This window comes from Plecotus auritus, assembly GCF_963455305.1.
Source record: "Plecotus auritus genome assembly, chromosome: 12".
Taxonomy (NCBI): Eukaryota; Metazoa; Chordata; class Mammalia; order Chiroptera; family Vespertilionidae; genus Plecotus; species Plecotus auritus.
In genome coordinates, this window is record NC_137778.1 from 6,413,960 (window position 1) to 6,467,074 (window position 53,115).

Genomic DNA, 53,115 nt, shown 5'->3' on the forward strand with positions numbered 1-53,115 from the left:
TTTACCCTTATGAAAATAAGTGGACATGATGATAGTAATTAGCATTTATAGCTAATGGCTGTGCAACAGTCTGAAGCATCTTAAAGTATTAACTCACTTAATCCAGTAGTAACCCATTAAGTAAGTATTCCTGCGTTCCTTTTTATATATGTGACACCTCTGAGGCACCAGTAACTGGCCCGAGAACACACAACTATGAAGTAGTGAGAAGGTACAAATCCAGGCAATCTGACTCCTGAGTTCACACTCTGATCATTATGCCTTAGTGCCTGTCTTCCAGCAGAAAGCACTCTGTCAACTATGGTGTGATATTCATTGTGAATGGTAATACTGTGCTAGTGACGTAGGCTAGTGAGTCCAGAATAAAGATAAACAGAGGCAGTAACTTGGTTAAATGTGTCACAGGCACATTACATAAACCTTGATAATTGGAACTAGTCCTCTTATATTCTCTTCTTGATGGGTTGCTGTCTTAGGAGGTAAAATTACAAAGATATTAATTTACACAAACGCTTAGCACTTGAAAGTCCTGTAGTGATTATCTAGTCGAGACTTTTCACTGAATATTTAAAGATATGTCCAGAAATTTAAGTGACTTGGCTAAGGTCACACAGTTGGCAAAGTAGAGAATTTTCAAACTACTTGGTGATTATAGAATTTAAAATGAAAAGAGTGGGATGTTCTTACATGCTAATGCTACAACATTTCTGGTGATTGGTGAACTGACCTCTTGTGAAGGAATATTTCTCAAGAATTGAATAATCCTACTGTTTCTCTAAGTTGATGTTCGAGACATATACCCTTCACTTGTAATGCTTCTTGTAGAAGATTACCTAAAGTAGAACCTGTATTTGTATTATATCACTTGCCTTATGACTTGGATAGTCTACGAAGTTATCTTCTTTCACATTCACAGCATTTAAAGGTGCTACTTCTTCCAAGTTATAAGAAGGAACTCCATATCCTATGGGTAAATTGTTGTTTTCTTATTACAGTCATTCAAGGGATTTGTCTTTTTTTAAAACTAGGGAATTTGAGCCTCTTGCAAGGAGCGCTTTGAATGCTCTTCACTTTAGGAGCTAGGAAAACATTTCCTATTCACTGGGTTCCTCTGTTCCGCTACTTTGGTCTTCGTTAGGCGATTAGAGCCAATCTGATAAACTAATCTAAACTGTGTTCTTGAGAATGGCTTCTGTGCGATTTTGATAACGTGTGCTTCCACAGGAGCTTTCACTAAAGGAAGGGAGTGTCCCAGGACAGAACCCGCAGAAGTGGGGATCTGGGGAAGGGGTTGTAAAATAAAACAATCATAAATGAAAAATAGTAAGAAAAACATAGGCAAAACTGCTGTTTATGAAATGCTTGATCTGTGCCAAGAATATGGATTCTGAGAGGATTTCCTTAAAGAAATAAGAATAGAGTGAAATAAAGAGCAGACCATTTTTTTTTTCTGACTGTCACTATTTTCTGTTGTTTGAGTATTTTTATATGCAACCTGGAGATAAGACTGGGCCACCTAAGGCTCCAGGATTTGTACATATTATTTTCTATTTCTCAAAATGAGTTTGGGAGAAAAAGGAACTTTAACTTTGGGTGGGCCAGAGTTAACATAGACGTAAGTCTTACAAAAGCCAAAAGTTAGGTTTAGTAGCAATCTTTTAATTAACTAACTAATCAATGAGTCAACTCTTTCAACAAATATTCATTATGCATTTTCAAGATACCAGACCCTGAGGAAGATTTGTTCGAAAGAAGGCTAAGTCCATTTTCTGGATTGGAGGCTATACTGGTTCAGCCCCAGATAGACCTCAGAAACGGGAGGTATTGGTTTTTCCCCACAAGGGTCTGCGCTGTGGCCCCTCTCCACACAGAGAGAGCAGTGTCAAGGGCATGGAAAAATGCTTTTAGTTCAATGGCAGGGCTCAGACCCACAGCTATGCGTTAGTCAGGACATAACCCCTCAGCAACTGCTCAGTGCCAACAAATTCAGGACGTTGGCACAGAACATCCACCTGGGCTGGTAGCATCCATTTGGGCTGGTGAAAATACGTGATCTCTTGAGCATGTGATAAAGCAGGTGCCCAGAGCGGCTCGCCAGCAGCAGCCTCTTGTGGCCACTTTCGCTGCTAAGTACATTTCCACTGACTGACACCACAAAAGGCGAGAGGGAGTTGCTTCTCCAAAGGTCAGGCCCCAGAACCCACATCCTTTCCCCTTTACTCCTCCTGCCTCCTCCTCTCCCACGGCTGTTCCGAAGTACATACACTTTGGTGCAATATACAAAGCTCTCAGGACACAAACGACATCTGAGAGAATAATTAGAAGTACAGTTTTATTACTTTAGCTTGGCATTTGCTGAAACATAAAGAAAGTCTTCATTGTCATCTCCATACTGCTTTCTAATTTTATCCGTTGTTCTCCCCCCCCTCCCCCCCCCCCCCCCCCGCCCCGTCCTCTCCCCCACCAGGCTCCAATCCCAGAGTTATTTTCTTTGCTTCCCAGGATCACTGAAGAAACAATGGCCTTTCCATCTTGCCCTCAGGTCCACACCTCAGGGTGAAGCCAAAGCTTTCATCCTAATTTATAGATTCCAACCTAGTAAGCCCATCCTTCCTACCCTCAGATTCCCTAGGAAAAGTTGCTAAATGGAACATTTGGTAAAGCTTCAGGGGTCTGGCAAACACAATATGAGTGAGTCCTGATTAGATGACAAAAATAACCATGCAAAAGGGAGGTGGCCAGTCTTTATGATATCCCATTTATTGTATCTTATTTGAAATGTTGGTTAACTGTGGGGAACAATAAAACTGGTATGTATGGAGAGTTAGGGATAGGAACAGTGAGGGTCTGGAACCATATACTTAAAAAATACTTATTAAAAACCTCTCTGTTAATAACAACTGATAGCAATAGGCATTTCTGAGTGCTTAATGTGTGCCAGTCATTATGCTAAACTCTTTCTATGTTTAGATAATCTAATTTGATCTTTACAATGACCATATGAGAGAGGAATTAGTCTCATTTTTATTAAAAAATAAGGAAATCAAGAGTTATGGAAATTAGGTGGCTTTCCAAGGTCAGAGAGCCTGTATATATTTAAGCCAGAATTTGAACTCCAGTTGTGTGGCATTAGAATCTATGTATGTATTTAATACCAGGTTCAAGGTCCTATGCTTTGTGCTGGGCATTAAAAAATAAATTAACAAACAAGACAGATAGTGTTTCTGCTTTCATGGAGTTTACAGCCTAATTGTGCATGAAAACAAATAAATTAATGTTGCACATTGTGGTAAGGGCCTGTGAGAGAACATCACTCGTCTTTTTGCTCTCTGCTTCTTTCCCCTCTTCGCCATTATGTAAATGAATACCAAATTAATCTTCCTGAGAAACTGCACCTTCATACTTATCAGACTACAGTAGCCTAAACCCTCCTCAACTGGAACATGTTTTGGCAAGAACTAAAAAGGTGACTCTATGAAAGAGAACTCTCAAGGAGACCCCAGTAGTTACATTTACATGCTGAAGGAGCTAGCTTATGGAGAAGCAAGAATCAACGGCCAAATAATTCCCAACATGAGTCCTTAGCCTAGAGTGCCTACCATGTACCAGGGATTATGCTTGGCTCTGAGGATACTGAAAAGAATCCTAAAAGGATACTAAGAAGTATCAAAGGCACACCTGAAAACTATTAACTATTAAACTAAATGGTTTTCACGCACTAGGGAAAGATCAATAATCTCTTTGAGAGAAGTGAATTGGGAGATACGGTGGGTACAAAGATTCATGGAACCGTGAAGAGGAAGGCAACCAAGAAATAACTGGATCTAGGGCATCTGAAACAAACAAATACTGTTTTGTTGTCGTTTGGGGATTTCCGCCCCCTGAAAGTTAGGTTTGGGACTCAGTCCTTCCAGGCTTCAAAATCTGCTTCAGTTGCCTGCTAGCTGTGTGATCTTGTAAAAGAGACTTCAACTCTGTGAGCAGACATTTTCTCATTCATAACTATGAGGATAATAATTCACATCTCAAATGAATTAATTAAACTACAAAGAATGTGATAAAACTTTTACATCTGGGGTGGTGGTGGGGGGAACCCTCAGTAAGTCATTGTTAGCTTTATTCACTTTTTTATTCAATGTCACAGAGGCTTGTTGAGGAAGACATGTTGAAAATGCTGAAGTAAAGTATACAAAAGAACAAGACCAGAGCCAGGTGGGAGGAAGGAGGTGTATTATTTGAAGCATTTTGGTTATAAATGCAGAAGTTTTACCTGAATTAGATACAAGAACAAACGAACAAATAAAACAATGAAATAGTTCATATAACTCAAAATTCCATAGTAGCTGAGCCTGGATCGAGGGGCTCAAATGACATCGTCAGATGCCTTTCTCTTCATCTCCTGGCTCTTATTCTTCTGTGTTTCCTTTTTGTCTTAGCCATTCTCTTGTTTGTAGCAAAAGTATCTGAGAGCATCTCTACGCTTACATGGTCCCTCCTGCCTGCAATTTAAAGTAGGAATATCTCAGAGATCATATTGATCTCTGGAAAGCCCTCTCTGCTGGGGCCATGTGCCCACCTCTGAAGTAATCATCATGTCTGCAGTAGGGACGGCAACTCTGATAGATCAATGTGAACAGCATGTCCAACATGGTTGTAGAATCCCATCTCTCCCAAGACTGTATTGGGCAGATAATGCAGGTTGAGCAACCAGAATATTTACCCCCTGAGTACAGCCCAGAGTTGGGGGGGTGGTGGTGGTTCCTAGAAAAGTAGAATTTTATTACCACAGGCAGAGAAAAAGGTAAAGAAAACAAGCTTAAAAAGAAAACAACTAATGTGTACAACTGGAAAGGAGATTGAAATTCAAGATATATAATAAGGCTGTTCATATTTTAGCTGTCAGTTGAGGTAAAAACCAACAAGAGCTTGGCTTCTCATCACTAATACCCAGGCTAATAAACTAAACTAAATATTTAAGACAACCATTAGTGTCAGTAACACTTTAATTCTGGAAAAGGGATTTTGTCCCAGCTCCCACATTTTAGAGGGAATCATATCAGAAACACAGCAAAAATAAATTTATTTAAAAACACAATGGTGTTTCTGCCCCGGGAGAGCCAGTGTCCAGTGATGGACAAAGGACATACAATCCGAAATCTGCTCTTATAACTGATAACTTTTACTCTCCCAGAGAAATGCTTTTCCATATCTCTTGTCCTTTATCCTCAGAATTAAAACCAATTGTGTCTTAATGTTGCCAGTGGAAATGGGGTCCTTTCACGGAGTCATAAGAAAAGCATTTCTGGGGACCCACCCATGGGAAGATGAGGTTTAGTGGTGAGATTTATGGGGGTTAAAATAAATAGCCATGCCCAGGTTCCCAATGCCTCCTTTCTGTCCACCCCGCTATGAAAAAAGTCCAACCTTGTCTTCATCAGGCCCAGAACAAAGACCAGTGTCCTAAAGTTCCATGTCATGCCAAAGCTTAGTCCAGGTTAGCCTCTGTTCTTGTCTGGCTAGCATCATCTCTGTTCCCTGGGGGGCACTGGCTAGCACTGCCTCGCTGCACCCAGGCTCACACTTGGAGCCCCGCTTGGAGTCTATGCAGCTACCAGGCTCCAGGGGTTGCCAGGCCCCATGGCTATTGTGGGGTGAGTGTGTGTTACCAGGCAAGAGGGAGCGCGAGCTTTGTTAAGCTTGAATTATGTTATCTTGGGCTTGGGAAGGACCAGGTGTCCTTTCATACTAACCAATCAACTACCCAGGCTTGCAATGGGTTCTCCTCCTCACCTATCCATTTCCTAGGTATTCTGGGGTCTGTGTCCCTCATCCAATCTGAGCCTTTTCCCAGGCCTGGCTCCACCCCTTATGGTTGCCGTCTTAGTTCCTGCTGCTTATTGTCTGACTCAGCTCCCTCGTTTACTATGCTTAATAATGTCTGATCCCCTTTGCCTCCTTCCTTTACTAATATATAGCTACCGATGCTAACATACACACATTAAATGGGTGGACTGTGTCACTTTGAGGCAGATACTGGGTAGCATGAGAAGAGGTTCCAGTGGCATACCTCTTGGGACAGAAAACAACAAAATTAACTAATTTGTCAAATTTGTCCCCTCTGATAAAATGAACGCAATAAGTTCTTGTATAAAAGATTATCATTTCCCAATTGTGTCAATTGTCCATTTTCTTGCTCCTCTTTGCATTTCAATTTGGAGTTCCACAGAGACTCACCAACTAGCACAGGTTACACAGGACAGATGAGAAATGTTTTGCTGTGTAAAACAATACACATTATTCTTTTCTTTTTTTTAAAATATATTTTATTGATATTTTTTTACAGAGAGGAAGGGAGAGGGATAGAGAGCTAGAAACATCAATGAGAGAGAGACATCGATCAGCTGCCTCCTGCACACCTCCCACTGGGGATGTGCCCGCAACCAAGGTACACGCCCTTGACCGGAATCAAACCCGGGACCCCCCAGTTCGCAGGCCGACGCTCCATCCACTGAGCCAAACCGGTTTCGGCAATACACATTATTCTTAAGTTTAGATACATGTAGCTAACATAACATGCATAATATTCAAATAACATGGCATCAATTCCTTACACTGGCAAGTAAACATACATTGAACTTTAGAATTGTAGATATCTTAATTTTTATAAAAATACTCAGTGTGATTTAAATAGTTTCAAATATTTATTAAAATTTTCAGCTTAAAATATTTAAATTACATTTTTATATTCATTAATTATAATTTATATTTGCCTTATAATTTTTAACACGTTTAAATGCTTTAGAAGAAAAATAGCATTCTTGAAAACAAAAAGTATTTTGTTTGTAAAATATACATTTACTTTGATTTTATATACACAGGCACACACACATTCACAATAAATATTATGCAGCCATGAGAAAGACAGGAATCTTGCTATTTGCAACAATTAAATGAAATTTGAGAGGATTATGCTAAGCAAAATAAATCAGGCAGAGAAAGACAAATACTGTATAAAATATTTTTAAAAACTGAGCTCACACAAACAGAACAGATTGGAAATTGCCAAGGACTGGGGCAGGTTGTGGGGAGAGAATAAGGAGATTGGTCAAAGGGTACAAACTTGCAGTTGTAAGATGAGTAAGTTCTAGGATCTAATGTATGTCATGGTAATTATAGTTAATAATACTGTATTATATATTTGAGAGTTGCTAAGAGAGTAGATCTTAATGTTCTCATCACACACACACACACACAAAAAGATAATTATTTGTGTCAATGTAAGAAACATTCAAACCTGTAAGAATTTTTATGAGTTTATTAGATCCAAACTGACAATTGCTGGGAAGCAAAATCTCAAGAGATTCAGAAAATGCTATAACAATGGTATTTTACCACTTATTCTGTGCATCCAAATCAAAGGGGCAGAGTAAGGGTGTTTAATGAACTCTATTGGTGATAGATTGAGCAGGCAGGAGAAAGCAAAGTGGGGGGTGGAGTGGAGAATCTCTAGGATTAGATCAAAGTAAGATCAATAGTCATTACCAGAACATAATTGTCTCAGCCAAACTTGCCCAGCCCATCTGTACCCCATACTCAAGAAGAAACTTTCCCTTAATCCTTGTTTGGAATCAACCCCAGCCAGCCTCAGCTCATCTATAAAATTCTGGATCCTTTAGTCAATTTTTTTCTATTTCCTACTCTGTAAAGCTCTTGTTAGGATATTCCAGCAAGAAAATATTACTTTTCTAAATCTGTTGTAACAAATCATCATAATCCGAGTGCTTAAAACAACAGAGATATAGTCTGCCATAGTTGTGGCGGCTAGAAATCGGAAATCAAGGTGCTGTGTTCGATGCCATGCTCCAACAGAAAACTCTATGGGGGACTCCTCTTTCCCTCTGCTCTGGGGGACCCTGGTCTGCCCTGTCTGTGGCAGCATACATCTAATCTGCACCTTTGCCTTCATATAGCCTTCTTCTCCTGTGTGTAACTTGTCTTGTCCTTTTCTTTTTTTTTTCTATTTTATTTTATTTTATTTTATTTTATTTTATTCGTTAATCCTCACCCAAAGATATTTTTCCATTGATTTGTAGGGAGAGTGAAAGAGAGAGGGAAAGAGAGAGAAACATCAATGTGAGAGGAACATATTGATTGGTTGCCTCCTGCACGAGCCCCGACCAGGGCCTGGGGCCAGGGAGGAGCCTGCAACTAAGGTACGTGCCCTTGACCTGAATTGAACCCAAGACCCTTTGGTCTGCAGGCCAACACTCTATCCACTGAGCCAAACCAGCTAGGGCTATAATTTTATTTATTAAATTGATTGGGGTGACATTGGTCCACATGAACATATAGGTTTCATGTGTGAGTTTCTTGTCCTTTTCTGTCTATTGTAATGACACATCATTAGATTTACCTTAATGGTAGGATAAATCCCATTCCATGATCCTCACCTTAATTATACCGGAAAAAACCCTTATTCCAAATAAGCATATTTTGAGATTCTGGGTGGCCATATCTTTTGGGTGAGCACCATTCAATCCACTATAGTAATCAGTATAAGTTCTGTCTCTGAGCTTACAATCACTTTGCCTGCGGAAGACCAATATACATTAGTTTACATATCTCAAATGTCCTAAAAGAAATTTTATTTTTACCTTCTGTAAAGTAGTATAGGTTTATGACATGCCAACGTTCCTTGTTTTTGCTTAGAATTACTTCAGTTAAGTTTGGCAGCACTTGTTTGGAAGCCTTTGATTTCTTTTTAATGAGAGTGAGTTATTTAAGAAAGAAAATTTATTTGGCAAAAGAAACTTATTTCCTATAGGAAATAATAAAACTGGCCCTTTCAAAAGGTAGTAAATTGAATATCCTAATCTGATAAGCATTCTATCTATCTATCATCTACCTATAATATCACCAACACTTAACATCTAATACTTTTTATAAGTGTGCTATCTGTATTATACTCTCCTGATAAGTATTAATTAGTATATTTTTCTTATAAGCATGTTATCTATTTTATACTCTTGTGATAATCCTTCTTATAATCATGCAGTATTTATTATATTATCAACACTTAATACCTAGCTCTTTTTATTAATATAAATAAACAGAAGGGAACTCCCCCTAAAATAAAACCAGCCACCTCACACAATTGGAGCTGCTTTATTTTAACTGCAAACCTGAATGGGAAAAGATTTGTTTAATCAGAAATTTCTAGAAATTTTGTTCTAACAAATGGAAAGCCATCAGCAGTGTGTTTGCCTACTATATTGAATCGTTTCTGATCCTTCCCCCCTCCACCCCTGTCAATAAAAGCCAAAACACTCATTTGAAACAAACAAAAAATGGGTAGGAGTTTCTGGATAATTAAGAGAAGTAGTGATCTCAAGTTTGGTACGCTTCGCTGCCAATGGGAGTTGGTGGCAACAGGCATCATCCATTAGGACTTAATTAGGGTGAAGAATCAGGAAGACCCTGGTGCATTGTTATTCTGTCTAGATAGCAGGGAAAGTCATATTGAGGGTAATCAATGAGAATTCTTTAGGGGAAGAAAAAAGGGCAATGCTTCTTGAATGGCAATGGAAACCAGGGCATGAGGTATAGTTACTAACCATAGCTATGATCAAGAGCATTTGTTGATGGCTCAGATAATAAGCCATATGCCCCAAGCAAAATAAAACAAAACAAAAAAATGGGTGTCCTGTAAGAAAGAGAAATGGAAGGGTGTAGTCCTTGAATTAGTCCAATGAATAGAATTCACTGAAGAGCAGACACTTGAGCCCAAGCTCTCCCCACCCCCCGCCCCAGCTCTACACACGGTATTTCATTCACTGCTGTAGGTTTCCATGCTGTAGGTCTATTTCTGGCTTTCTCAAAAGGGAAACAAATTGGAGGCATCCATGGATTAAGGGTTCAAGTTTCCCCTCCCCTTAATGGTCATTGTACCCCACCCCCATTACCCCAGGGAAGGTAATCTAAATATTGACTAAAATATATTCTGGTTGTCAAATGTGTGCTGATTTTTTCACATACATAATTATCCCAGATGTCAGTTAAGGTCAACCTGTCTTTTGACATATCTTACCTAATAATAGACAAACATGTAAATTGACCGTACCTCTGCTATGCCACCAGCCAATCAGGAGTGATGTGCAAATTAACCCAACAAAGATGGAAGCTAATTTGCATACACAGGCGCTGAGTGACAGGGGCGGGAGGCTTGCATTGCCCCACCCCCAGTCTCTCAGGGCCTCTGGGCAGCGTGGGAAGGCAGGGCCAGAGCGGAAAGAGGCGGCTCCGGGGCCGGAGTGGAAAGGCGGTGCCGGCAGCCAGGGAAAGGAAAGCCCATTCTAGCATGAATCTTTGTGCATCGGGCTTCTAGTGTGTGTGCGTGTGTGTGTGTGTGTGTGTGTGTGTGTGTGTGTGTGTGTATATGTATATATATGCTTGAATTTGATTCAAAACCATCATTCTATATTTGGTGGGAAATCTAAAACCCTCTTATAAAATCCGCAAATTCGCCAGGATTTTAATTTTCATGCTTGCTCCTAATTCTAATTTATTGATTCCATTTGATCTTCTTGCCCTTACTTACTATGGCTATTGTCTTTTCTTGATCCCACACCAACACAGAAGAGGAATCCAGCCACAAAGTGGTAATCAGCCAGATATTCGTTCTTAAAGCAGAACTAATAGCATGAGGGAATGGAGACAGGTTACATTATAGCACTTCATTGCAAACTGCTACAATTTTAATATCTTATCATTTTTCTTAAAATTCTTCAACAATCTCCACTCCAAACAATCTCTCATTGTGCTATATTTCCCTTTAAAAATCCTTACCTGAGGATATGTTTATTGGTTTTAGAGAGAGGAAAGGGGTGGGGGGAAAGAGATGAAATAAGATAGAAACATGATTGCACTCACCTCAATCAGGGACTGAACCAAAACCTAGTAATGTGCCCTGACTGGGAATCAGACCCAAGACCTTTCCATGTACAGGACAACACTCCAACCACTGAGCCACACCGACCAGGGCTCATAGGTCATCATCCATGCCGTATTGCTCATCTCTCTCTACACCTTCTCTCTGTTCTCTTCTGTTTCCAGAGAGCTACAATAAGTCAGGTCATTTCTCATACAACAGCTTATTTGTCCTGCTCCAGACAATGACCTGCAGTGTCCAGGAAGAAAGAGAACGTTGGAGCTCAACATTGTGGCATAAAGTGGCCTAAGAAGGCTTTTAAAAATTTTTTATTGAAAAGAATATCTCTGCTTTAGATAGAAGGGAACAAGTGGGTAAAGAAAGAGTTGATAGTCTTTGTAGGTATTTGGGGACTTTGACTTTTATTCCCCACCTGGCACAATGTCTCCATTCTTATACCACCTGGTAAAGAAAGGTCACGGATGAGAAAGGGGATTAGGGTAACAAGCCTCCTTTGAGAAGGCAAAATGCTAGGGAAGTGGATTAAAGCTCTAGGCATCTCCCAAACAGGGCTACCATTTGATTTAGGTGGTCTGCGACTCCAGAAGGCATGCGGTGGGGACTGTGGCAGAGACAACAGAAGAAGAGAGTACCTCTAGGATTTTGGTCCCAGCTCTGGAGGGAAACAGACACCCCAAATGCCCCATATGGCATCAGCTTCGAGCAGTGCACACAGCGCTCCTTCAGGTAGAGCTTCTCCTGAGGAACAGCATAGCATGGTAAGAACTTTTCTTTCCATCAAAGAACGGGTTGAAAACAACCTGCCCTAGCTGGTTTGGCTCAGTGGAGGGTCCCGAGTTCGATTCCAGTCAAGGGCACATGCTGGGGTTGTGGGCTCAATCCCCAGTAGGGGGAGTGCAGGAGGCAGCCAATCCATGACTCTCTCTCGTCATTGATGTTTCTATCTCTCCCTTTCTCTCTGAAATCAATAAAAATACATTAAAAAAGAAAACCATCTCCCACAGACCCACCTCTGCCATGGTTCAGCTCCCTACTGTGACGAAGTGCATGTCCACTCGCTGCACAGGAGCACAGTTCATCAGCTCACTCAGGTGCTGCTGGGCTCGGTAGTGTATGTAGATCCTTCACATGCCCCACTCCTGTTCTTGTAGCAACCCCAGGGGCCTGTAGAGAGGGAGCGGGAACATTCCTGTTCAGATTCCTGGAGACAGGATGAACTGCAGCAGCCAGCAGGCGGAATTCACTGCCCTGCACTTGGGACTGTTGGCTGGTAATTAATAACTCATGAGCCCTGGCACACAGTCATGCTGGGAGCGAGGAGTAGAAAACTTTTCCATGTCAAGCTTTCGGGTCAGTAATGGGGGTCCCTGAGCCTCGATCCCCCCTGAGCCTCCTCCCTGCCATGTCAGGACCCTGAGGTTTTTAAAAAACTATAAATTTCATCTCTGGGCTGTTTTATTTCATGGACCAAATAGATCAGAAGGGAACACTGTGTGTGTTTCCTGTTCAGTGTGTGTGGTCAGGGCAAAAAGGGCCCCTGTGTGTCAACCTCTTTTGTTTTCTTTAATGAGTGAGATTCTTAAAAGGCAGAAGGAAGGAATACCCCTGCTGAGTAACTCAAACATCTCACTTTCATTATTCCCTTGCTGGGGAAATCCAAGTTGAGAGATGAGAAAGTATACAATTTTCAAACTACCCAACATTTTAGTCAAAGCCAAACAATTTTACATTTAAGATGTTTTACTTAGTCATTATCAAAGGCACACAATCTGATAGGCCTGACTCCAGACTTCAGTTATAGGCATCCTGGGAGCCCAGGCCTGGTTCCTAGATCTACTGCTCAAATACAGTTATCTCAAGTTCCGTTTGCTCTAACCACTCTATGGCATCAGCTTTGAGTCATAAATGTAACCAACACAAGCAGAATGCCCATAGACTTAATTGTGGGGTGGTGATTTCCATTAGCTTGGCATGGTAGAGAGGTGGGAATATTTGGCAAATTGACAACCCTCAACACCACTGTGTGTCTTCCTTTCCCTCCCAGCCTTCTGGACAAGATTGATGTCATCAAGCAGCAGGTTGACTATGTCTCCAGCGATCAGGTACACAGAAGTCCTCAAACTTGTCAAGAGTTTTACTCTAGATTGGGGATTTTGGTGAGAATTTTACTCTAGATTGGATGGTTTTAGTGAGATCCATTGACCTTGATTATGTTTTAGGACCTGCTTCGCTGCCATGTTTTGACTTCTGGAATCTTTGAGACCAAGTTCCAGGTGGACAAAGTCAACTTCCATTGACAATTGGGCTGTTCTAAAGGGATTAACGCTATGGCTTGGACAATGGAAAGCCAAGAGGTGGATGACCATGAATAAGCCCTTATGGGGTGAGGATATGTGAAAAGATATTTGAGGTTTTCCTGCAAAAGTCTGAGGCAACCCTCACTGTTTTCCATGTCCCAGCTCCTAAGTCACTGACACTCCCTGACAATCAGGAAGTTGATTCCCTAGCAACTGACTCTTCAATAGATACAGCAGATTGGGTGCATACCTTAGCATTCATATTGCTAAGGATGCTGTATTGCCCTTGAAATACAGTGACTTGATTAATGCAGTAAAAACATGTCCTATGTTTTCTAAGCAACACTCAAGGCAATTGCCAAAGGAGTCTGGAGCCATTCACCCACGAGTTCCCAACTGGTGATGATTGGTAAATTGATTGCATTGGTGCCCTATCTTCAAGTGAGGCTCCCTAAATATGCCTTTGTTGTGCAGACACCGTGTCTGGTGTAACCTAAGTTCTCCCTGCTGTGGAGCAAACCAGGCTGATACCATTAGGGGGTTAGAGGAGCTGAGTACCATGTAGTGCCATATATGGACAGCCTCCTCAATTAGATAGTGACTGACCAGGGACAGGGAAGTCACATTTTAACGGTCTTGATGTGTAAGACTGGTCAAAAGAACGTGACACTGAATTGAGTTCCCATCTCCCTATTACCCACAAGCATTCGGGTGGATGGAAACAGAATGGAATTTTAAAGCAACATATTAAATTACTAACAGATAAAACCACCTTGGCTGGGTAGACTGAAATACTGTCCCAAGCTTTAATACCTCTTCATGAACAACCTGTAGCGTGTGTTGTCCCACATTCCAGACTGGGTATGTCTGCTGACCCAGTACCATATTATATGGAAGTCTTGGGAGACAGCCATTGCCCTGACTCTCACTGTAGATCAATATGCTATACTGATGAGAACACCAAACCCCATCATGCCTGAAAGAGGTGTTATCTACTGGAATTTTCAATGAGACGTCTCATCAGGATGGGTGAGTTACTTTACACCCCTGGAAAATTACTCAATCTCCACTGAGATTCCTTTGTCCGGACATAAACTAGACTTTTTGAAACATACTATACTTGTAGTGGAACAGATAGCATTGAAAGAGGAGAGAATGTGGAGGCTCTGGTCTGGCATGCTGTCTTCCCTGGCCAACATGTATGACAAATACAACCAGCTCAAGTTCCTAAAGCTGCCAACCTCCCTCTCCTCATGAGAGGTTGAGCACATTCTCCTTTCCATTGGTATGATCATGTGTCCCCTCCAATGTCCTGGGAGACTTTATAGCACACATAGAAGCGCTTACTAAATTCTCCCAGCAAGCCTTAAATGACAGCCAGCAAAGCCAGTCCTTACTAAACTCTGAAATGTCTCCAATGAGAAAATGGACATTATTACTACCTCACAAGGAGGAAGCTGTGCCATTACTCAAACAGAGTGCTGTGTGCTCATACTTGATGAGTCTGCTAGTATATCATCACATTTATTAAATCACATGAGGACACACGTGAACACCCTGAGTGATCCAACCTCTGGCCTAGTGGACTTAAATCAGTGGTCGGATCATGGGGCTTTTGCCAGGGAAAAAAGTTACTTACTTGGGAATCACTGTCTTAATCTATTTTCTCTTGCATGCCCCTGTATTGTTCCTGTGGCGTCTGCTGCTAGTGTAGCCAGAGAGAAGCCAAACCAGCCACCTTCATTCTAGTGAAACCTCTTGCTGACAGCCAAGGGTGTTGTGGAAGAGAGGGGCATGGAAGATTATACGAGCCAGTCATAAGGGGAGGAGTACTGAAGGAGGTAATAGAGGGAACTCATGAGCTGAACCTGGGCAATCAGAAGCTCCTCATTTCCTCTCTTGTGCTTGGAATGTGTACTCTGCTTACCATTCACACAATGGGAGTTGTTACAGGGACATAGCCAGGAGAGAGTAAGGTGTTGTTGAGACCATCTGGCCAGAGACTGAACCCAGTTAAAACTTCTAAACTTTTAAAATTCTGATGGGTGGTGTGGAGACCCACCCAAGATAAGCCTCCTATGTAAGTTGCTTATTAAATCTGCCACCTACCACCAATCTGGAGGGGTCTGCCTCTTTTTCTGGTGTCTCCTTGCCTTCTGTGTACAGAGGACAGTTGATGAACCAACAAGGCCCCAAACCATTTCTCATTCTCTTAAACTAGAGGTGACAGTGTTCCCATCTAGTAACCAAGCCGACTCTCCTTTCTCTGGCCCTAGGAATCCCCGGTGCTTGAAAAATCATTTCTCCAATTTTTCTACCACCTCTTCCTTTCTTCACCCCAACTCTCTCCTCCTTTAAAAGACACCCTGTCTCTCCCCGTTTCTATTGGTTGCAATATTTCACTCATCTGGACTCAGTACCTACCTGACCTAATGCCTCTCTCCTATGTGAATACTGAGAACTGAAAATATTCTCAAGGACTGGAGAGGTTCCAGCAAAGGGGAGAAACTCACCACCTGATTTCTTACCCTCTTCTTTCAAGGACAACGTCTTTTTTTCTAGCTAACAGGAGTTAAATTTAGATGATAAAAATATGTAAATATAAAGAAAGAATGCTTTTTACTCCTTGATCTCTTCTTTCACCTGTGTGGTTGCCCCATCTCCCGTAACTTCCAATTTCCTACTTTCACCTGAGGAAGCTTGGACATGTTAGACAAGGAAGCAGGCTCCATGTCTTCATGAGGGTACAGGCTTTTGACATTTACTATCTGTGTTTCCAGGTCTTGGGATAATGTCAAAATATGAAGGAGTGGTATCTTATCAGAAAACTGAAATCATTTACTATGCAGGTCAGCTGTCGATTCTGAAATGGAAGCTGGGGGAGGGGAGGCCCTCTATTTCTTGACCATGTTCCTTTAAAAGAGAACTCACAGTGGAAATCAATTGAGCAGGTCTGATACTTAGTGGAAGTCAGAAGTGCCTGCTTTTGACTCAACCACTCCAAGAGTTTATCACTGCAAACCAAGTTGGTGGTTTTTACTGTTGTACCATTTTACATTTTTTCCCCCTTAGACATACATTTGCTTCATTTATAATTATAAGTCATTAGTTAAAGTTATGGATCATAATGAGCATTCATGTTGAAATATAACACGTTAATGAGGAACAAAAAATGATCACTTAGAATTCACCTGGAGATTACTTTTAAAAATAATGAGTGTGAAAATTTTAAATTTATAAGTCAGTAGAGAAAAGTTATAAATTATATATCAATTACCATGCATTTGCCATGCCAATTTGTCATAACTGTTTCCTATCTCTGTTTTTAAATTATAACATTTATGGAGACAATCAGAAACTCACACCCATCCTTTCCCTTCCCTTACATTCTCCTTCCTCAGAGGTCAACAGTCTATTGAGTACATGTGTATTATTCTTTTACATGTTTATACAATAATACATATGTCTGTATTTATAAACATATGGTATTATTTTAAATTTACATGTTCTCGATTTCTGAATTTTATTCATACTGGTTGTCCAAGAGATCCCAATCTAATAAATATTCTATAGCACATCAAGATATCTTTAACACTTAATTAGACTCTGAAAAATAATTATTTGGAAACTAAGCATGGATATTATTTACAAAACGTGTGTGTGTTTGTGTGTGTGTGTGTGTGTGTGTGTGGTTTTTTTTAGGTTCTCAATATCAGAAACACAACTCAAATCATTAGATATTTTTGTATATTTCTGATATAAAAAAATAGTTTCATTTCAATCTTTATTTTAATGAATATATATTTATCCCTAAGTGAAATGTGGTTTTTAAAATGCCATTTGAATATGTCCATAAATTATATTCTGTCATAGTTATTTTAATTCAATAATGTGGAGCACTTACTAAATGTGGATATGTCAAATTTGTCTTCTTAAGGTATGTGTTATGGATATTATTAAAGACTTTAATAAAATTAACTTACCTGGAGCTGTAATATATCAATATAAAGTAAGATACTTTATGGAAAATAACTTATTTATTTAATATTATACAAAATGCACTGTGAAAATGATTTTAAAATATTCCTTAGGAAATTTTTGATGTTATGTTATTATAGAGTTTTAAAGTTAAAAATGAAAAATCAAGATTGACTTAGGCCAATTAAAAATTATACAAGCAAGACAAGGATTTAAAATGCTTTCATTCCCATCACCCCATTTCTGACTCATATTATGTTATTGTCCAAAAGCTAACTGACTTGCTGTTAATCACCCTCTGAAATCAAAACAATCACTAAGCCCAAAGCAACCCACAGACTCATGAACTAAATAGATGTTTACTGTTTTATAAACTGAGTTTTGAGGTGGTTTATCATGCAGCATATCATGCAACCCACAGACTCATGAACTAAATAGATGTTTACTGTTTTATAAACTGAGTTTTGAGGTGGTTTATCATGCAGCATAGTTAAGTGGATATAGACAACTACAACTACCTACAGTTGCTTTGGTTATTTGCAACTGGGAGGCTTATACACAACTTTATTAATTCTAATCAACTTGAAAAAACCCAGGTGAGTACATTCCATAAGTAGTTTTAGGGATGTTACTATAAATTAATCACAGTGATAGATGATGGAGAGTCAGCTATGAGGGGGAAATATAAATGACCCCTATGTTCTTGAACATTAAAGTCTTCTAATGTGTAATAAATAAAAATGGAAGAACGGATACAGCAACTTACAAATTTTTTATTGGAGACAGAGAAACAAATACCTGGATATCATGTTTATAAACAGTCAGGCCCGGCTGGCATAGCTCAGTGGTTGAGCATTGACGTATGAACCAGGAAGTCATGGTTCGACTCCCGGTCAGGGCACATGCCTGGTTTATGGGCTCAATACCCTGTGTGGAGTGTGCAGGAGGCAGCTGATCAGTGATTCTCTCTCATCATTGATGTTTCTACCTCTCTCTCTCTCCCTGCCTCTCTAAAATCAACAAAAATCTATTTAAAAATAAATAAATAAGTAAATAAATAAATAGTCAGGTTTTAAATCATAAATTTAGGTGATAACATAGTATCCAAGCACTTTTCCATGCCCTCCTGAGATGGGCTCAGTTATCCATCTTCACAGACACATTCGTTGCGTTCTTAATGTCCTAACCAATGTCCTGTTTCCAAATGAAGGGCTTCATCTTAACCCAGCATCCAGAAGCTCCTTTACAGACAATTTTGCAACTTCATCCTCAAGAGCATGAGAGCTAGCTCTCCACTCTGCCTTGAGCCACAGAGTCTTCCTCTCACACTATTTTGAAGTAGATAGCCCTCTGAATCAGTGAATGTGCTTAGTGTACTGGAGATACCCCAGTCTCTAAACATGGGAAGAAATGGTTCCTCCAGTAGCCAGCTCTACAAAATGTGCTCAAATGGCCAAGACATGGAAACAGCCCAAGTGCCCATTAATAGATGAATGGATAAAAAAGCTATGGTACATTGACACATAGAATACTATATGGAATACTACATAGCAGTGAAAAAGAAGGATTTCTTACCCTTTAAGGCAGCATGGAGGGACTTGGTGAGCATTATGCTAAGTGAAATAAGCCAGTTAGAGAAAGACAAATATCACATGATCTCACTTGTATGTGGAATCTCATGAACAACATAAACTGATGAACAAAATAGATCCAGAGACATGGAAGCATGGAACAGACTGACAGATCTCAGCGGGAAGGGGGAGGAGTGGAAGGAAGAGATTAACCAAATAACCTACATGCATATATGCATAACCCATCAACAGAAGGCCTGGGGAGGGGGCAGGAGTGGGATGGAAGGGGTCAATGGGGGGGTGGGGTGGGGAACATCTATAATACTTTCAATAATGACAATAAATAAAAACAAACAGAAAACAAGACATAGGTAGGCCTTTCGATTCATTTGGGTGAATCATGCCATAATCTTCTGCATTACCCAACTGTAGAATCCGAGGGGAACATACTGCTTTCCATAATGGGTGCCAATCTTATAAAGTCCTGTACAACTGCAGGAGGTCTTATAGGGAGGGTTCTGTATGAAACAAATCAACAATCCATAAAAATAGCATCACTGTTGGCAGAGGCTTTCAGGAATAGGTTACTGTAGTGGGCAGGACTCCCAAAGCCAGAATCTCAAATGGGGCTTTATCAGCAGTAGGGTTGTAAGAGTGTTTCCCTTGAACCTACCAAGGAAAGATTCAGAAGTGTTCCCAGGGAACGCAGATAAAGGCAACAGAAAACTTTCCGAAAGGTCCTCTTCACACTCACTCTCAGGCTGCTCTCTTGGAGACAGCTGTTCTGAGGAGGCAAACCTTTTCTTCAAGGCAATGCTCCATAACCATGAATATTTCCCTTATTGGCCCTTCTGCTATCAGGGATTCCCAAGACCTGGGTTTGACATGCACTTTCAATGTACCTTTCAATGCAGGTTTGGACTATCTTTAAGCAGGAGCAGGACGATGGGTGGCAGGCATAGATTATTATTAGTATTATTTTTCAACATCAGCCCTTTATGTACCAGCAGTCATTTGGCAAGTTCTGCCTCACCTTACTCAAGGCCAAATAATCCTAAAGCCTTAAACATTTTTCACATATCATTACAATTTTCCCCTTTAGAAAGCAAAAACAAGAGTAATTGGGAGATTCTCAGACTTGTTTAGACAAGTGTTTAAACTGCGAGTTTAAACTAGGTACCCAAATGTTCACAGAAAATGAGTCCAATTATGTAGAAATATCGAGGGTCAAGGCAAGACAAGGATACCAGCTCAGATTCCACATAGGAAATACCAAAAGTTATAAGCTAGTTTTCAAATCTGAGACAGCCAGAGCTGGTAGAGAGGTGGAATTAACTAATTTAATTTCAAAAAATATATTCAGATCTCCCTATATATTCAGATCTGTGATTTCAGAAGAGCATATGCATCACTTCATACAAAGCATATATAACTGCAGAGGAATTCAGTTGCTGGATGTAACAAGTTACTTACTAACATGTAAACATACAAGACTTGCAAAGGAAATAGCTCTAATATGAGCTTCAACAAAATTGATAACCTGAGAGGAACCAAGATAGTGGCATAGGTAAACACCTGAACTTGCTGCCTTGCACAACCACATCAAAACTACAACTAAAAGACAAAACGGACACCATCCAAAACCACAGGAAAGCTGGTTGAGTGGAAATTCTACAACTAGAAGGAAAGAGGAAAGCACATTGAGACTCAGAGGAGCTGCAAAATGCTGAGGTACGGAGATGCGCGCGCGCTGAACTCCAGTCCTGGGCGAGACTCTGGAAACCCAAACTCATTTGGGGGAATCTGGACTGTCAGGAAAAGAGAAAGCACCCGGAGATTCAGGGGAGCTGCAGAAGGCAAAGGTCTGGGGGCGCGCGCCCGCGCAGAGAGGATTGACTGCTGAGTGCACAAGCAGCTGAGTGCACGGCTGGCTTTCTAAAGTGGCAGCAAGACAGAAGCTCCCATCTGCGCTGAACTCCAGTTTCGGGTGAGTTTCTGGGAGACCAGACTCATTCGGGGAGAAACTGGACTGTCTTGGCAGCGGGCGAAACTCGAGGGCAGCTTTCTCTCAGAGGTGCTTGCAGCGATTACTGCGGGATACTGAGATCCAGGGGCCTCTTAGGGCAGGGCTGATGGGAAGCCATTGCTATCTGCTCTGCCCTGAGACTCCACCCCATCCAAGCTGAGCACAGAGGCTTTTGCAAGTGTTCTCCCATAAGGGTGTCTCCAGCACAGAAGTTCTCCCAGCATAGACACAGCTGATCCTCACAGCCAATTGGCCTGGAGGTCAATTCCTCCCAGTGATACCAACAACAATCAAGACTTAACTACAACAAGACTATACACACAGTCCACAAAGGGATGCACCAAGAGTGTCCACCTCAGGTAACGGGGGAGGCTGAGCCACTGGGCCATATAGGACACCTACCACACAAAGCTACTCTACCAACTCAGGGAAGGAGCGAAAATGCGGAGACAAAGAAACAGATCACAAATGAAAGAAATGGAGGAAAGTAAACAACTGGATATAGAGTTCAAAACCACGGTTATAAGGTTTTTCAAGCATTTCCTAGAAAAGGCCAATAAATTTAGCAAGACGCTCGAGGATATGGGAAAAGACCAACTAGAAATTAAACATACACTGACTGAAATAAAAAATATTATACAGAGACCTAACAGCAGACTAGAGGACCGCAAAAATTCAGTCAAAGATTTGAAATACAAAGAAGCAAAAGACACTCAACCAGAAAAGCAAAAAGCAAAAAGAATCCAAAAATTTGAAGATAGTGTAAAGAGCCTCTGGGACAACCTCAAGCGTAGCAACATCCGAATTATGGGGATGCCAGAAGAAGAGAGAGAGCAAGATACTGAAAACCTATTTGAAGAAATAATGACAGAAAACTTCCCCCAGCTGATGAAAGAAATAGACTTACAAGTCCAGGAAGCACACAGAACCCCAAACAAAAGGAATCCAAAGAGGACCACACCAAGATACATCATAATTAAAATGCCAAGAGCAAAAGACAAAGAGAGAATATTAAAAGCAGCAAGAGAAAAACAGTTAATTACCTATAAGGGAGCACCCATACGATTGTCAGCTGATTTCTCAACAGAAACTATGCAGGCCAGAAGGGAGTGGCAAGAAATATTCAAAGTGATGAACAGCAAGAACCTACAACCAAGATTACTCTACCCAGCAAAGCTATCATTCAGAATTGAAGGTCAGATAAAGAGGTTCACAGACAAGAAGAAGCTAAAGGAGTTCATCACCACCAAACCAGTATTATATGAAATTCTGAAGGGTATTCTTTAAGAAGAGGAGGAAGAAGAAAAAGGTAAAGATAAAAATTATGAACAACAAAGTGATAACAAATACATATCTATCAACAAGTGAATCTAAAATTCAAGTGAATAAAAAATCTGACGAACAGAATAAACTGGTGAATATAATAGAATCTGGGGCATAGAAGGGAGTGGACTGACAATTCTTGGGGGGAAGAGGGTGTGGGGGTTGCGGGAAGAGACTGGACAAAAATTGTACACCTATGGATGAAGACAGTGGGGGGTAAGGGCAGAGGGTGGGGTGGTAACCGGGTGGAGGGGAGCTATGGGGGGGGGGGAGGAAAAAGAGAAACAACTGTAATAATCTGAACAATACAGATTTATTTAAAAAAATTGGTAACCTATCCTATCTAATAAAGAGGGGATATGCTAATTGACCATCACACCCTCACAAAAGATGGCGGCACCCACAGCCAATAAAGAGGGAATATGCTAATTGACTGCCATGCCCTCACAAGATGACGGCACCACAGCCACAAGCTGGTGGTGCCCAGTCCCCTCATCCCCGCCTCATCCAGCCTCAGTCCCCCAGTACCCTCAGCCCCACCTCATCCATCCAGAGTCCCCCAGTCCCCTCAGCCCCACCTCATCCAGCTGGAATCCCCCAGTCCTCGCAGCCCCGCAGGGGAAGGCAGTTGGAGGCAATCAGGCCAGCAGGGGAGGGCAGTTGGGGATGATCATGCTGGCAGGGGAGCAGTTAGGCTTCAATCAGGCCATCAGGGGAGCGGTTTGAGGGCTATCAGGCTGGCATGCAGAGTGGTTAGGGCCGTGGTCAGCAAACTGCGGCTCGCGAGCCGCATGTGGCTCTTTGGCCCCTTGAGTGTGGCTCTTCCACAAAATACCACGGCCTGGGCAAGTCTATTTTGAAGAAGTGGCATTAGAAAAAGTTTAAGTTTAAAAAATTTGGCTCTCAAAAGAAATTTCAATCGTTGTACTGTTGATATTTGGCTCTGTTGACTAATGAGTTTGCCAACCACTGGGTTAGGGGCAATCAGGCAGGCAGGCAGGAGAGTGGTTAGGAGCCAGCAGTCCCAGATTGTGAGAGGGATGTCCGAATGCTGGTTTAGGCCCGATCCCGTAGTTGGACATCCCCTGAGGGGTCCCAGATTGGAGATGGTGCAGGCTGGGCTGAGGGACACCCCCCATGTACAAATTTCATGCACCGGGCCTCTAGTAAGATTAATAAAAGGATTAGGAGAGTGATGATAAAAAAAAATTCAAGTCAGGGACACTCTTGATTCTTTACGGCAGTCTTACCACCAAATTTTGCAACTGTCTTATTGGTAGAGACTCTATTTTTTAAAAAATTTTCAATTATAGTTGACATTCAATGTTATATTAGTTTCAGGTGTACAGCATAGTGGTTAGACATTTATATACTTTGTGAAGTGATTCCTTCTGATAAAGTTAATGCCTGCCTGATACCATACATAGTTATTACAAGACTAGAGGCCCAGTGCACAAAATTCGTGCATGAGCTGGGGGGTCCCTCACCCCAGCCTGCACCCTCTCCCAATCTGGGACCTCTCAGTGGATGTCTGATTGCCGGTTTAGGCACGATCTGGCAGTCGGACATCCCTCTCGCAATCCGGGACCACTGGCTTCTAACCACTCGCTTGCCTGCCTGCCTGATCACCCCCAACCCCTCTGCCTGCCTGCCTGATCGCCCCTAACCACACGCCTGCCTGCCTGATCACCCCTAACCACTTTGCATGCCTGCCTCATCTCCCCTAACCCCTCTGCCTGCCTGTCTGGTTGCCTCTAACCACTCACCTGCCTGCCTAATCACCCATAACTCCTCTGGCTGCCTGCCTGATCGCCCCTAACCACATGCCTGCCTGCCTGATTGCCCCTAACCACTCTCCTGCCTGCCTGATTGCCCGTAACCACTCTGCCTGCCTGCCTGCCTGATGCCCCTAACTGTTTGTCTGCCTGCCTGATCACCTCTAACCACTCGTCTGCCTACTTGATTGCCCCTAACCCGTGGTCGGCAAACTGTGGCTTGCGAGCCACATGCGGCTCTTTGGCCTCTTGAGTGTGGCTCTTCCACAAAATACCATGGCCTGGGCAAATCTATTTTGAAGAAGTGGCATTAGAAGAAGTTTAAGTTTAAAAAATTTGGCTCTCAAAAGAAATTTCAATTGTTGTACTGTTGATATTTGGCTCTGTTGACTAATGAGTTTGCCGACCACTGCCCTAACCCCTCTGCCTGCCTGCCTGATTGCCCCTAACTGCTCATCTGCCTGCCTGATCGCCCCTAACTGCTTGCCTGCCCGCCTGTCTGATCACTCCTAACTGCCTCTGCCTTGGCCCCCGCCACGGCAGCCTCATTCCAAAGGACGTTTGGAATGATGTCAGGAAGGTCATTCAGTTGTCCAGTCTAATTAGCATATTATGCTTTTATTATTATAGATTATTGACTATATTCTCTATGCTGTCCTATACAACCCAGTGGCTCTTTTGTAATTGCCAATTTGTACTTTTAATCCCTTCACATTTTCACCCAGCCCTCCACCACTCCTCCCATTTATAACCATTAGTTTGTTCTCTGTGTCTATGAGTTTCTCTTTCATTTGTCTGTTTATTTATTTATTTACTTATTTAGATTCCACATATAAATGAAATCACATGGTATTTGTATTTCTTTCTCTGACTTATTTCACTTAGTATATTACCCTCTAGATCCATCCATTTGGGCTAAGTATTATTCCATTTTATATATATACCATTTCTTTATCCATTCATCTATTAATGGGCACTACAGATGCTTAAATATTTTGGCTATTGTAAATAATACTTCAATGAACATAGGGATGAATATGCTTTTTCAAATCAGTGTTATGGATTTCTTCAGATAAACACCCAGAAGTATAATTGCTCATTTATAAGGTGGTTCAATTTTTAATTTTCAAGGAACAGTCAAACTGTTTTCCATAGAGGCTGTACCATTTGCAAATCCATCATAGTGCATGAGCGTTCCCTTTAATCCACATCTTCACCAATACTTGTTGTTTGTTGATTTATTGATAATAACTATTCTGATAGGTGTACAGTGATTTCTCATTGTGGTTTTAATGTACATTTCTCTGATGATTATTGATATTGAGCAACTTTTCATGTTTATTGACCATCTGTATGTCCTCTTTGAGAAATGTCTATTCAGTTCCTCTACCCATTTTTAAATTGGGTTGTTTATTAATTCATTCATTTATTTATTGCTGTTATATTGTATGAGTTCTTTTTACATATTGAATATTAATTCCATCACTGGCAAATATTTGTATCACTGGCAGATATTTTCTTCCATTCAGTTGGTTGCCTTTTCATTTTGTTGATGGTTTCCTTTGTTGTGCAAAAACTTTTTAGCTTGATGTAGTCTAATGTGTTTATTTTACTTTTGTTTCCCTTGCCTGAGGAAACATAAAAAAAAAATGTATTACTGACAGCTATGTCAGAAAGTTTACTGTTTTCTTCTAAGGGTTTTATGGCTTGGGGTCATATATTTAAATCTTTCATCTATTTGAGTTTATTCTTGTAATGGTGTAAGAAAGTGGTCTAGCAGAATACAAAATTAATCTTCAAAAATTAGTTGAATTTTTTTTTGTTAATCCTCACCCAAGGATATCTTTCCATTGATTTCTAGAAAGAATGAGAGGGAGAGGGAGAAACAGAAAGTTTCTGTTTGCCTAATTGGTTGCCTCCCTCACATACCTCAACCAGGGCCGAGGATCGAGCCTGCAACCGAGGTATGTGCCCTTGACTGGAATCGAACCTTTAGTCTGTGGGCTGACACTCTATCCACTGAGCAAAACTGGCTAAGGCTGGTTGCATTTTTATACACCAATAACAATCAGAAAGAGAAATTAAGAAAACAATCACTTTTCCAATTGCACCAAAAAATACCTAAAATACATCTAGCCAAGAAAGTGAAAGACCTGTATTCAGAACATTATAAGATATTGAAGAAATAAATTGAAGAAGAAACAAACAAATGGAAGTATATAAAATGCACACAGATAAAAAGAATTAACATGGTTAAAATATCCTTATTACCCAAAGCAATCTATAGATTCAATGCAATCTCTATCAAAATACCTTTGGAATTTTTCACAGAACTAGAACAAATGATCTTAAAATTTACATGGAAACACAAAAGACTCTGAATAGCACAGCAATATTGAGAAAAAAGAACAATATTAGAGGTATGACGTTACCTGATCTCAAATTACACCACAAGGCCATAGTAATCAAAACATCATGGTACTGGCATGAAAGGAACACATTGATGAATGGAACAGAATAGAGAGTCCGGAAGAAAAAACACCACACACCTATATGGTCAATTAATCTCTGACAAAGGATGCAAGAATATACAATTGGGGAAACACAGTCTTTTCAACAAATGGGGATGGGAAAACTGGACAAATACATACAAAAATTAAGATAAGATCTTTTTATTTCAGATTGCAAAAATACCCAGTGTATGATAGGTTATACGTCAAACTACCTAAGATCCTAGGCAAGAGGTTTTCTGCCGATAGCACGGTGAAGGGCATTCTTGACCTCCTTGTTTCTCAGAGTATATACCACAGGGTTCAGGAGAGGAGTAAAAATGGTGTAGGCCACTGAGATTAGCTGATCCTGATTTTTGGTGTTCTCCGACTCAGGCTTGAGGTAGGCAATGGAGGCACAGCCATAGTGGATAACGACCACAATGAGGTGAGAGGCACAAGTTGCAAAAGCCTTCTTTTGGCCCTCACTTGAGGCAATCTTGAGGATGGTGGAGATGATAAGGATGTAGGAGATGAAGACCAAACCCATGGGCACCAAAATGACAAGTGAGCTGATGATAAAATTAATTATGTCATGTAGAGTGGTGTCAGCACAGGAGAGTTTCATAACTGGGAGCACGTCACAGAAATAATGTGCCACCTCTTTACCACAAAAGGGCTGACTGAACACAGAGGCAATCTGAATGATGGCCACAAGCAGGCCAATGCTGCAGGCCCCCCAAACCAGCTGGGCACACACCTTCTTGTTCATGATGACTGTGTACCTCAAAGGTTTGCAGATGGCGACATAGCGGTCATACCCCATTGCTGTGAGTAGAAAGCAGTTGTTGATGGCCAAAGTGATAAAAAAGAACATCTGTGTGGCACAGCCAGCCAAGGAGATGGACTGGCTTTGTCCGATGAGGCTGGAGAGCATTTGTGGTACAATGACCAATGTGTACATCGTTTCTGAGGTTGAAAGCATACTAAGAAAGAAGTACATGGGGGTGTGAAGGTGACGATCAATACTGATAATTGTCACAATGATGACATTGCCAGCCAGGGTTAAAACGTACAAGGTGAGAAATATTGCAAATAGAGTAAGCTTGTGTTCATGAAAGCTGGAAAAACCCTGGAAAAAAAATTCACTCACCACTGTGTAATTCTCTTTCTTCATCGATAAATTCCACATTTGAAAGCTGGAGACTTAGGCCAATCAGTCAGAATACATCGGTGCCCAATGCTTTGAGCAGGAGAACTCTAGGAGACGTAGATAATAAGAACCTGCTCCTGGGTGGATGTCAGGTAAATGGAGACCACTGCTCACTAATAGGTAAAGACAGAAAAACACAATCAGGAAGTAATTCCATGTATGCAGATGTATGTAAAGAAGAATACACAGAGTGGTGATAAGGTAGAAGGAAGGATAACTGGGCAAGTTTAGAACAGATTTCCTGATGAGTGAGAACACAGGTGTCAGGGAAAAACTGAGGCTAAAGAAATAGAAAATGAATAGTTAAGTTTTCAAAGCATTTTCTCCTGGATTAGGGTTGCATGGTTTTGTTTACCTAAAACAACCAATATATTCTACTTTGATTAAAGCACAGTTTTGATCTTAAACATCTTCCCCTCTAAACTGCCAAGCAACAGATAAGTGTTTGCTTTCTCCCTGTTCCACTTGTCTGCATCTTTCATAAACCATTTTCACAAATCATTCCATAGCCTCAAACCTGACTGCCATCCCCATTTTGGAAAAAAGTTTTTATTGAGTTTATTGGGGTAACATTGGTGAATAAAATTATACAGGTTTCAGGTGTACAATTCTATAGAATATCATCTGTATGTTTTATTGTGTATTTACCACCCAAGTAAAGTCTCCTTCCATCTTCATTTTATCTCCCTTTACCCTCCTTACCTCCTACCAACCCCCTTTCACTCTGGTGATTTACCATACTGTTGTCTGTGTCTATGAGAGAGAGTGTGTGTGTGTGTGTGTTTCTTAATCTCTTACATTGGTTTTTAATGAAACATGTTTTTCTCTTTAGTTAATATTTTACTCCAGTCACCTCTTGCACAGACAGACTTCTCAAACCTAACAATCCAAGCCCTTTCCAATTGCTAGCGTTGCTCTGTAACTAATTCTCATAAAATGTGTGTTATTTCTCTGTGTTTTGTAGCTTGTGCTTGCATATGAATTTTTATAGTTAGTCAGACTCACTACTCTACTCTGAACCCTCTTTTCTAATTTCTTCAGCATTGTAAACTGGGTATCTGTGGAAACCAGTTTGCATATATCTCCTATTTTCTATTTGAGGAGTAACTGGGGATCACAAAGTTCTCATTTAAAAAATTAATAAGGATAACAACAACAAAAAGAATAGTCCCTTATTGCAGTTTTTAGTTTATAAAGCATTTTTACATATATTATTTAACAGCATAACAATCCCACGTGTTAGGTAATTATTATCTTAATCTTGCAGATGGAAAATCTAAGACACCTAGGATTAGGCATTTGTCTAAAATTTAAAAAATGATAGATTCAATCTTTTAATTTTAAGGCCAGTGTGAACAGATAAAAAAGAAGGCTATTTGGGTGTCTGTTAACACGTATTAATACTCTATGAATGAGTTTACATTTTGGAATAAATTGGAAAAATTGAAAATCATTAGGAAAACTGGAAAATTTTTAGGATTATCGAGATAAGTAAGTAAAATATTAGTGTATTAATTATAACACATGCCCATTCTCCTTGGCTTAATATTTTCACTTCCAATTATTTATTTTAAAGAAATAATCAGAGCTATGTATCAGGATGCATATGTAAGAGGGTATTATAATATCATCTATAATAACAGAAGTGTAATATGCTAATTAGACCGGAAGGCCGAACGACCAGACATCCTTCTGGACGACCTTGTGGACGAAGCCGGGGCTGCAAGGGCTGAGCCCCTTGCACGAATTTCATGCATCAGGCCTCTAGTTTATAATAATGAAGACCAAAACTGATGTAAATAAAAAAGGAATGATTAAATAAATTATATCATATTCATTTAATGGGAACTATGCACCATACGTACATAGTTACATAGATACAGAGGTAGATACAAAGATACATAGACAGACCATAATTTTGTAAAAATAACACAAAGAAAAGAAAAAAAAGGAAGAAAGAAATGAAGGTAATGCATTCAATGGCACACCTTCCATTAAAAAAGGGCTGGAAAGAAATTTACCAAAATGATAAAAATAATTGTTTCTAGGTAGTAAGTGGAAATGGAGAATCTTCAGTTCTTTTTCTCTATATATAATACGTATTTTCTTCTTAATTATTATCTTCTAAACACAGCCAAATTCTCTAATTCTGCTAAAATTTTTAATAACCACAGGGTCAATTCTGGGTATCACTACAGTGAGATGTCAGTAGTTGGGTGAGGTCAGATTTTGAAATTTCCTTATTGCAGATTTTAAGAACAAAAATATATAAAATATTTCAGAAGTTAGAGGAAAATGTACAGTACAATATGCATGTGTTAATTCTCCTCAGGGATGTGGGAACAATCTGGTCCTTAAGCATTCCTGTTTACGGTGGTTCATAATTTATTACGGAACAAAACTCAGATCTGTGGAAGAGGAAAACCAACCCTGCCTACACGGAAAGGAACAGAAGAACCCAGCCAGGCTGTGGCAGAGAGAAGACTGAACTGTGCCTGTGCATGACTGCAACTACGGTCCCTCTCAGCACCCGCTCAGGAAAACAATGACTCAGCCAGTGGCGAAGACCTGATGCGTGACAGCACTAGGACCGCAATAGGGTCATGATCACTGAGACCACGTAGCAGCCTGCGCCTGTGAAACCATGTCACTGAGAAACGCAGCGTTTGACACCATTTTCTGTTTCTTTATATTCTGGGTCTTTCGCCTAAAACATCTCTCCACAATTTAAAACATGAAAAATTATTACCTTCTAGAGAAATCATTTTCTGCTGAGACCTGACACGCAGTCCTGGGCAAGGGGTTAATCTTATCCATTTCATTATTCAAATCTTTCCAGTTGGAAGCAAGCTGGAAAAACTCATATTCTTTGTAGCTTTAAGTTCTTTCATTAGAACTGAATCATAGAAACTTAGAGTTAGGAGGTAACTTTCAAAGCCCAGCATTGCTCACAAATAGTTCACCAAATTCTGCTTCAGTGCTTCCAACGATTGGAAATTCATTATCTTATAAGTTAGCACCCCCTCATTTTTTTCAGATACTAAGTTTACTTAAAATATAAAACTAGGCTTTTTTGTTATAAAAATGCTTAAGGGGGGGAAAAGCCATCTGTAAAGTAGAGTATAAATGCGAAAGTTAGTTTTCTCCTTCTATAATTTGCATTTTCTAGTCCAGAAGGAAACATAATTCATGTTTGTTTTTTAAATTTATTTATTTCTGTCTAGCAATTTTTTATGTACAATTATGCATATTTCCATATAATTTTATACAAATAAAATTATAAGAAACACACCAATCCACAAGTAGTTTTTTCACTTAAATATTATTTCTTGAATACTTTCCATAACAGTACTATAAATCTATCTCACACTTTATTTTCCATGGTGCATAATATTCCATTTATAGATCCATATAGATATACTGTCATTAATTCTATTTTTGAATGACCTTAATTCTTAGAAAACGTTACATTATATTGATTCAATATCTGTCTGTCTGCAACTTTCCACCTCCCCACAGTAGCCTACCTTCTGTTTCCTTTCCAGCCAGATAGTATGTAAAATATTTGAAGATCATTATCATATCTGCTAAATTTCATGTCCTTGAATCCATTACCACAGCAAGATGAGCATAAAGAAATTGAATATCAATGGACATGAGAATCAATAGAAGCAAACAAATACTGAAAACCGTAGAGGGAAAAGAATAAGATTTTGAAAAATATACATGGCATTCCATTTTCATTTAGTTCTGCCAACAGCCACTCACTGCTTCTGACCTTGGCAATAGGAAGGAGCCACTTTCCAGACAGTGATCTTGAAGAGGAATGGAAGGGGCTGAACCCATTCGGAGGAAGCCTAGGAAAACACTTTGTTGTGGAAGCCAACACCAAGAAAACAGGGAAAAGTCGGCTTTCTCTAGTATCAGAGAGAGCTGCAGATTATAGCCGAACTCTGTGAGGCGGGGGCATTGGTTTCCTTGGCTGGGGAAGCGGCACAGGAAAAGTGCAGTCTCTTAAACTCCAGATTTCAGGAGCTCTGGATATTTATTTTTTCCCAGGAGGAAAAAATCCCTTTGCCTCTAGCCTCCTGGGAACACGCCTTTGAAAATCCCTCCGGGTACGTACCTAAGAGGTAGAATGCAAGGTCCCTAGAGCAGGTCTCAAAGGTTTCATTAGGAACTGGGGAAGCAGGAGAGAGAGGCTGCCATGTACTTACTAGTACTCACTATTGGGGCTTCAGAAACTAACACTGCATGGCGTTTTAATAAAGAAAAACTCTAGGAATACTTAATAAGCTTACACAGAGAAACCCCACATTTCAGACTTTTTAGGCTTAGAGAGAAACCAACTTCCTGAAACTTATTCAAATAAGATGAGGCGCCCTGGCTGGTGGCTCAGTTGGTGGAGCATCAGCATCAGTGAAAAGCTGCCTGTTCCCTTCCTGGTCAGGGCACATACCTAGGTTGCAGGTTTGATCCCTGGTCGGGAGCATATGAGAGACAGCTGACTGATCTCTCTCTCTCTCTCTCTTCCTCTCTGAAATCAACAAAAATCTATATAAAAATAAATAAATAAATAAATAAATAGTCAGGTTTTAAATCATAAATTCAGGTGATAACATAGTATCCAAGCACTTTTCCATGCCCTCCTTAGATGGGCTCAGTTATCCATCTTCACAGACACATTCGTTGAGCTCTTAACGTCCTAACCAATGTCCTGTTTCCAAATGAAGGGCTTCATCTTAACCCAGCATCCAGAAGCTCCTTTACAGACAATTTTGCAACTTCATCCTCAAGAGCATGAGAGCTAGCTCTCCACTCTGCCTTGAGCCACAGAGTCTTCCTCTCACACTATTTTGAAGTAGATAGCCCTCTGAATCAGTGAATGTGCTTAGTGTACTGGAGATACCCCAGTCTCTAAACATGGGAAGAAATGGTTCCTCCAGTAGCCAGCTCTACAAAATGTGCTCAAATGGCCAAGACATGGAAACAGCCCAAGTGCCCATTAATAGATGAATGGATAAAAAAGCTATGGTACATTGACACATAGAATACTATATGGAATACTACATAGCAGTGAAAAAGAAGGATTTCTTACCCTTTAAGGCAGCATGGAGGGACTTGGTGAGCATTATGCTAAGTGAAATAAGCCAGTTAGAGAAAGACAAATATCACATGATCTCACTTGTATGTGGAATCTCATGAACAACATAAACTGATGAACAAAATAGATCCAGAGACATGGAAGCATGGAACAGACTGACAGATCTCAGAGGGAAGGGGAGGAGTGGAAGGAAGAGATTAACCAAATAACCTACATGCATATATGCATAACCCATCAACAGAAGGCCTGGGGAGGGGGCAGGAGTGGGATGGAAGGGGTCAATGGGGGGGTGGGGTGGGGAACATCTATAATACTTTCAATAATGACAATAAATAAAAACAAACAGAAAACAAGACATAGGTAGGCCTTTCGATTCATTTGGGTGAATCATGCCATAATCTTCTGCATTACCCAACTGTAGAATCCGAGGGGAACATACAGTTTCCATATGGGTGCCAATCTTATAAAGCCCTGTACAACTGCAGGAGGTCTTATAGGGAGGGTTCTGTATGAAACAAATCAACAATCCATAAAAATAGCATCACTGTTGGCAGAGGCTTTCAGGAATAGGTTACTGTAGTGGGCAGGACTCCCAAAGCCAGAATCTCAAATGGGGCTTTATCAGCAGTAGGGTTGTAAGAGTGTTTCCCTTGAACCTACCAAGGAAAGATTCAGAAGTGTTCCCAGGGAACGCAGATAAAGGCAACAGAAAACTTTCCGAAAGGTCCTCTTCACACTCACTCTCAGGTTGCTCTCTTGGAGACAGCTGTTCTGAGGAGGCAAACCTTTTCTTCAAGGCAATGCTCCATAACCATGAATATTTCCCTTATTGGCCCTTCTGCTATCAGGGATTCCCAAGACCTGGGTTTGACATGCACTTTCAATGTACCTTTCAATGCAGGTTTGGACTGTCTTTAAGCAGGAGCAGGACGATGGGTGGCAGATATAGATTATTATTAGTACTCGAGGTCCGGTGCATGAAATTCATGCACTGGTGTGGGGGGGGTGTCCTTCAGCCCAGCCTGCATCCTCTCCAATTTGGGACCCCTTGGGCGATGTCCGACTGCTGGTTTAGGCCTGATCCCGACATCCCTCTCACAATCTGGGACTGCTGGCTCCCAACTGCTCACCTGCCTTCCTTCCTGAATGCCCCTAACTGCTTCTGCCTGCCAGCCTGATCACCCCCTAACCACTCCCTGCCAGCCTGATCGACACCTAACTGCTCCTCTGCCGGCCCGATTGCCCCCAACTGCCCTCCCCTGCTGGCCATCTTGTGGTGGCCATCTTGTGATGACATGGGAGTGGCCATCTTATGACCACATGGGGGCGGCCATCTTGTGATGACATAAGGGGAGCCATCTTGTGGGAGGGTGTGATGGTCAATTTGCATATTAACTCTTAATTATATAGGATTATTTTTAAACATCAGCCCTTTAGGTACCAGTAATCACTTGGCAAGTTCTGCCTCATTTTACTCAAGGCCAAATAATACCAAAGTCTTAAACATTTTTCACATATCATTACAATTTTCCCCTTTAGAAAGCAAAAACAAGAGAGTAAATTGGAACTTTCTAGACTTGTTTAAACAAATGTTTAAACTGTGAGTTTAAACTAGGCACCCAACTGTTCACAGAAAATGAGTCCAATTATGTAGAAATTAGAGGACCAGGGCACAAACTTGTACACGGGTGGGGTCCAGCCAGCCCAGCCCCAATCAGGGAAGATCAGGGCTGGGCCTGTTGGGAGGAGGAGATGGCGGGAGGTGGGCCAGCCAGCCTGCCCTGATCGGGGCCCAATCAGGGCTGGTCTGGTTGGAAGAAGGGGCCACGGGCAATTGGCTGGCGGGCCCTGCCCCCAATTGGGGTTAGGGAGCCGATTGGGGGCGGGGCCAGCCATGGGAAGGTGCTGTGAGTGGTGGGCCAGCCAGCCCCACCCAGAATGGGGTGGGTGGTGCTGACTGGGGCCAGCAGCCTGGGGAAGGGGCCATGGGTGGTTGGCCAGCCGGCCCTGCCCCTGATCAGGGTGTGGGACCAATCTGGGGTGGGGCCGGCTTGGGGGAGGGGCTGCAGGAGGTTGGCTGACTGGCCTGCCCCCTATTGGGGTGGGAGGGTGATCAGGGGCAGGACTAGCCAGGGGGGAGGGACTGTGGGCCAATTATGGTGGTGGAGGCCCATCTGGGGTGGGGCTGGCCGGTGGGGGAGGGGCTGCAGGAGGTTGGATGGCCAGCCCCACCTCCTATTGGGGTGGGGGTAGGTGCAATCAGGGGTGGGGCTGGCCTGGGGGAGGGGCTACAGGCCTATCATGGTGGGGCAGGCCAATCAGGGGCGGCCAGCCAGGGTGAGGGGCTACAGGAGGTTGGCCAGCTAGCCCACCCCCTGATCAGGCCAGTTCACTGGCCACAGTGGGCATCATAGCAACCGGTCATCAGTCATTCCAGTCATTATGGATGCTGGCTTTTTATAGATGATGAGGGTCAAGGCAAGACAAGGGTACGAGCTCAGGTTCCACATAGGAAAGACTGAAAGTCATGGGCTAATTTTCAAATCTGAGCCAGCCAGAGCTGGTTGAGAGGTGGAATTAATAATAAATTTACTAATTTCAAAACATATATTCAGATCTCTCTACACTGTGAGTACAGAAGAGCATATGCATCACTTGATACAAAGCATATATAATTGCAGAGAAATTCAGTTGTTGGATGTAACAAGTTACTAACATGTAAACATACAAGATTCACCAAGGAATAGCTCTAATATGAGCTTCAACAAAATTGGTAACCAATCTACATTAATAAAAGAGAAACATGCAAATTGACCATCACTCCGCTACACCCACCAGCCAATCAGGAGCGAGTATGCAAATCAACCCAACAAAGATGGCAGCAGCCACGGAGCTGGAATGAGCAGGAGGCTTGGGTTGACCCCGGTGATGGAGGAAGCCAAGCTTCCCGCCTGCCCTGGTAGGCTCTGGCCTCTGCTCAAGGCTACAAAGTTTCAATTATAGAAGATAAATAAATCCCAGATACATGCTTCCAGCTGGCCCTGGCCTCTGCTCAAGGAGGTGCTGACAAAAAGAAAAAAGAAAAAAAGGAGGGGCTGGGAGCTTGGGTCGCCAGGGGGTGTGGCCAGCCTGCAAACAGCCATCAGCCCCTCACCCAGGCTGGCCAGGCACCCCAGTGGGACCCCCCCACCCTGAAGGGGCTGTGGCCAGCCTGCAAACAGCCATCAGCCCCTCACCCAGACTGGCCACACCCCCATGGCCCGATCCCTGTAAACGGGCAGTCGAACATCCCTTGAGGGGTCCCAGATTGGAGAGGGTGCAGATTGGGCTGAGGGACACCAGCACCACCCCCCCCCCCCCCGCCCCCGTGTATGAATTTCATGCACCGGGCCTCTAGTGATTAATAAAAGGCTTAGGAGAGTCATGATAAAAAAAAAAAATTCAAGTCAGGGACACTCTTGATTCTTTAATGCAGTGTTACCACCAAATTTTGCAGCTATCTTATTGGTACAGAATCTATTTTTTAAAATTTTTTTCAATGACAGTTGGCATTCAATGTTATATTAGTTTCAGGTGTACAGCATAGTGGTTAGACATTTATATACTTTGTGAAGTGATTCCCTCTAATAAGGTTAATGCCTGCCTGACACCACACAGTTATTACAAGATTATTGACTATATTCTCTATGCTGTCCTTTACAACCCAGGGGCTATTTTGTAATTGCCAATTTGTACTTTTAATCTCTTCGCCTTTTCACCCAGCCCTCCACCCTTCCTCCCATCTGGAAACCATTAGTTTGTTCTCTGTATCTATGATGTTGTCTTTCATTTGTTTGTTTATTTGTTTATTTATTAACTTACTTATTTAGATTCCACATATAAGTGAAATCATATGATATTTGTATTTCTCTCTCTGACTTATTTCACTTAATATATTACCCTCTCCATCCATTTGGGCTAAGTATTATTCCATTTTATATATATACCATTTCTTTATCCATTCATCTATTAATGGGCACCAGAGTTGCTTAAATATTTTGGCTATTGTAAATAATGCTTCAATGAACATAGGGATGAATATGCTTTTTCAAATCAGTGTTATGGATTTCTTCAGATAAACACCCAGAAGTATAATTGCTCATTTATAAGGTGGTTCAATTTTTAATTTTCAAGGAACAGCCAAACTGTTTTCCATAGAGGCTGTACCATTTGCAAATCCATCATAGTGCATGAGCGTTCCCTTTAATCCACATCTTCACCAATACTTGTTGTTTGTTGATTTATTGATAATAACTATTCTGATAGGTGTACAGTGATTTCTCATTGTGGTTTTAATGTACATTTCTCTGATGATTATTGATATTGAGCAACTTTTCATGTTTATTGACCATCTGTATGTCCTCTTTGAGAAATGTCTATTCAGTTCCTCTACCCATTTTTAAATCGGATTGTTTATTAATTCATTCTTTAATTCATTTATTTATTGCTGTTATATTGTATGAGTTCTTTTTACATATTGAATATTAATTCCATCACTGGCAAATATTTGTATCACTGGCAGATATTTTCTTCCATTCAGTTGGTTGCCTTTTCATTTTGTTGATGGTTTCCTTTGTTGTGCAAAAACTTTTTAGATTGATGTAGTCTAATGTGTTTTTATTTTATTTTTGTTTCCCTTGCCTGAGGAAACATATCCAAAAAAATATTACTGACAGCTATGTCAGAAAGTTTACTGTTTTCTTCTAAGGGTTTTATGGCTTGGGGTCATATATTTAAATCTTTAATCTATTTGAGTTTATTCTTGTAATGGTGTAAGAAAGTGGTCTAGCAGAATACAAAATTAATCTTCAGAAATTAGTTGGATATTTTTTGTTAAGCCTCACCCCAGATATCTTTCCATTGATTTCTAGAAAGAATGAAAGGGAGGGGGAGAAACAGAGAAAGAGAAATATCGATGTGAGAGAGACATATTAATTGGTTGCCTCCTGCACATGCCCCAACCAGGGCCAGGGATCGATCCTGCAACTGAGGTATGTGCCCTTAACTGGAATCAAAACTGGTACCCTTCAGTCTGTGTGCTGACGCTCTATCAACTGAGCCAAACTGGCTAAGACTGGTTGCATTTTTATACACCAATAATAATTGGAAAGAAAAATGAATAAAAACAATCACTTTTCCAACTGCACCAAAAAATACCTAGGAATACATCTAACCAAGAAAGTAAAAGACCTGTATTCAGAATATTATAAGACATTGAAGAAAGAAATTGAAGATACAAATAAATGGAGGTATATATCATGCACACAGATAAAAAGAATTAACATCGTTAAAATATCCATATTACCCAAAGCAATCTATAGATTCAATGCAAAATACCTTTGGAATTTTTCACAGAACTAGAACAAATGATCTTAAAATTTACATGGAAACACAAAAGACCCTGAATAGCACAGCAATATTGAGAAAAAAGAACAATATTAGAGGTATGATGTTACCTGATCTCAAATTACACTACAAGGCCATAGTAATCAAAACATCATGGTACTGGCATGAAAGGAACACATTGATGAATGGAACAGAATAGAGAGTCCAGAAGAAAAAACACCACACACCTATATGGTCAATTAATCTCTGACAAAGGATGCAAGAATATACAATTGGGGAAACACAGTCTTTTCAACAAATGGGGATGGGAAAACTGGACAAATACATACAAAAATTAAGATAAGATCTTTTTTTTTCAGATTGCAAAAATACCCAGAGTATGATAGGTTATACGTCAAACTACCTAAGATCCTAGGCAAGAGGTTTTCTGCCGATAGCACGGTGAAGGGCATTCTTGACCTCCTTGTTTCTCAGAGTATATACCACAGGGTTCAGGAGAGGAGTAAAAATGGTGTAGGCCACTGAGATCAGCTGAGCCTGATCTTTGGTGTTCTCCGACTCAGGCTTGAGGTAGGCAGTGGAGGCACAGCCATAGTGGACAATGACCACAATGAGGTGAGAGGAACAAGTTGCAAAAGCCTTCTTTTGGCCCTCACTTGAGGCAATCTTGAGGATGGTGGAGATGATAAGGATGTAGGAGATGAAGACCAAACCCATGGGCACCAAAATGACAAGTGAGCTGATGATAAAAGTAATTATGTCATGTAGAGTGGTGTCAGCACAGGAGAGTTTCATAACTGGGCGGATGTCACAGAAATAATGTGCCACCTCTTTACCACAAAAGGGCTGACTGAACACAGAGGCAATCTGAATGATGGCCACAAGCAGGCCAATGCTGCAGGCCCCCCAAACCAGCTGGGCACACACCTTCTTGTTCATGATGACTGTGTACCTCAAGGGTTTGCAGATGGCGACATAGCGGTCATACCCCATTGCTGTGAGTAGAAAGCAGTTGTTGATGGCCAAAGTGATAAAAAAGAACATCTGTGTGGCACAGCCAGCCAAGGAGATGGACTGGCTTTGTCCAATGAGGCTGGAGAGCATTTGTGGTACAATGACCAATGTGTACATCGTTTCTGAGGTTGAAAGCATACTAAGAAAGAAGTACATGGGGGTGTGAAGGTGACGATCAATACTGATTATTGTCACAATGATGATATTGCCAGCCAGGGTTAAAACGTACAAGGTGAGAAATATTGCAAATAGAGTAAGCTTGTGTTCATGAAAGCTGGAAAAACCCTGGAAAAAAAATTCACTCACCACTGTGTAATTCTCTTTCTTCATCGATAAATTCCACATTTGAAAGCTGGAGACTTAGGCCAATCAGTCAGAATACATCGGTGCCCAATGCTTTGAGCAGGAGAGCTCTAGGAGACGTAGATAATAAGAACCTGCTCCTGGGTGGATGTCAGGTAAATGGAGACCACTGCTCACTAATAGGTAAAGACAGAAAAACACAATCAGGAAGTAATTCCATGTATGCAGATGTATGAATAACAGTAAAGAAGAATACACAGAGTGGTGATAAGGTAGAAGGAAGGATAACTGGGCAAGTTTAGAACAGATTTCCTGATGAGTGAGAACACAGGTGTCAGGGAAAAACTGAGGCTAAAGAAATAGAAAATGAATAGTTAAGTTTTCAAAGCATTTTCTCCTGGATTAGGGTTGCATGGTTTTGTTTACCTAAAACAAATTTGCCAATCAATTCTACTTTGTTTAAAGCACAATTTTGATCTTAAACATCTTCCCTTCTAAACTGCCAAGCAACAGATAAGTGTTTGCTTTCTCCCTGTTCCACTTGTCTGCATCTTTCATAAACCATTTTCACAAATCATTCCATAGCCTCAAACCTGACTGCCATCCCCATTTTGGAAAAAAGTTTTTATTGAGTTTATTGGTGAATAAAATTATACAGGTTTCAGGTGTACAATTCTATAGAATATCATCTGTATATTTTATTGTGTCTCCTTCCATCTTCATTTTATCTCCCTTTACCCTCTTTACCTCCTTCTAACCCCCTTTCACTCTGGTGATTTACCATACTGTTGTCTGTGTCTATGAGGGTGTGTGTGTGTGTGTGTGTGTGTGTTTCTTAATCTCTTACATTGGTTTTTAATGAAACATGTTTTTCTCTTTAGTCAATACTTTACTCCAGTCGCCTCTTGCACAGACAGACTTCTCAAACCTATCAATCCAAGCCCTTTCCAATTGCTAGCGTTGCTCTGTAACTAATTCTCATAAAATGTGTGTTATTTCTCTGTGTTTTGTAGCTTGTGCTTGCATATGAATTTTTATAGTTAGTCGGACTCACTACCCTACTCTGAACCCTCTTTTCTAATTTCTTCAGCATTATAAACTGGGTATCTGTGGAAACCAGTTTGCATATATCTCCTACTTTCTATTTGAGGAGTAACTGGGGATCACAAAGTTCTCATTTTAAAAAATTAATAAGGATAACAACAAAAAGAATAGTCTCTTATTGCAGTTTTTAGTTTATAAAGCATTTTTACATATATTATTTAACAGCATAACAATCCCACGTGTTAGGTAATTATTATCTTCATCTTGCAGATGGAAAATCTAAGACACCTAGGATTAGGCATTTTGTCTAAAATTTAAAAAATGATAGATTCAATCTTTTAATTTTAAGGCCAGTGTGAACAGATAAAAATGAAGGCTATTTGGGTGTCTGTTAACACGTATTAATACATTTGCCTTACTCTAGGAATGAGTTTACATTTTGGAATAAATTGGAAAAATTGAAAATTATTAGGAAAACTGGAAAATTATTAGGATTATCGAGATAAGTAAGTAAAATATTAGTGTATTAATTATAACACATGCCCATTCTCCTTGGCGTAATATTTTCACTTCCAATTATTTATTTTAAAGAAATAATCAGAGCTATGTATCAGGATGCATGTGTAAGAGGGTTTTATAATATCATCATAGAAGTGTAATATGCTAATTAGACTGGACAGCCGAACGACCAGACATCCTTCTGTACAACCTTCTGGATGAAGCCGGGGCTGCAAGGGCTGAGGCCAGCCGCCTTGCACGAATTTCATGCATCAGGCCTCTAATTTACAATAATGAAGACCAAAAACAATGTGAATGAAAAAGTAATGATTAAATAAATTATATCATATTCATTTAATGGGAACTATGCACCATGCATATACAGTTACATAGATACAGAGGTAGATACAAAGATACATAGACAGACCATAATTTTGTAAAAATAACACAAAGAAAAAAAATTATGAAGAAAGAAATGAAGGTAATGCATTCAATGGCACACCTTCCATTAAAAAAGGGCTGGAAAGAAATTTACCAAAATGATAAAAATAATTTATAAAAATAAATTATGTATAATACACATTTTCTTTTTAAGTATTATCTTCTAAACACAGCCAAATTCTGTAATTCTGCTCCTAAACGGAACTCTATATGAGATTGCAGGAGGACTAAGGAGAAAAAGTGAAAGTAGGGGGTTAATTTATGATTAAGACAGGAAAGTTGACAGAACAGCATTTTATAGCAACTTGAGCACCTCAGAACCACATCTGGAGGAAATGAACTTCAGTTTTTAAAGGAAGATTGTGGTTGGTAGAAAGGAAACCTTTCTGAACAGTGCTGGAAGTACAGGTGCTGAGTGAGGCCCTGGTCTTGGGTGCCAAAGTTAAGGGAGCAAATAGTCAATAATCAAGATGAATACAACTTTAACACAATAGTTTTACACCTTAAAGCAAAAATCCATGATGAAAAAATACTAAAATTTTTAATAACCACAGGGTCAATTCTGGGTATTATTACTACAGTGAGATGCAAGTAGTTGGGTGAGGTCAGATTTTGAAATTTCCTTATTGCAGATTTTAAGAACAAAAATATATAAAATATTTCAGAAGTTAGAGGAAAATGTACAGTACAATATGCATGTGTTAATTTTCCTCAGGGATGTGGGAACAATCTGGTCCTTAAGCATTCCTGTTTACTGTGGTTCATAATTTATTACGGAACAAAACTCAGATCTGTGGAAGAGGAAAACCAACCCTGCCTACACGGAAAGGAACAGAAGAACCCAGCCAGGCTGTGGCAGAGAGAAGACTGAACTGTGCCTGTGCATGACTGCAACTACGGTCCCTCTCAGCACCCGCTCAGGAAAACAATGACTCAGCCAGTGGCGAAGACCTGATGCGTGACAGCACGAGGACTGCAATAGGGTCATGATCACTGAGACCACGTAGCAGCCTGCGCCTGTGAAACCATGTCACTGAGAAACGCAGCGTTTGACACCATTTTCTGTTTCTTTATATTCTGGGTCTTTCGCCTAAAACATCTCTCCACAATTTAAAACATGAAAAATTATTACCTTCTAGAGAAATCATTTTCTGCTGAGACCTGACACGCAGTCCTGGGCAAGGGGTTAATCTTATCCATTTCATTATTCAAATCTTTCCAGTTGGAAGCAAGCTGGAAAAACTCATATTCTTTGTAGCTTTAAGTTCTTTCATTAGAACTGAATCATAGAAACTTAGAGTTAGGAGGTAACTTTCAAAGCCCAGCATTGCTCACAAATAGTTCACCAAATTCTGCTTCAGTGCTTCCAACGATTGGAAATTCATTATCTTACAAGTTAGCACCCCCTCTTTTTTTTTCAGATACGAAGTTTACTTAAAAATATAAAACTAGGCATTTTTGTTATAAAAATGCTTAAGGGGGAAAAAAGCCATCTGTAGAGTATAAAAGGGAAAGTTAGTTTTCTCCTTCTGTAATTTGTATTCTCTAGGCCAGAAGGAAACATATTCATGTTTGTTTTTTAAATTTATTTATTTCTGTCTAGCAATTTTCTATGTACAATTATGCATATTTCCACATCATTTTATACAAATGAAATTATAAGAAACACACCAGTCCACAAGTAGTTTTTTCACTTAAATATTATTTCTTGAATACTTTCCATAACAGTACTATAAATCTATCTCACACTTTATTTTCCATGGTGCATAATATTCTATTTATAGATCCATATAGATATACTGTCATTAATTCTATTTTTGAATGACCTTAATTCTTAGAAAACGTTACATTATATTGATTCAATATCTGTCTGCCTGCCACTTTCCACCTCCCCACAGTAGCCTACCTTCCGTTTCCTTTCCAGCCAGATAGTATGTAAAATATTTGAAGACCATTATCATATCTGCTAAATTTCATGTCCTTGAATCCATTACCACAGCAAGATGAGCATAAAGAAATAGAATATCAATGGACATGAGAATCAATAGAAGCAAACAAATACTGAAAACCGTAGAGGGAAAAGAATAAGATTTTGAAAAATATACATGGCATTCCATTTTCATTTAGTTCTGCCAACAGCCACTCACTGCTTCTGACCTTGGCAATAGGAAGGAGCCACTTTCCAGACAGTGATCTCGAAGAGGAATGGAAGGGGCTGAACCCATTCGGAGGAGCCTAGGAAAACACTTTGTTGTGGAAGCCAACACCAAGAAAACAGGGAAAAGTCGGCTTTCTCTAGTATCAGAGAGAGCTGCAGATTATAGCCGAACTCTGTGAGGCGGGGGCATTGGTTTCCTTGGCTGGGGAAGCGGCACAGGAAAAGTGCAGTCTCTTAAACTCCAGATTTCAGGAGCTCTGGATATTTATTTTTTCCCAGGAGGAAAAAATCCCTTTTCCTCTAGCCTCCTGGGAACACGCCTTTGAAAATCCCTCCGGGTACGTACCTAAGAGGTAGAATGCAAGGTCCCTAGAGCAGGTCTCAAAGGTTTCATTAGGAACTGGGGAAGCAGGAGAGAGAGGCTGCCATGTACTTACTAGTACTCACTATTGGGGCTTCAGAAACTAACACTGCATGGCGTTTTAATAAAAAGAAACTCTAGGAATACTTAATAAGCTTACACAGAGAAACCCCACATTTCAGACTTTTTAGGCTTAGAGAGAAACCAACTTCCTGAAACTTATTCAAATAAGATGAGGCGCCCTGGCTGGTGGCTCAGTTGGTGGAGCATCAGCATCAGTGAAAAGTTGCCTGTTCCCTTCCTGGTCAGGGCACATACCTAGGTTGCAGGTTTGATCCCTGGTCGGGAGCATATGAGAGACAGCTGACTGATCTCTCTCTCTCTCTCTCTCTCTCTCTCTCTCTCTCTCTCTCTCTCTCTCTCTCTCTCTCACTCTCTCTCTCTCTTCCTCTCTAAAATCAGTAAACATAGCCTCAGGTGAGGATTTGAAAAAAAGACGGAGGCAAGCTGAGGTTTAGGGGCTAGAGCAGCCGTGGGCAAACTACGGCCCGAGGGCCAGATCCGGCCCGTTGGGCTGTTCTATCCGGCCCGCGGAGCCGAAAGCACGGAGGGTTCTCTTGCTCTCCCCTCCGCTCCTTTACTTTGAATTTATATTAGTTCACACAAACACTCCATCCATGCTTTTGTTCCGGCCCTCCGGTCCAGTTTAAGAACCCATTGTGGCCCTCGAGTCAAAAAGTTTGCCCACCCCTGGTAGAGCTTCTCTTGTCCAGCTTCATCCTACAGCCCGTTTTCTTAAGTCTCATTGGATCTGCACGGCAGCTTAACTCTCTCATTTAGGGAGAGCACTCTCCCATTCTTGGCAACAGCAGACCTATTCCTCATGCGCCCTTTAGTTCATGCACAGATGTTGCTGGAGAGAAAATGGAACAGCAATAGATCGCTACTCCATCAAGTTCAGTTTCTGACTCAGCACAGCTGCATCAAGATGACCTCTGTACCCACAGGAGATGTTTGAGGAGCCATGTTAGCCATACCCTGTAAAAGGAGATTGCTAGAATGATCTTCAAACCAGACTAAGAATTTTCTGTCTAAAATAATCCTATTTTAGAATGAAAAAATAAGCTGATGAACAAAATAGATCCAGAGACAAGGAAGAATGGAACAGACTGTTGAATATCAGAGGGAAGGCAGGGGAGGATGGGTGGGAAGAGATCAACCAAAGAACTTGTATGCATACATGCATAACCCATGGACACAGACAGGGTGGTGAAGGCCTGGGGTGGGGATGGGGGCAGGCTAGAGAGGTCAGTGGGGAAAAAAGGGGACATATGTAATACTTTCAACAATAAATATTTAGTAAATAAATAAAATAATCCTATTTTCCCTTTAATTAAAAAAGTAATTTATGTTCACTTTAGAAAACACAGAAGAGAAAAAAAATAAGATAGCGTAAATCATTTATGATCTCCAATTTAGAAATATCAACACAATTAACATTTTGGTAAATTGTCTCATATCTTTTCTCCATGCAGTCATATGTGTATCTGTTTACATACACATACACTTAGGTTTATGCCAAAATAAGATCATTATTTTTGTATTCTTTTGTCCTTCTTAACAAAATGAAGTTTAGCAAACTTCTTATACCCATTTTTTTTTCTCCTAACAATGTATGGTGAACCTTTTTTATATCAATAAATAATTTCCTACCTTGTCACTTTAAAATAGCTGCCTTGCCTTTAATCATAGGATTGCTCTGTTACAGCGCGGTTTAAGGATCCAAACCAGCACCATCCATTGCATGTGTTTGTCTCTTTAAAGTCTCTTTTAGTCTGGACAAAGGTTTCCCGATAATGGCACTACTGACATGTTGTTGTTGTTAATTTTTATTTTTATTTTTAAAATGTATCTTTATTGTTGGAAGTATTACACAGGTCTCCTTCTTTGCCCCATTGACACCCTCCTCTCCACTCCTGCCCCCTCCTCAGGACCTCACCATGAGCTGCATTTATGCATAGAATAAGGTTTTTGGTTAATCTACTTCTATCTGAAAGTCATGTCTGTTCCATGCTTCCCTGTCTCTGGACCTCTTTGGTCTGTCAGTTTTGTGCACTAGATCCCACATACAAGTGCGATCATGTGGTATTAGTGTTTCTCTGAATGGCTTATTTTGCTTAGCATAACAATCTTCAAGTCCCTCTATGTTGTCCCACAAGGTAAGATATCCTTCTTTTTTTCAGCTGCATAGTATTCCATGGAGGAAAGGAACAACCGTTTTTTTGACCACTCATCTATGGATAGGTACTTGGCTGTTTCCAGATCTTAGCTTTTGTAAATAATGCTGCTATGAACACAGGGGTTCATATATCCTTTCTGACTGGTGTTTCAGGATCCTTAGGAAATGCCCCTAGAGATCGGTTCACTGGGTCAAATGGCAGTTCCATTTTTAATTTTGGGGGAAACTCCACACTGTTTTCCAAGGTGGCTGTCCCAGTTTCACTCCCAGTGGCGCACTAGGGACCCTTTCTCCACATCCTCCCCGGCACTTAAACTCCTTGTCGTGAGCGTGGAGGCAGGAAGGAGGTGAGCAGGGGAGGCTGTCCTGTGTGTTATAAGATGTTTGGTGTTTAGTAGCATCCCTGGCTTCTGTTCACTGGATGTCAGAAGCATCTTCTCCCCTGCCCCCACTAAATTGGGGAAAACCAAAACTGTATTTAAGTTTTGTCAACTAGCCCCTGGGGATAAGGTCATCCTTCATTGCTTTGAGCATGATTTGGCCACTACCACTCTCACCCACGTTTTTTACATTTCTTTGACACGTTTAAAACTAGGTCAGAGTCTCACCTTCTGCATATCTGTTCACTCATTGTATCATTTAATTTGTTCTTCATATCCTGCATTTCCTGTAGACTGGAAGTTAGTTCTAAAAGCTTAATTAGATGCAAGCTTGATTTATTAAATTATGTTAACTATATTAAGCTATATATTCTATAAACTATATTATATACTATATTACTATCAAAAATTTTGCATGACATCAAACAGGGTTATCAGATTTAACAAATAAAAATACAGAATACTCAGTTAAATTTGAATTTTAAATAATCAATAAATAAATTTTCAGGATAAGTATATCCTAACTATTGCAAGGTACATATTTATACTAAAAATTATTAATTATTTATCTGAAATTCATTTTTAACCAGCCATTTTGTGTTTTATCTGGCAACACTAATCAAGAGGCAGATATTGTTTGATTATTCCACTCTAAGCAATGCTAAATTGATCAGTGTTTCATGTTGCAAGAGCTTGATGCTCTATTTAAAATTATCCCATCAATCTTTTATTATTTCATTTTTTGATGACTTTTGTCTGAATTATTTTTTAGTAAGGGTTGCAAACAGTGTTTTGCTAATCATGCCATTTCTTCTATATTTATTCCATGGATATTTATTTATTTAAAGAAGAAGTTTTTTTGTCAATTAGGGTAAGAGTGCAAATCTCAAAGCTCATCTCCGAAGGAAGGCGGGGAGGATGGGTGGGTGGGAGGTAATCAGCCAAAGACCTTGTATGCAAATATGCATAACCCGTGGACACAGACAATAAGGTGGTGAAGGTCTGGGGAGGGCAGGAGGAGGGGTCAATGGGGAAAAAAGGAGGACATATGTAGTACTTTCAACAATACAGATTAAAAAATAAAATAAAGTGTTAGTTGACAAAGAGACTATGACAAGTAGGTCAAAGAAGACTCTCTTTAGCCATGTGACTGTGGTGAAGGGTACCTATAAACCAGAATTAGCAGCACAAGGAAATTTTATCTTCCTTTTCATTTGTTGACTTTATTATATTGTATTTCCAGATAATTAAATTTATAGTTAATATCCTGTGGTTAGAATAGTACAAAAAAGATTAGAAGACCATATCTTCCCTATATTTTACATGTCTCAATAGGGCAGATAGGCCATTAGTCATAAAAGAAAATATTCTATGATACTAATTACCATAGGAATTAATTGAAGAGTATGGTTTTGGGTGATCATTTTCCTAAGTACAAATACAAAGACAAGATCAATCGTTTCCATAAATAATGAACAATCAGAGAAAAGAGTTGTCTAACATATCTCTAGTGCTCTTCAAGAGATCATTTTAAAAAGAAAATTGTCTCTAAGGAAGGGGAGAATGATTTATTAGGTGTGACATCATGATAGAAATAGTCAATGAGTTAATAGCTTATTTGTATCTCTTAATTATTTATTAAAGATCTAAATATGCCCTGCACTGTGCTAAGCACCAGGTAAAGAGCAATGACTCAAACACATCTACAGAATGTGATGAGGAGCAAGACAAGAAAAGATGCAACATTCATTTATTGTGATACATGCTTTGATAGGGTAAGAATGAAATAGTAAGTAACATTCGGACATGCATTTTAACATACTAAATTATTTATATCCATCAGGAAGCAAAAACCACATGGAAAAGACTGGTCTGGTATATTTATCATTAAAAATGAACGAATTAGCATTTTGAGTTATCTTATGAGTTTGAGCAATGCCTCAGAGATTGGTCACTTTAGTGAGTTTACTGTCGAGATGAAGGGCTTCTGTGGCTGATACAGACCCTGGAAGACAGGGACTACACCAACATTTTTCTAATTACCAAATTCATCCTTCTCCTCCTACTTGGTAACTCTGATGCATTCAGCATTGTTACTCACTCTCTGCCTAGAAACTCTCTTGAGCCATGATTCCGTGATAAAGCTAACTCCTGTCTAATTTCTGCTACAGAGAAGCTTACCAGTGGTGGTCATTTAGCACAGAGTACGCTCCAGTCCACCTGTTCTGCAGAGAGGATGGTGAACACCATTTAATCTGATGATTTAGGGAACTTGAGGTTGTTGAGAGATTCTACTGCAGTTACCATCTTAGTATGAATTATTTAGTATTAACCTAAATACTTCACTCTTTATCACATCACTCTGATTTAATTCTCTGCCTGATACGTTTTTATTTCCTTATTTGTTCATACCTTTGCTGTATTTCTTCTTGCATTGGATTATATAGTCCTTAAGAGCACTCGGTTCTCATCCCTTTCTCAGTTTTACATTTTCAGCCAAAACAAAAAACAGACAAACAAAAGGAAGCTTCTCATGTATATCTGTACAGGCATACCTCAGAGATATCTCAGGTGTGGTTCCGGACCACGGCAATAAAACAAATATTGCAATCAAGTAACACAATCATTTTGGTTTCCCAGTACATGTAAAAGTTATGTTTAAATTATACTGTAGTCTAATAGTGTGTAACAGCATGTATAAAAAACAATGTGCATGCTTTAATTAAAAAGTAATTTATTGCTAAAAAATGCTGTCATCTGAGCTCTTTGGGGAAATGGCACCAGTAGACTGCTTGTTGCACCACCCCAAGTCCAGTCTCCTTCCATCACCATGTATCTCCCCTTTACCCACTCCTACCCCGCCCCACCTGCCGTTCCCTCTGGTAATCACCCTACTGCTGTCTGTCTACAAGGTTTTTGTGGTGGGCCTCATGCTGGTTCAGTCTTCTCCCCACTTTTCTCTATTTTAACGCATGTTCTTAGGAGCAACGAGACCTAATTTGATAGTCACCGGATGCAGTTGTAAATTGTCAACAAAAAATGCTAATGTAGGCACTGAAATCAAGTAGCAATTTCTGGTTATGAAATGGTCATCCAAATGAGTCATAATATATTTACATTAATTTTTTAAGATTATCTCCAATAAAAATGTACATGCTTTTCATTAAAAATTGTGCAAATCTCTGATTATGAGAAACACTGGCCTATAGGAATGGCTACCAAAATGTCCTGAATTTTCTGACACTGCACTATTTCCGGCATTCAGTCCAGTGTTTAAAACACACATTTTAATTTTGATCAGACACTTACTATCCTGCTGTTTTCCTGAACCTCTATAATAGTCTGGTCCGTTTTGAAGGAGAAGTCCGTTGGGAACTTCCTGTTTCCCTTTCTTCCGGCCCTTTCTCCTCCTTTAAAATGTAGGCCAGAGGTTTTCAGTCCAGCAGGCTCCCTTTCATGACCTGCATTTGAAACATTTTCTTTGGGACCCTGAGAAGAAGTCCATAGGTTATGGACTTGCCTACGAGAGATGGAGTTATGGTGTAACTAATGGAAGTTAAGCTTCAGGACACCTCCACAATCCTGGAAGAGGTCACAGGTTTCTGTAAAACGTACGAAACATATTTAACCACATTTGGACAAGACTGCTTTCCTCTCCGCCTCAGGCTTCCCTCCGTCACACTCTGGTTCGGGTCAGGAGCATGATATTCGTTGCAGGAAGCTTTGGGGACCCAGCTAAGGTGAACTTAAGCTGAGGGTGTTTACTGCTGGTTTAGCGTAACAGATGTATGTGGTTCATAATCACGTCCAGGTTTGGTAAGGTACTGTTAGCCATCCTGGGCGGAAATGGCTTCCAGAAAAATCCTCCCAAAGAGCCCACTTTTCTGGCTTCTGGGCACAAGGTGAAGGGCCTAGGAGGGCCATGTGCAGAATGAACCCCTGCTCCAGTACTTGACACTGGACATTTGTAGGTGGCAAAGGAAAACCAAGGTTGAACTATCTGGAGTCAAAAGGCAATTTTGTCATTTTTTTCCCAAGCATAGGATGTGTGTAAGCAGAAAATTTGATTCCTTTGTGTCTAGTGAAAATGGAAGTTCTCTCTTACCAGGAATACACTCAATACAGAATATAAAGTTATAAACACATCATGATGTTTTTGTCTCTTTTGATTGGAATAAGACAATGTAAAATTTATCAGAATTCTTGTGTTTGTAAGGCAGAAAGCTCTAGTAGTACTGCACAGGGTGAGAATATCTCATAAGAATTGCATTTTTAATGCACTTCAACTATCAATAATAGAAAATAAATGCGATCAGTGATGCTAGAGGAAAGAATGAATTATATTTCTAGTTTCTCTATAAAAATATTATAATAATAGCTGGTGAGAGGGTGTAGCAAAGATATGGAGGAAAAGGAAAGTATTATAGCAGAGTGTCAAGCAGCACATTGTCATTTTTCCTGGGTTTTGTAATGTTCATGTTATTTTTCAGCTTTTGTATTTTGTAATTTGTTGTGATTCATTTTTTTGTTCTACATAGTCATTCTAACATCGAATATTATATTCATAATTTTCTATTCTTTTTTTTTTAAGGAAGGCCCCTAAAATTGTGTAAGTTTCAGGAGCCTGAAACTGAATCCACCTCGCCTACCTATACACATTTTTATTTTTTAAATCAATATAATTCCCAATTTTAATATAAAGAAGAAATAAAATAACTTTATAATAAGCAAATATATCCATGATGAATATGATGATAACAAATATAGCCTGATATGAGGGTAAGGTGTCAGCGATACAAATCTAAACAGCGTAGCTGTTGGTGATCAGATTTTCTGAAATAGTGAACAATTTAATGATGCTGTTTCAGGAAAAGCAAAGAAAAATCTCCACTCAATATACATGATAATTTCTTTCTTGTAAAATCTAGTATATACAAAAAAATAAAAAACAACAAAAAACTTTGCATTTGTTGGTCAAACAGATTTAAGGCTCAAAGGCTCAAATAATTCTAAAAGATCTGACGGAACATTTTTTAATATGCAAGGCCATCCTGGGTATTACAGGACATTTGGCTGCCAGTAAATGCTGAAAATGTATCCTGCAGACCCATCACTGAGATAAGCAACAAGCAATACTCATTGCCGCCCCACCCCCATCACACACACACACACACACACACACACACACACACACACACACTCACACTCACATTTCCTCATGGTCCTCTGCAGACAATAACACAGGGAGTCTGACCTGAGAGGTTCAGACAACTCCCTGGCAGTCCTCACTTGCCAGCCCCCCTCTTACCCACCCTCACCCCTAGAAACACACCGGTCACAGTGCTGTTCAGCCAGGTCCCAAAGGATTAGGGCTTCAAAATTTACCTATTAAAATGCAAATGTTCTTGGCTGGGCTGAGACCTCTTGTTCTTATCAGCTAACAACCTAAAGGAATTCCTTTAAGAGGAGGTGGTTTCCATTTTTAACTGTGTAATTCTGTAAGAAAGCATAAAATAAACCTGGCCTACACTGCATTTGGCTTGACTCTGCAAGACTGGGGTTTCTCTGTCCACAACCACACCCAGGAATGATCTGGGAACCCCCCTGAACAGTCTCCTAATGCAGGGAGCCCTGTGTGTGGGAGGCAGGCCCTGCCCCTCTGACGCAATTGCTTCTGTGTGACCTGGTTGCATCCTTGGGAGGATGTATGGACCCACGAGTGGCTTTTCCAGCTTTTGGGGTTTTTTCGCTGTGGATTGACCAGGAAGTTGGGGAAGTGGTCTCTTTCTCTTCTATTTTCAAGTTCAAAGCTCTTTATAAGATAATTGTAGTAACAGTAATGACTAACATACAAAGCATTAACTGTCTGCAGCTCTGTTCTAAACTTTTCACTATATTAAGTATTTTAATGTTCACAACAGATACTATTGAGTCAGGCGGTAAGCCAGGACAAGTGTAATAGGGAAACTGAGGCAGGCAGCTGAACAAACTGGCAGAACGATTTACAGCAGATACAGAGGTCACCTCCCTAGAGATAACACGCATAGGAGGATTTCAAGTGACGGTGGCAAGATTTGTGGGCGCGCCCTTGGAAAGGCTGCCACACTTGAGGAGGCACTTCCCCAGCATCAGCGGGTAGATCACGCCCACTGCCCCCAGGTACACCACGCCCAATGTCTCAGCCACAAGCAGGCTGCTCAGCTCCATCTCACCGCAGAAAAAGGCCAGCTTCCAAGGCTGCAAGCCCACACTTGGGCCCACCAGGCCCGAGAGAGTCAACAGACCCCAGAGCTGTATCACTCCAGGCCCCCAGGCTAACCTTGGGCAAGTCACCTAAGTTCCCTCTGCCTCATGGCCTACCTGCACGTCCATCACCAAGACTCAATGGCACCTGGGCCGTGGTTGGCACTGCACCCCAGCCCTCGTAGCTGCCACCTGGAGACAGGCCTTTGATAGGCTGTAGTTATATTTCCTTGACTTTGGGACGAGTCAGGCTTCTTCCAGACTGTTCAGTCTCGTTCCTGGCTTTTCCCTGGCTCGTGTCCTTATCCTACCTGATCTTTCCCCA

General features: G+C 40.5%; 2 protein-coding genes across 2 annotated transcripts; both read right to left on the reverse strand.

The window, feature by feature from the left end:
- Positions 1 to 26,651: 26,651 nt before the first annotated feature.
- LOC308237602 (olfactory receptor 10J1-like) lies at positions 26,652 to 27,584 on the reverse strand (the record flags this gene model as incomplete). Its single annotated transcript, XM_080648401.1, has 1 exon — positions 26,652 to 27,584. The coding sequence occupies one exon, from the start codon at positions 27,582 to 27,584 to the stop codon at positions 26,652 to 26,654; it is 933 nt and encodes a 310-aa protein (XP_080504527.1).
- A 10,936-nt stretch (positions 27,585 to 38,520) lies between these two features.
- Positions 38,521 to 39,453, reverse strand: LOC308237617 (olfactory receptor 10J1-like; the record flags this gene model as incomplete). Its single annotated transcript, XM_080648423.1, has 1 exon — positions 38,521 to 39,453. The coding sequence occupies one exon, from the start codon at positions 39,451 to 39,453 to the stop codon at positions 38,521 to 38,523; it is 933 nt and encodes a 310-aa protein (XP_080504549.1).
- Positions 39,454 to 53,115: the final 13,662 nt, after the last annotated feature.